The sequence below is a fragment of the Dermacentor silvarum genome, chromosome 4 (assembly GCF_013339745.2).
Source record: "Dermacentor silvarum isolate Dsil-2018 chromosome 4, BIME_Dsil_1.4, whole genome shotgun sequence".
Classification (NCBI taxonomy): domain Eukaryota; kingdom Metazoa; phylum Arthropoda; class Arachnida; order Ixodida; family Ixodidae; genus Dermacentor; species Dermacentor silvarum.
The window spans coordinates 228,714,602-228,786,690 of NC_051157.2; the positions used below are offsets into that span (position 1 = coordinate 228,714,602).

Sequence of the window (72,089 nt, forward strand, 5' to 3'; positions counted from 1 at the left end):
GGGCCTCCTGCCAACCCGTTCCTGGCGTCGCCACTCTACCCAACTCTACCCAACAAACGGCTTTGTCCTCAATTGGGTTCTCGGAGGCACCGAGAACCGGAGCTTACTTTGAGAACCTGAGGCGGAGCCTCCGAGAACTGTCAGAACCAATTAAACAAAAGAACCTGTTATCACAATGATGTCATTGTGAAACCGTATTCTGGCACTACATACTTTTTAAAGTGCGGGCTAATTGCCGTTGCAAAGTGTTGGGCTTCATGCCAATGCATTCATCCAGTCAAGGAGTGCTTGGGCATACTGTGGAGTGGATTTCCTTCTTGTGAGCTTGTGTCGTTGCCTTTCCCTTATCATCAGTGGAACAATGTGGCGGCATGTGTGCTTTGTGTGGACCTTCACCCCCTTGGAGGCGGAGTTTTGTGATGCCTAATGACCACTGGATTGGCCGATTATGATATCTTCTGTTTGGCTGTTTCTCTACCAAGCGACGTAGCAAAGACAGATGGGGATTTCAAGAGCCATCTTGCAGGTGGGCTCTGGCAGAGTGTAGACCAGAATGTGGTTTAAGTTCCGGGAGCATAGGCCAGCTAATCGTTTTTGAGATGCACTGGTGGTGTAGGCCAGAGCATAACCCTCTCTGTGATGCCCGACTCCAAAACCACGACACCCAATCCTACAGTGCCAGAACCACAACCTGATTAAGAGGCATGCCATAGTGTTCCCGGGGACTCTGGATTAACTTTGACCACTTGGGAGTTCTTTAATGTGCAGCTAAATCAAAGTACACAAGGGTTTTTTGCATTCTGCCCCCATCGTGGCTGGAATCAAATCTTCAAGCTCGGCTGCACAACGCTAGAGCCACTGAGCTGCACTGAGCTACCATGGCGAGTTTATGAGGTTTAAGTGAAGCGAAATATATATATTGTAGCTCCTCCCCTCTATAATGCTTCATGAAGAAGTCTTGAGGGCTTGTGCGAATATCAATTTTTTAGTCCAAAGTGAAGTCAAAGCAAATAGTATTTAGAATTAAGTCAAATAATTTCGAAGCAAATACACTCAAACCTTGTTAGGGGGAGCCGAAATTACTTTGTTATGTTTGTTACTTCGTTGTATTGCTACGAGAGAGACATTCAGCCTGGGGCAGATGACGAAGAAGACTGTTCTCTCTGGTGCTGGTGGCTGTCCACCATCTTAGCTACTGTGTCTCTCCCATACGGTAAATTCAGTGTCAATAGTCCCACCTTGTGCTGTTTTACGTAACATCTTTTTGGTGGACGTGCTGGGTAGTTCCCTGTTTCGATCACGGAGCTCCACAACGGCCGCCTCATCACGCTTGCGAACATGTCAGTCGGTGCAGGCACATCGTCTTCACCCCCTGCCCCTCCCGTGGCTCCGACCTACATCGTTCTGCCTCCTGCTCGTGATCCTAGTGTATTTTCCGGCCAGGATGGGGTTGACGTCGACAAATGGCTCAACCTTTACGAATGGATCAGCGCCGGCTACAAGTGGGACCCGACCCTTATGCTCGCCAACGTGCTTTTTTACCTCGATGGCCCACCGCGGGTGTGGTTCGAGATGCACGAGGCGGACATTACCAGCTGGGACTCTTTTAAAGAGAAGATCCGCGACCTTTTCGGTGACAGCACTGGTCGGCAGCTTGCTGCACAGAATGAACTTGCGACTCGTGCACAGACATCCTCCGAGTTATACGTCTCGTACATTCAGGACGTTATCGCTCTTTGCCGCCACGTTGACGAGCACATGCCTGAGTCCGAGAGGGTTTCTCATGTGCTCAAAGGTATCGCCGATGATGCTTTTAATCTGCTCGTCTATACCAACGTTGATACCGTCGACACAATCATCAAAGAGTGCTGGCGGTTTGAACAAGTGAAGAGCCGCCGTATTACCCAGAGGTTCACCCGGCTGCCCAATATGGCTGCAACTTCTTGTGATGCCGTTCGCCTGCCGCCCACCTGTGACCACGTTACTCGCATTGTTCGTCGCGAGATTGAAGCCGCCTGTCCTGCACCTATTCAACCACCCGTGTTTACACCCCACGCCAGTGACCCATCGCAGCCATCGGTGTCCCTCATTCAAGCTGTCGTTAGGCAGGAGTTTGCCAATCTGGCCTTCCATCAGCGTGCCCATTGACTCGTCCTGACGCTCGGCCTTATTCCTCTGGACCCGCTCGACGCTCCTACACATCTCCCGTTTCCTTCCGCAATCCTGCGGAATGGAGAACGCCCGACCATCAGCCCATCTGCTTCTCCTGTCATCAGGCCGGGCACATTGCTCGTTATTGCCATCGCCGTTGGACCTACGCATCTCGCCAGACCTCCATGTACCCGACTCCTTTCAGACGTCCAGCTGCTGATTCCTCTACTTACCACTCGTTGTCCTCCCACGAGCCTCTTCCCTCTGACGCCACTGCTCCTGTTTGCCGCTTCTCCCGCTCCCCGTCGCCACAACGCCACCAATCCCGCTCTCCGCAGCCTCGCCGCTTTTCCTCGCCGTCCTTCTCTGGACGATCGCCGCAGGAAAACTAGATAGTGCAGCTTATGGAGGTGAAGCTGCAATGCCATCGTCCCCTGAAAATCCTCTACTGACGCTCCCCACTCACCATAGCCTCCTAGAAGTCAAAGTCGACAATGTTCCTGTGACCGCCCTCATTGACACTGGCGCACACTTGTCTATTATGAGCGCCCCTTTACGCCGCCGCCTGCAGAAGATTATGACGCCGTCTACGACACAGACAATACGTGTTGCCGATGGTGGTGCTGTTCAAGTGATCGGAACATGCACCGCCCGTGTCAGCATTGCCAGTCGTCACACTGTTGTCCTTTTTGCTGTCCTTGGTCACTGCCCCCATGACCTTATCCTTGGCCTTGACTTTCTTTCGGCACACTCGGCCTTAATTGATTGTTCATCGGAAACGCTCTGCCTTGATCTTCCTCTTGTATCAGATGCCTGCGAAACGCCCGTCAGCCGCTTAAGCCCCACCGATTTTGTTCGCCTACCACCGTGAGCCGTCACGTACGTGTGTTTGTCATCGACCCCTCCCGTTCCTGATGGCGACTATATCGTCTCTCCGATTACAGACGTCCGCCTGACGCGCAATGTTAATGTGCCACATACCATCGCCAGATTAGCTGATAACTGTGTGTTCCTCCCGCGACTAAACTTTGGTCTGACCCCCCAGTGTTGCCCCACAAGATGTCGCTTGCCCACCTCACCGCTATAACAGACCACGACGTCGAGGTTGTCGCCATAACTGCTCCTGAAGAAGCTGAAGTTTCCCGGTCACCAAGTTCCGACGACAGCATTATTTGCCCGACATGATTGCATCAGACCTTTCGCCTGACCAGGCCGACGCTCTTAGCCGGGTTTTGGCCTCATACAGCGACATTTTCGACATTTGTGATCGACCCCTGGGCCAGACTGTCGCCCACTGAATCAACACTGGCGACTCTTTGCCCATTGGCCGTCGACCTTACCGTGTGTCCGCATCAGAGCACCAAGTGATTCAAAAAGAAGTGGCTAAAATGCTTGCGAAGGACATCATCGAACCATCATCTAGTCCTTGGGCCTCTCCCATCGTATTAGTAAAGAAGAAAGACGGTTCCTGGCGTTTCTGCATTGATTATCGGCACCTCAACAATATCACCAAGAAGGACGTGTACCCTCTTCCACGTATTGACGATGCCCTCGACTGCCTCCATGGTGTCACCTTCTTTTCATCCCTGGACCTTCGATCTGGCTACTAGAAAATCGCTGTAGACCTGGGGCGCGATCTTGTACGCGTTCCAAAATGGAACGGAGGCGTTCCGTTCCATCGAGCCGCACACGATTGGTCAACCGCGACGTTCAAATTGACCAATCGTGTGCGGCTCGTTGGAACGGAACGCCTTCGTTCCATTTTGGAACGCGTACAAGATCGCGCCCCTGGATCGCGAGAAGACCGCCTTCGTGACCCCTGACGGCCTTTACCAATTCAAGGTCATGCCTTTCGCTTTCTGCAACGCACCAGCCACGTTTGAGAGAATGATGGACACACTGCTTCAAGGATTTAAATGGTCGACGTGTTTATGTGACCTGGACGACGTGATCATTTTCTCCCCCACTTTCGCAACACACCTGGAGCGCCTTTCGACCATTCTAGCAATCTTCCGACGAGCTGGCCTCCAGCTAAATTCCTCGAAGTGCCACTTCGCTCTTCGTCTAATTACTGTCCTGGGCCACCTCGTTGACGCTTCTGGTGTCCGACCGGACCCAGCGAAGGTACGCGCTGTCACGAACTTCCCCGTTCCACGGTCTGTCCATGACATTCGTACTTTTGTGAGGCTTTGTTCCTACTTTCCCGTCGTAACGTCCAATCTGATGGCCCTGAGCTGCTTCTCGTTGTGCCTAAACAGCTGCGTTCAACGGTACTGCGTGCGCTTCACGACGAATCAACTGCTTGTCACCTTGGTGTGTCCCGCACGTACGACCGTGTCCGGCGCCGCTTCTTTTGGCGCGGTCTCGCCCTGTCTGTTCGACGTTACGTGACCTCTTGCGACAAATGCCAACGTCGGAAACGTCCTGCCGCACCCTCTGCTGGACTGCTTCAGCCGCTCTCCATCCCGACTGAACCATTCTTCCGTGTTGGTTTGGATCTTCTCGGTCCTTTTCCTGAGTCACGTTACCAATGGACACCCTACTACCGGCTGTTGCCGCGCCGCCTAGCGAATATGCACGTGATGCCATCGCTCGTGCCGATCACGCGCGTCAGATCGCCCGCTCTAGGCTGTTGGCCTGGCAAGCGACCCAGAAGCGCCTCTATGACAGCCAGCATCACGACGTTCGCTTCTCACCCGATGCCTTAGTTCTCCTGTGGTGTCCATTCCGTCGTGCTGGCTTATCCAAAAAGTTGTTATCTCGATACACGGGTCCTTACCGAATCGTCCGCCAGGTCACGGACGTCACCTACGAGATTGTTCCCGTCTCTCCGACTTTACCGCCTGCGACCGCTCCCACTGACATAGTTCACGTCAGCAGACTGAAAGCCTACCGCCCTCCTCCTAACAACAATGTGTGAAGTGCGCCGAGACGGCGCTTCCACCGCTGGGGGTAATGCTACGAGAGAGACATTCAGCCTGGGGCAGACGACGAAGAAGACGGTTCTCTCTGGTGCTGGTGGCTGTCCACCATCTTGGCTACTGTGTCTCTCCCATACTGTAAATACAGTGTCAATAGTCCGGGCTTGTGTTGTTTTACATAACAATATCCGTTATTTCCATTTACTGCAACATATGCCCAATGGGGTGCACCAATGCACACATGGAAATAAAAAAACGGCTTTGCGCCTTTGTAATGTGTCATTTTACCTACGCGGCGGCCATGCACAATTGGCAAAGGTCGGAGAGGGACAAGCTCAACACGTTGATCAGGAAGACATCAGAGGGTCCTCGGCCTCCCCGTGTACACAAGCTCGGAGAAACTGATGTGTCTCGGCATGCACAACACGCTGGAAGAGATTGCGGAAGCGCAGGAGAGGGCGCAGTACGCCAGGCTGTCCACCACCCAAGCGGGTAGGAGCATCCTGCAGGAGCCGGGGGTTCCTCCGGCGGAAATCGAGTCCCGCTTCTGCGGTCTCCCTCGAGAACAGCGGGAACGCATTGTCGTGGCTCCAATTCCACGCAACGTTCATCCCGAACACAACGTGGGTTGGAGACGAGCTAGGGCCAAGGCACTCCTGGGCAAAGCTCGGGAAGAGGCTCCGGATTGCTGTTTTGTTGATGCTGCCCGGTACCCCGACGGGACGGCGTTCGTAGCGGTGGGCATCGATCACGATGGGAAAATCACGAACTGTGCGACTGTTCGAACGAAGTCGCCCTGACCCTGCTGGACGACAAAAGGACCACGATCTACAGCGACTCGCGGACGGCTGTACTAGCTTTCGCCAAGGGCACCGTTTCGGAGCAGGCCGTGCGCATTCTACGGGACAAGGACATCAAGTCGCACACGATCATCTGGTTCCCTGCACACATGGGGCAGATCAAGGGCGCCCCCGCCCAACCTCAACGAGTCAGCCCACAGAGCTGCGCAAAGAGTCGTTGACCGCATAGCTACCAGGTGGCGCGACGCTGAGGTTATGGACAATCGGGACCCTCCCTCCTCATATAACGAACTTACGAAACATTTTTACATGGGACGGAGACGATATCCTCCGCCACATAGGAAACTAAACAGACCACAGGCGTTGACACTCAGATTACTCCAGGTCGGGGCATACCCTAACCCCGCACTGTTACACAGAATATACCCAGACATACAATCGACCAATGCTTGCGAGCTACGCTCAGACCTAGCTGACTTGGAACATATGCTCTGGCGGTGCCCCGCGTTACACGTAGGCGACGATGTCACGTCGACCAAATGGGAGGCTGCCCTAAGCAGCCCCGATCTTGAAGCACAGCTATGGCCTGTCGATCGGGCCCGCGACGCAGCAGAGAGGCACGGCCTTTCTGTGCCGACGTGGGAGCGGCCCGCTACGTGCTGACGCGCATTCCGAGGGACAATAATAAACTTTTACCCTACCCTACCCTTTGCAGCCAGTGCAACCGATACACAGCCACGCATGCGGTGAAATTTGAATCAAACAACAAGGATCGTTGATGTGTGCAGCACGCGACTTAGCACCTGACAGCCTTTGAATAGCTTCTGTGCCAGTGTGATCCACGTTCGCTTCCCACTCGGCTCGAATGGTTGAGCAGCACGTGGCACACAACACAGCGCGCCACTGTATGATCGAAGTGGCAAGCAAGCTTCGCTGCGCGGGCGTGGCGCGGCCGGCTCCTGTGGGGTCTCACACATGCTCTTGGGACAAAGGAACGACAAAACAGTAGTGCAAACAATCAAAAGGGCATTTATTGCACCTTTCATACACTAATACACACTAGCCGAATTACTACCAATAGAACATTCACATGGGCGCGCGACAAATCAAAGAAGTCCGACTCACCGCGACCCGATAGCGAGCGAATACGTTCGCCCCATGCTATGACACAATCGCCTAGTCGTTTACGTGTACAGTCACGCGAACGGTGGCGCGCTTGAACGATCTGTGTTCGTCCATACCGGTGTCCTGCTCTTAGCCTTGCGCGACGGTCGCGTGAAGCGGGCCGGCGCACGCGCCAAGCGTTCGTCCGTGTTGGCCGCCGATCCCAACCCAAAGAGGAAGCGCCATTGACCTTTTTCTCCCAAGTCACCCCGCCGTTCGGTGGCGTTAGCATCGCAACACTCGCGCCATCTCTCGCAGCGCGCCGCAACCACTATGACCACCGCCAGCACTTAGCCACGCGGTGAAGCCGGACCACAGGAGACGCGTGAGAGTCGCGCATCCCCACACCCCCCCAACCTTAAATCACTACACATACTCCAGCGAAACATGTCACAAGGTCTATCAACGCGCGCGTCGCGAACAAAAGTTAGTACATGTGACAGTGGCGCCGCCGAGGAAATGTCCACACATTATCCACAACATGCGAGCCGACATTGTCTCTGGGGTTCACCGCTGGCGTCCGCTGGTCACAGCACCAGCTCTGCAGATTCGGTGGCACGACTCCAGCACAGGACTCCAGCACAGGATTCCGGAAACAGCGACGCAGAAGTCGGCCCGAGCAAGCATCACTCGCGCCGACGCGCCCTGCAGGCGAGAGCCGCTGTAGCCGTTAGTGACTGCCGGCTCCTTTCCCAGCCGCCGAAATCGCTGCGCCGAACTGGCCACAGGCATCTGCATCGCCTGGGGTAGATCGATTGTAGTCGGGGGCAACAGCGCTGACGAGGTGCAGGTGACAGGAAACCAGGGGTGATTCCGCTCACGCTGCGTACACTCAACGCACTCGACAAACACTAAAGTAGTGCAAGGGAGAGGAATTCGGCATACGCATTGCCCACGTGGTACGATGTTCAATTCGGCTAGCGAAATTTCGGACGGCATTTCAGATGCTAAGTTCATGTGAACAAAGCTTGCTTTCTTGAGTCGAACGAGTAATTTCAATTCGTGCGAGGCGAACTAATGAGGGAAGCAATGTGCGACACCTCAACACCACGGTCCATCAGGTTGTGTCCCTCAACGTGCGACAGGCGGCTTTGTTAAGCCTTAGGCCTAATGCATCGCTACTTTGACAACAACCGGCATCCAAAAAAAAAACATCACCCAAAATAGGCACAACTGGCAGCCACGAGGAGACGTTAGCTCTGTGCGGTGGTCCTACCCCGCTCGGTGCACACAGCATCCGAGTTGACGGCGCCCACCGTCCCAGACGGTGTCGGAGCGCCCGGTGCCAGGCCGCAATACCAGTCAGCCCGTAGCGGCACCCGTGGCCCGCGGCCACCCGGCTCCCTGAGCCGCGACTTCCGAAGTCAAAGAGATAGAAGAAACTATTTACATAAGAAATTCGGACCACCCACGAGGCTTCCGTATTCACTCGCTTCAGGCTTGCCAACGCTCCGCGGGCGCTAGGCCTCGCTCTCCCAGGATGCAGACCACGTGGCTCTCGTACTGACGAGTGTACAGTACTTCAACAAAACACTCGCGAAAAGGCTTAGCATGTTGAAAAGTTCAAACACGCTACAGCAACTGTCGCCTCGCTCAAGAAAGCACACCGCCGACACTAGCGATCAATATCCACGCTAGGACTATGCTTCGGTTGAAACATCTCGAACCGAGCAAAACTAAAATTATCGTCCGATGCCCCAAGAGGTCCACGTTGGGCAGCCAGATGTGGGGTCTCACACATGCTCTTGGGACAAAGGAACGGCAACACAGTAGTGCAAACAATCAAAAGGGCATTTATTGCATCTTTCATACACTAATACACAGTAGTCGAATTACTACCAATAGAACATTCACATGGGCACGCGACAAATCAAGGAAGTCCAACTCACTGCGACCCGATAGCGAGCGAATACGTTCGCCCCATGCTATGACACCATCGCCTAGTCGTTCACGTGTACAGTCACGCGAACGGTGGCGCGCTCGAACGATCCGTGTTCGTCCATACCGGTGTCCTGCTCTTAGCCTCACCTGACGGTCGCACGAAGCGGGCCGGCGCACGCGCGAAGCGTTCGCTCGTGTTGGCTGCCGATCCCAACCCAAAGAGGGAGCGCCGTTGACCTTTTTCTCCCAAGTCACCCCGCCGTTCGGTGGCGTTAGCATCGCGACACTCGCGCCATCTCTTGCAACGCGCCGCAACCACTACGACCACCGCCAGCACTTAGCTACGCGGTGAAGCCGGACCACAGGAGACGCGTGAGAGTCGCGCATCCCCACAAGCTACACCAATGCCAATGTGATCTCGGATGCCACGCCCAGCTGCCAGCCTGCGCGGTGGGCCGCAGGGAGAGGGCGAAGTGAATGCACGACCTGGGCATGTACCAGAGATCTTGGAGGCCCGACCCAGCTGCGGCTGCGTGTGCGGCATGACATGAGGAGAGAAGTGAATGCTGCTATAGCAATTATATAGACACTCCAAGCGAATTTCTGCCGTCGTCATTGCCGTGATCTTCTGTATAAGTCCAAACACAATAACACCGTCGGCGCGTGCCGTACACTATATGTGCGAGTGAAAGCTTGCAACGGTCAGCCGACGATCAATCTCGTGCACACGAGGCACGGAGATGAGGCCATCAAGGGAGGGAGGGGGGGTTCTACTCTAGCGGCTGCTGCTTACAGCACAGTGTGGTGCGTATTGACATGCATCAGGTATCAAGGCGAAGTATTAAAACGGGCAAGTTCGCACTCGGTCATGCAAAGCTTAGGCACAGCGATCCTCAAGTCCTAATGGCTGCTACTGCTAGGTATTAACTTGCTTGCTGCTAGGTGTTAACTTGGTTAGGTGTTAACTAGGTGTTAACTACGCCTGTAGGAAGGTATTCTCGAGCGATCATTTTCGGAGGTATCTTCCCTTTCGCGACATTTCGTGTGACTAGCGCTGGACGCGTTGGCGCCTACGAGCAACAGCGTTCCTGGCATGCCACAAACGCAGGCAGGCTAACCAAGGTTGGCACAGTTCCAAGGACGCTGTTGTTTGCCGACGCCGAACGCGTTGGAGGCTATGCGCTCGATATCAATCGGCCAGCTTCACTGTGTCTTGAGCTTTGCGCGGCCTAGTGCAAGCTTTCGCCTTTTTTTTTTTTTTCTCCTGGCTCAGCACGCCACGGAGAGGAGAGAGGCGGGGGTCAGGAAGGGAGGGAGCTGGCGAGAAGGAGACCGCGTGTGCATGCCTCGCGCCGCTCTCCTGGTTCCCATGGCTCCGGCGCGTCAGTTTCTCGATACGAACCACAAATTACGGCTGGCTTAAACAGCTTCGCTGTTAAAATAAATAAATAAAGATCAGAAAATGAAGACACACGCCTGCTTTTTTTTCTATAATTTTTGTGTTCTTCCTCTATTTACATGATTAAATATGTGACAATGTTAACGTGCACAGCAAAATAACATCTGGAATATAACTGCTGGAGTTCCACGCCTTAGCTTGCTGGTCGTGGTGAGCTCTGTTCGCGGGGTGCATCCGCATCGCAATTCGCACTAGTTTTCTACTTTATATATTACCTGATGGCATGAATGTGATCTGCCTCATACAAGTGACGACCTTTCTCAAAAGCAGACACACGAAATGCGTTTTCCGGTACGTCAGGCCTTAAAGCCCATTGGAAGCACCATGAGCGCCTTCATCCCGTCATATGCTTTACATGCCATTCGCGCCACTGTTTACCAGCACGCCACCCGCTGCTTATAGCTCAGTTCTGTGTTCATCATTGCTCGAGGCAAAAGCGACAGGATGGCGCTCACCTGACGGCTGCATCTGCAGCAGGACCGCTCCTAGTCCAAATGAGCTAGCATCAGCTGAGACGGTGCTGGCATATAATAGATGGTACTTAACCATACACCTATCTGACGTCAGTAGCTCCTTCACCTTGACAAAGGTAGCCTCTTGTTCATATAGCCAAGTCCAGCGAGAAGACTTGTTGACGACGGCTCTAATTGGTGTAGCAATGTCAGAGATGTGTGGTAGAAACCTGACGAGATGGTTCACCACTCCAAGCAGACGTTGGACACCTGCAACATCTTTTGGTGCTTCCATGGTCCTGACACTCTGGACCTTGCGTGGGTCTGGCCTGATACCTTCTGCAGACAGAATGACTCCGAGAAACGGGACTTCAGACACCCCAAATAAGCATTTGTTGGTTCAGTGTGATCCCAGCCTTGGCAAGATGAGACAGAACTTGGGTAACTAGGACATGATGTTCCTGTCGAGTGCGTCCGAAGACGATTATGTCATCAATCATATTTGCAACCCCTTCCTGTCCTTCCAGAATTCTAGCCATCTGCTTCTGGAAATATTCAGGTGCCGAGATAATGCCAAATGGAAGGTGGCAGAAGCAGTATCGACCAAATGGGGTTATAAAAGTTGTGAGCTCTTGCGAGTCCGCGAACAGTTTCACTTGATGGAAACTTACAGTTGCGTCCAGCTTTGAGAACACAGATGCGTCACCGTTATGTCTGAGGACTTGCTCAGCTGTAGGAAGGATGTGGTGTTCCCAAAGCCTTCAAGACGACCGCAAGTCCGGAACACCACGGCCATAGGTCTGTAGATGCGGTGAATTACTCTGTTCCTTTCAAGCTTGCTGAGCTCACGCCTAACAATTTTGTATAACGGGATAGGAATCGGACGAGGTACACTGGGGGAGAATGGAGTGGCATCTGGTTTCAAGCGCATTTTATATTTGTCCTTGATGGTGACAAGCCCGGGGATAGAGTTCAGCGTGCAGTGATACTTCAGGAGCCTGCACTTCACCAAGGAATCTCACAACATTGAGGGCTTGTATTGTCGGTAGTCCCAGAAGAGGAACAGAGAGAGACTCAATGACAGAGCCGCTGGGAGCATGTCTTCCCGTGCCACAGGAGTAGGGCTGCATATGAACCAAGTACCCACAGCGGCTGACCTCCAGGCCCAGTAAGTAGCAAGTCAACCTTGTTGAGCTTGGCAGGAAGTTTGGGGAAGTCATATGGAATAGCAGAGACCTCGGCTCCGGAGTAGACTTTAAACTGTGTTGTGCAGTCGTCCACGGTGACGTCCACTACCATCGACTTGGCCATCATCCCGACAGCATTCAATTGAATCGAGCCGACCTTATGCTTCGATTTCTGCGAGCGACAAACTTCTGCAAAGTGTCCCTTATAAAAGTTGCAGAGCGAGCTGGACACTGCGTGCAAAGATGAGACGCGCAGTCAAAGAATCCGCAGGTGAGCATATCTCCGCAGCGGCGTTCAAAAGGAGGCTTAGTGTCTTGCTGGTGGCGTCCATATTCGGAGTGCGGGAGCCGTCCGAGCTAGTGTCAGCTTGCGACTGCCGCTTTTCCTTGTCAACGTCTTCTGCCTGGTGTGCCTGCGTTCATGCCTCTTTGAGAGTGAGTTTAGCGTTTCGGCACAGCTGATCCGACAGACGCGAGTCCCGCAGGCTGACGACAAATCTGTCTCGTACCAGCCTTTCTTCGACTGCAGTTGAGGGGTAGGCGCAGCGTTTTGCCAACCTGCATAGTTCGGGGTAGTATATATAGACGCTCTCGTCTGGTTGCTGTACACATCTGTGCAAATGCAACGACTCGTTCACCTCATTACTTGGATGCACAAAGCGCTTGGTGAAACTATCGACAAAGGCTTTAAACGAGCCGAGGGACGCAGCATCAAGTGAGAATGTGTCAAGGAGTGGACGCGCTTCGGGGCCCATACAATACAGGAGCGAACACACCTGTGTCTCCTCCGATGCACTCTCGAGTTCAGAGACTGCGGCGTAGTCCTCAAAGCAGTTTTTCCACGTCGGCCAGTTCCTGAAGTCGAATGGTTCCGACACCTAGAGGGAGATGCCAAACCACTTCGGGTTGGACGCTTGGTGGACATGTTGGTGACGTTGGCTAAGCTCGAAGGCGGTATTTCACCACTTCTGACACCATGTTAGGTTCACGGCCCTCGGAGGGCGGTAACCACAGCGTAGTCTCGGGAGACTCAAACGAGACCACCAGTCCTCGCTGAACCTGAACAACTGTTTATTCAACTGCATGCGAACACAAAGATCGCATAGATGGTGGCTCCAATAAGTTCCCCATTGTAGAGTGTCAACCTCTACACATAGAAAATTTGTTTACAGGCTACGTCACGGTTCTACTTCAGCCTGCTTAAAATTTTGGGCTGGTTGAGGCCGTGGGAGCATTTCGCGTTCACCCATCATGCGTCGTCATGATGCTGAACATTGACTGCACGCTACCAGCAGTTAATGCTGTGTTGCGCAAATTCAGCTTGATGCTTTCCGTCTACACGCGAGCTTCACCTGTTTCATTCTTAGGCGCACAAACAAAAAATGCTTAAAAAATTTAACAGAGAATCAGGATGCGAGTTATATGTGAATTTCGACTTGAAGTGTGGTGACACGGCAGCATGAGCCTTGCTGCCGTGAAACCAGCTGTATGGCTAAGTTCACAAGCGTCGCCGAAGAGGTTGGAAACGGAGCAGCTGGCTGAAGATATGACATGAACAATTTCTGCATCCGTGAAGGGAGGCTGTACAAAAAAATGTGGTTGATCCCTCTTATATAGGAATCGGTATAGAACACGAAAGTGAAACGTGTCTTCACAGAAGTAGTGTAATGTTTATTGCACATTGATATATAATGTCTATTGGTGTTTTGTGGCTAAAGCGCCCTTAGGCATTGATGCACCCACGCTGACGCCTGGTGGCACGTCTCCTCCATCACGACTACCAACGTCGATGACCATGAGCAACCGTCGTGCATATGGAAGCTGCACTACGCTGCACACGCTAGCACAACGCGAAAGACGAAGCACGTAACTGACACACTAATACAACGCGCAAGACAAAGCACGTAACTGAATCGTCACCGAGTCAAATCAGCGCGTACAGCGCGTCGTAATTGCAGCCTCCGCGATCAACTTCAGAAACATTTTCAGAGCTAATTGCGGAGGCCACGCTCCGCTGTGCTGAGTACGGTGAACGCCACCTGGCGTTGGTAGTGCTTCTTGATGCCAGTGTCCCTTCGAATGCTGGCATCGAGGCGTCATAGTGCTGAGACCACCGAAGCGTTCACTGTCGGTGCGCGTTAGTGTCATAATGCAGTACTTCTCTTTTCTGCTCGTAGGCGGCGGCACCGCCCCGAGCAAGAGCGCGGGCACACGGAGGAGTGTTAGATATATAAGGCGCGTCTGTGTAGCTCTCTGCAAATGCGTTTGTGGCGCAATGGGTTAAACGCTCGGCGATCTATCGTCGCGGACCGAGAGGTCGTGGGTTCGATTTCCAAATTTTGCATGTTTGTGGAACTTTTTCTTCTGGTTTCTTTCTTTGTATTATGTTCGTGTACATTGTAAGCTGACGTATTTCCGTGACGGAAATACGTCAGTGAAGTCTTGGTGGACCCCGGCATAAAACACTTTCGTGTTAAAATTCACGTGTTATATGCAGTTATTTCTGTGGGTTATATGCGCAATGTATTTTTTTTCTTTTCGGGGTGCTGTATTGGGAGTATGGCTTATACACAGAAAATATGTATATTCGAACTTGGAATGCTACAATTTGAGTAGAAGGGAATATCGAATAGCATAATATTCAATCGAATATTTAAAAATACCAACGATTCGCACAGGCCTATTATAAATAAACTATGGCGTCTTACCTTTCCTTTACCTTGCATACAATGTGCTACTCTGACATGATAAGCCTTTCTCAAAAGCACAGAGACGTCTTGGTATTGCTTTGTATGCTCATGCCCTTTCTAACCAGCTGGCAAAAACAACACAGCATTTGATAAAATTCAGGAAGCATGAGATAACAATATAATGGTGAAGTAAAAAAGCACTCGGCAACATGCACTAAATATCTTGGCAACTAAAAGAACTGACATTCCCACAAATTGCTCCTTGTGTGCAATTTATTTTTCATTGCACAAAAAAAAACACAGTTTATTTTGTCGTTAAACACCAAACGCACCCAAGTGATCAGACACAGAGCATGTTTCCAGTCACGATGCGACCCACCTTATAGTGAGAAAAACATTGAGCTTTGACGCAATGTGGTTCACTTCAGTGGCTGTCACTGATAACCAAAACACAGAATTCTGGAAACATGCCAAAAAAAGGAAATAGCCCGCCAGCCACACTCGGCTAACAAGACAGCAAGCTGATGGCTAAACACTGGCAGCACCGTATGACAACAGGCATCTTTGAAAGGCACCACAAAAGGAAGAACGGTTTTACACAGTGGGGTATCGATGATTTTCTTCACACTGCTGCTATACCAGGTCTTTAGGCCAATTGAAAACAGTGCAGACGAGTCGGCTACCTGTGACGCTTGTGGTGCCTATCACCACTGTGTTCACGATGCTTGCGGCGCCTCTCGTTCATGGCATTACGTGGGTCATCAATGCTGTATGCCTCCTCAGCATCCACCACGCTCGCGTCTCTCGCCAGCACAGGGCCTTGCTCAGCAAAACGCAGTTGGTGCGACAGCCTGCAACACATTCGCAAAAGTGTAACGCAAAGGGGGACTTAATTCGTACAGAGAATTTTCTTTGCACAACAAGATCACACATTTTAACAGAAGCAAATACATTGTTTAAGATAAAGTCCCTAGATATTTTTGCTTTCTTTAAGCAGCGACAAGCTTTGAAGCACCGCCGACGAATCTCATTGGGTGACGGTCATTCTGGCAGCCATGTTCTTCCCAACGCTGTTTCCCCGCAATCACTTGCACGCTGCTGCGAGCAGCGTAGATAGCAGCAGCCATTGATGGTCGCATGCTATCTCGGAAGATAATGGCGGCCGAACGAGTAGATGTCGCTACTTAAGAAAGAGCAGGAAATCTAGGGACTTTAGTTTGACACCTCAACAAGTAATTATGATAACAAAGAATCAGTAACTTTATTCGTTGAGAGAAAGATGTCATATAATGTTTTTCACGATAACTGGGTAAGGTCAGCAGTATTCTCATTATACACCGTATATTCCGGTGTATAAGACACATTCTTTTTCTGAATTTTTCGTCGGTGCGTCTTATAGAATGACTTAGGTACTTTTTTTTTTTCAGAAAAACTGTCATCGCAATCAGATTCAATGTTATGGCTACGCGAAGCGTGCTGGTTGACTTAATTGCTACGGGTTCTGTACGCGCTATCGAGGTACCGGGTTCTTCTCGTGATCGAGTTCCCGAGCACCGTGTGAGAAGGACGGAGCAGCGTGTGAGAAGGACGGAGCAGCAACGCAAGCGGCGGCAGACTGACCCCGAAGTCGCATATGGAGATTGCTGACAAGATGCGGTGCGATGCTGCGCAACCTACGCAGTTGCTACCAGAGTAAAAGCTGCACATACAACATACTCGCATATAAAGCATGCAGTATGTATGCTCACACATACACATACATGCACATACATGCTCGCACATACAGCATACGGTGCGAGGGGACGATGTTTCACCCTCAAACTTTATACGGAACTTCGCGGCAACCACGACAGCAGAAATGCACCTGGAGTGAAAAACCCATACGCTTGCGCGTCCCCACGTTCACGGAGTGAAGCGTCACTGTAATTTTTTAAAATTGTTTACAAAATGAACAGGCGCGTCTTATACACCGGCGTGACTTATATACGTTTTTTCTTTTTCGCGGAAAACTGCCGTTTTGAGGGGGGTGCATTTTATACAAAGGTGCGACTTATAGACCGGAAAATACAGTACTGGCTTTTCTTTACCATCAACAGAACAAGTTATTTTGTCTATTAGCTATGAAGTACGATTGTGCTAGTTACAGAGGTGATAAATTTTCAATATTCGATGGCGATCAAACATCTCTTGCCTGTGAGAATTAAAAGAAGCATTTGTTATTACCTTCAATTTCTTCTGTAAAATTATAAACAGTCTTTTTTTCGTTGTCGTTCCCCAAACCAGGTGAGCATAATTAAATTGGAATAAGATTAAGGATTTATACAGAAAAGGTTTTATGCGTTCAGGTAGGAGATATTCATTTCTATTTATTACCCCAATAAACACTTGCACAGTCATTTGTGTATTTCAACCACGTGCTCTTTCCAAGTTAGGCTACTAGAAAAGTACACACCTAAATCCTTTACACAATCCACTACTTCGATTGTATCTGATCCAAGTTTAACACAAGGCAAAGCAACAGTTTGTCACGATCGACGACACGCCACACGTTCGTCCCGAACTTATCCTTTATTCTCGCACACCAACTATGCACACTGCACCACTCTGCGTTCCCTCGTTTTGCTCCGCCCGCGCGCACACACTCACTCCCGCCGCTGGCTTTCCCGCACTTGCGCCACCTCTCATCCGCTCCGTCTGTTGATCCCGCCCTTGGCCTCCGAGAACCGTGGCTCCTCATCGTGGGTCTTGGGCTCGCTTGCCCTTGCACGTCACAACACTCCCCCCCTCGAATTATGAAGCCGTGCTGGTAGGGAGAAGCAATGGCTCATGGTAGAGCATCAATTGATCCGCGTGGGCAGTAGTCCGATGACGTCCTGTAGTAGGATCGCTCAAAACAAAGTCACTGTCACCTAATCGTTTAGTACACAATAAAGTCCACTTCGCCACGGTGCCAATTTTGCCGAAACGCCTTTAGCCGCATCACTCAAGGTGTGAGAATCATGGAGCACAAGGTCACCCTCTTGGATGGTCGTTGGCCGCCGATGACGGTCGTAACAGGATTTCTGCACCTTCCAAGCAGCTTCCTGATGCGTCTGAGCATGTTGGAGGGCCTCTCCAAGGCACCGCTGAAGTTCTGCAGCAAGTGCATGGTGTGCTGCTTTCGGAGGCTCCGTGTCCTCGTCACTTGCAGGTTCCCATGGGGTGCGTAACTCGCGGCTGTAACACAACAATGCTGGAGTATATGCGGTGATAACGCTCTCGGCAGTACACATGGCAAGGCCAATCTCAGATATCCAGTCTTTGTGCTTTGATATCCAGTCCCAGTCTTTGTGGTTGTAGCATTATGCCCGTAGACATTGCTTAATTGTGCCATTGTGACGCTCCACCATTTGGCCAGCCGGCCGGTAAGGCACCGTGTGACGATCTTTGATGTCCCAGTGCTTCAAGAGGTTGCGCCATAGTGTGCTAACAAAAGGCTTGCCATTGTTGCTGGTGATGGCCACAAATGGGCCATGGTGCCACTCCAGTATTTTTGTACTTGTTGCTGCATGTGGAGGGAAAATCTCTGGGAATTTGGTAAATTTATCAATAACTACCAGCAAGTATTTGTGGCCCCGAGGTGTAGATGGCAAGGGCCTGATAATGTCGACACTGAGTTCTTCCATGGGTGATATTGCCCACTGACTGCTCATGAGGCTTTCCGGTTTCTTGCACCGAGCTTTTGTGTGCTGACATAACAGCATCCGCCCTGTACAACGTGACCTCTTACATGGATGGGACCTGCCCCAGCTAACCGATGGCGTACTTCCGACAACCGGCCGATATGCTTTGCGTGCGGCTATGCCGGTCACGTCGCTCGTTATTGTAATCGCGCTCAGCCGCCTAGCGCCGCATCAGCCGTGACAAGCCAGTTCAACCGTCCACATTAAGAACCCCATTCAGCTCCCATTTGTCACCGACTCTGCGCCCGACGCCAACTACCCGCCGTTCACCGTCTCCACGCTGTCGCTCAGTGTCGCCGATGCGACCCCGTCCCGTAACGCTGGACGAGGAAAACTAATCGTCGCAGTCCAAGAGGCAAGGGCTGCGGCGCCGTCGAAACGTGAAAGTCCTCAACGCAGTCCTTCAAATGTGATCGAAGTGTTTGTTGACGGTGTTTGCGCATCTGCACTCGTGGACACAGGAGCCGCCGTATGTGTTATGGACGCTAAGCTTTGCAGTCTACTTCGGAAAGTCACGACGCTCCTTTCTGGACTGTCCCTCCGCACAGCCAGTGCTCAGCATATCCACTCCTTAGCGGCTTGCACTGCTCGTGTTGTTACCTCGTGTTCTCACGACGTTATCCTCGGCTGGGATTTCCTCTCGCGCCACAATGCCGTTATCAATTGCGCACGGGTCGAGATGGAACTCTCGCCGCTGTTAGATTTGCTGATCACCGACAATACTTCCCTGTCGAGGAAGCTAATTGTCCACGACCACACCCACGTTCCTCCCCGCGCGTTAACAGTCGTGCCCATGTACTGCAGCGCAATCTCAGACGCTGTTGCGCTGCTGTCTCCATCTGACCGCTTCCTTACTCGGACAGGCCTGCTGCTACCTTTTGCGACAGTGGACATCAAGCAGGGCTACAGCACCATTTTCGTTTGAAACCCGTTCCCATACCCTGTCATGCTGCTCCGCGGGGAATGTCTAGGCAATGTCGAAGAGATTGAAGACGTGCAAGCTATGGACGTGCCCGATGAAAATTACTGCGCTAGTTCTAGTGCGCTCACCGCTATTTCTGCCTGTGAGGGACCGTCCAGTGATGTGTTTGATTCTTCTATTGCCAATGACCTTACACCGGTCCAGTGATCTCAACTTGTGTGCCTCTTGGAAGAATTCCGTTCTTCTTTTGATGTCGAGCAATCTTCCCTAGGCCGGACATCAACTGTTACTCACCGCATCGACACTGGCTCGCAACCGCCATTGCGGCAACGCCCGTATCGTGCATCTCCTGCAGAGCGTCATGTAATCAACGAACAAGTCGACGACATGCTTCGTCGCGAGGTGATACGACCTTCCAACAGTCCAGGGGCATCCCCTGTGGTACCCGTTACGAAGAAAGATGATTCTGTGCGGTTCTGTGTTGACTACCAGCGCCTAAACAAGATCACACACAAGGACGTACACCCTCTCCCGCGCATAGACGACGCCATTGACAGTCTACAAGGCGCAGAATTATTTTCATCTTTAGATCTGCGCTGAGGGTATTGGCAAGTACCCATGGCTGACGTCGATCGGCCAAAGATAGCTTTTGTAACACCCGACGGCTTATACGAATTTAACGTAATGCCTTTTGGGCTTTGTAATGCACCCGCAACTTTTGAGCGCATGATGGACACCGTTCTGCGTGGCTTGAAGTGGCACACATGCTTGTGCTACCTTGATGACGGTGTTGTTTTTGCGCCAGACTTCACAACACACCTTCAACGCCTACGGTGTGTTTTGACGTGCTTAACAAACGCAGGCCTACAACTAAACCTCAAGAAGTGCCGATTTGCAGCTCGGCAACTGACGATCCTCGGTTACGTCGTATCCAAGGATGGGATACTCCCCGATCCAGCCAAGCTTCGGGCCGTCACCGAATTCCCTAAGCTAACATCCGTCAAAGAATTGCGTAGTTTCATAGGTCTGTGTTCTTACTTCAGACATTGTATTCGCAATTTCGCCGCCATCATCCCACCCCTGACGAAACTGCTTGCACACAACGGGCCCCTCACTTCGTGGTCGTCCCAGTGCGACGAGGCCTTCACAAAGCTGAGTTATCTGCTTACATCCCCGCCAATTTTGCGCCACTACGATCCAACAGCTACTACTGAGGTGCATACAGATGCCAGCGGCGTTGGCCTCGGCGCTGTTCTTGCCCAACGCAAACAAGGGTTTCCTGAATATGTCGTCGCCTATGCAAGTCGCACGCTTACGAAAGCTGAGACAAATTACAGTGTGACAGAAAAAGAATGCTTAGCCATCATCTGGGCTCTGACTAAGTTCCGACCTTATTTATATGGCCGTCCATTTGACGTCGTCCCGGACCACCATGCACTACGTTGGCTTTCGTCCTTGAAGGACCCTTTTGGCCGTCTTGCTCGATGGGCACTTCGCTTGCAGGACTACGATATCCGCGTGCTGTACCGCAACGGACGCCAGCATTCTGACGCCGACGCCCTCTCGCGCTCTCCCTTGCCTGACAATACCTGCTCTTCCCTATCCGAGATTATTGTTTCTTCGCTCGACCTTAACACCATCGCTTCTGAGCAGCGCAAGGACCATTGGATTGCCTCCCTTCTAGACTTGCTTTCTGGTTCGTCGGCACAACCAAGCACTAGCACGTTGCGTCGCCAAGCACATCACTTTGCCATTCGCGACAACCTGCTTCACCGAAGCAATTATAACCCGACGGACGCCAGTGGTTGTTAGTGGTACCCCGCAGTCTGCGTTCCGAAGTATGCACAGCTTTCCACGCTGATCCACAGTGTGTGCACTCCGTCGTTTTCAAGACTTACCAGCGTCTTCAACAGTGGTATTACTGGCGCGGGATGTACAGCTACGTTCTCAAGTTCGTTCACTCTTGTCCCGATTGCCAGTGCCGGAAATCTTCACCCCGCCTTTCGCCAGCCGGTCTGCAACCTTTACCTTGCCCTACCCGGCCGTTTGGACGCGTCGGCATCTATTTGTATGGGCCCCTTCCACTGACGTCGGCTGGAAATCGCTGGGCCATTGTGGCAGTCGACCACCTGACGCGATACGCCGAAACTGCCGCTCTACTGGCAGCTACAGCGCGCGATGTTGCCTCCTTCTTGCTTCGACGATTCATCTTGCGACATGGGCCACCCCAGGAACTGCTTAGTGATCGCGGATGTGTCTTTCTGTCCGGAGTAGTTGAAGCCATTCTCAAGGAGTGCCACGTTCTTCATCGCACAACTGCGGCGTACCACCCCAAAACCAATGGCCTTACCGAACGCTTCAACCGTACCCTCGGGGACATGCTTGCTATGTACATCGCCTCCGACCATTCTAATTGGGACGCCATTCTGCCCTTCGTCACTTACGCCTATAACACCGCTACTCAGAGCACCACTGGCTTCTCAGCTTTTTTTCCTACTGTACGATCGGCACCCGTCGCACACCATCGACACAATTCTACCGTACCGGCCGGATGCATGCAAATGTGCGCCCATTTCCGACACGGCAAGACATGCTGAAGAGTGCCGCGATCTCGCACGGGTCTTTACATCCAGTGACCAAGAGCGCCAGAAGAGCACACGCGGTGACACCACTTCTGCACCCACCTTCCTTCCTGGAGTGCTTGTGTGGCTCTCGGTTCCTTCCGCTACACCTGGTCTCTCATCCAAACTAGTGCCCAAGTATGAAGGCCCCTACCGTATCATTGAACGCGCATCTCCCGTCAACTACATGATCGAACCAGTTGAACCTTCTATGGACATGTGCCGTCGTGAACGCGACATTGTCAACGTCAAGCGCCTCAAGACCTAGTATGACCCACTCATAGTCACCAGCTGTTAGGTCGCCCGACGGCTCCCTTTTCACTCCCAGGGGTGATTGTAGCGAAGGATACGAACGCCATAGTGGGTCATGCTCTCCAGCCCTTTCTAGTGGGTCGATCCCTCCTGCGCTCTCCTCGAGAAACGCCGCTCGTGCTGAGATCTCGGGCCTTGAACTAACGGTCGGTCCAAAAGGCTGGTGCCTAATAAACGCCTTTACAGGTTGTTACTGTAAATATTGTGCAAGATTAATTCCTTCTGCGTTAATAAAGCTGTTTCGGTAGAAAATGGTTTGTGAAAACAGTGTTGGAAAGTACTGAGTATCGACTGTTTCGAAAATTATGCCGTCCATAGAGTAATAGCTTTGGGAAATCTTTAGAAAAAAATAGGTCGGTAGTTATTGAAAAGATTTTTGTCACCACCCTTAAATATTAGTCACTTTCCTGTTGCATAATTTTCAGAAATGCGCCATTCGGTTGCAAAGGTATGTCAAAGGCGGTGCAATTAAGTGTGCAACAAACTTAGTTGTCCTAACCTGCATGTTATCGGCATCATGCACGTTCGTACAAAAAAGGAAAATCAGACAAATATAAACTCGACTATCGATAGCACGGCATCGGGAGTCATAAGCTGTGATATCAGCGATCATATGCCTATATATCTTTTTCTAGAACGTAAAGGCTCCATTAAACGTGCGTGCACTGAAAAGACAACGTACCGCAAGATATCGGCTCAAACGTTAGACAAATTCAGAGAAGCCGTGCGCGAAATAGACTGGAGTGATATTTTTGCGCTTGAAGATGCCAATGAGTCATACGATAAGTTTATGAGCAAACTCAAAACGATATATTACAAATCATTTCCGCTTGAAAACTATCGGATTCGAAGAAAGTCGCGCAAGCCATGGATATCGAAGGAATTCGTTAGGCAAATCAACCAAAAAAATAAGCTTTATCAGTCTTTTATCAAGTCGAAGGACTTGTCAAAGTGGAAAGAATATAAACAGTTTAGGAATAAATTGAACAAAGAAAAAGAAAAGGCGAAAAATGACTACTACAGCCGTATATTTAACAGTGAATGTATGCGCAGAAGCGACAAAGTATGAAAAAAAATAAACGAATCACTAAATCGGAAGCCAGTCGATACACGAACAGATACGTTGAATATTGATGGCGCTTTTGTAGGTGGTACAGAACTTGCGAACCATTTTAACAATTTCTTTGTCAAAGTAGGATGCGGAGATCACGACATTCAAGATACAATGCATACAACTTCATTAAGAGAATCTTTATTCCTAAAGCCTACTAGCATCCCTGAGGTGATTACAACATTTTCATCCTTGAAAAACAGCCATAGCCGAGACGTAGATGATTTAGAAATTAGGCCAATTAAGTACGTCATAGACTTACTTGCACCTGCAGTAATGCACATTTTTAATATTTCCCTGTCAACTGGAGTTTTCCCGCGCAATATGCAGGTAGCAAGAGTTATAGTTATTCATAAAGGAGGGGACAAAAATAATATTGGAAATTATCGACCGGTTTCTATACTTCCTGTGCTATCAAAGGGACTCGAAAAAATAGTCAACTTTCGTATTGATAATTTTTCCCAAAAACATAGCTTGCTAACCGACTGTCAACACGGGTTTAGGAAAAAGCGGTCTACGGAAACCGCCTTAAGTATACAGAAGGACCTTATTCTAGAGAACATTGAAAAAAAACTTCTGACTTTAGGGTTATACTTAGACTACAGCAAAGCATTTGATAGAGTGAACCATAAATTGCTGCTGATAAAGCTGGAAAAATACGGCTTCCGAGGAATAACACTTGAACTTATCCGATCTTATTTAGAAAGCCGACATCAGTTTGTTGAAATTAATGAGAACAGATCGCAGATAAAACCTTTGACAGCGGGTGTGCCCCAAGGTAGCATCCTTGGCCCGATACTTTTCCTGTATTACATTAATGATATTGTACAAGTAAGTGATATGTGTAAATTTATCGCGTATGCAGATGACTGCTCTGTTTTCTTCACAGGTAAAGATTTAAAAGAAATAACCCCTATAGCAAGCTCCGTTTGTTATGGACTTGGAGCATGGTCTAAGGCAAACGGCCTCATCCTCAATGAAACCAAAACAAAATGCGTTATTTTTCATGCTCCGGGAAGTTCTACTACATTGCCAGATAATATTGTGTTGGGTCCGTATAAAATTAACATTACGTCATCCATAAAAACCCTAGGCGTAATATTCACAGCGCAGATGTCCTGGAATGAACACGTTAGTCATGTTTGCTCAAAGGTACGAAAAGTTGTTGGTGTGTTAAATCGGAATCGAAGTTCATTACCTTTTAAAGTTAAGCGTCTCATTTATCATGCTCTTTTCCATTCACACCTCAGTTACTGTTCCCTTATATGGGGTAACACTACCGCGCAAAATATTAAAATACTGGAAATACTTCAAAAGAAAGCGATTCGGGCGATAGCAAACGTCTCTTTTTTTGAACACACGCAAGAGCTTTTCCAACAAAACAGAATAATTAGAGTTCGTGACATATATAAGTTCAAAACATTACTAAGCTATAGAAATGCTATGTTGGGAAGACTCGATTCATTCCTAACCCTGGCAACTTTACAAGAAAGTAGAAGTACATATTCATATCGTCACCAGGCATCATGGCAGACCTCTTTCTTGCGTACTAATTATGGCTGTCAACGCCTTAAACATACACTACCTTCCCTGCTTAACTATTTCAACCAACAAAATGTTGATGTGTTATCTCTAAACAAAACTAAAATATTGGATCTGTTCTTATAGATGTGTATTGTTAAATGATCTAACAGTTCCGCAGGGCTTATGATGTACTCTCGTTGTGTTTATACGTTCAGACTTTTAACTATGAACCCCAGCATCCAGGTTTCCGCTGCAGCGATTGTGCCCAGGCCACGTGGCAGGGCTTGCGTTGTGAACTAGATGCTGCAAAGGGCGTCTTCGCGCTTCTAAACTTCTAGGATGTGATAACGCCCTAGGCTATGTTGCCGGGTATCTGTCGCGAAAGCAGCAGCCTATGCAGATTATCTTTTTCTATTTTTTTAACATAGATGCGCAGATGTATTTACAAGTATGTAAAACGATTTCTAAAAAAAAAAGAACGTTTCCTGATGGTAACTTGTGTTTATTGTATAGTTCTGTGAAACTTGTTATACATGTATATGTGAGTGTACATATGTGTATGTATATATATGTATATATATGTGTATATATATGTGTGTATATGTATGTGTATATATATGTGTATATATATTGCTTTTGCATTCTTATGCTATATGCGATTGAGTTTGTGTCAAACCATAATATGCAAGATAACAGATTGTGATTGTATACTGCGAGTCAATTCACACAACTGTATTATAACTATAGTTTCTATACAATAACATGAAAGTATCTGCATATACTTGTGCTTAGAATACTCGTATATCAACATTTTATACGTGATTATATTGGTACACCAGCCGCTACCGTGCCTGTCTGGGAGACCGGAGCTCTGTCAAGCGGAAGAAATTTCGGCTTTTTTTCCGGCTCTCCCTTTTCACCTTGTGTATCTCGTGGTGAAATAAACAAGTTGATGATGATGATGATGATAATCGATATTCTAGTTGACAATAAACGGAAAAAATGGAGCTGGGCAGGCCATGTAATGCGTAGGATGGATAACCGGTGCACCATAAGAGTTACAGAATGGATACCAAGAGCAGGGAAGCGCAGTCGAAACAAAGAAGCTCGAGAACAAGTTAAGGACCGCACAAAGAGCGATGGAATGAAAATGTTAGGCCTAACGTTAAGACACAGGAAAAGAGCAGTGTGGATCAGAGAACAAACGGGGATAACTGATATTCTAGTTTGCATTAAACAGAAAAAATAGAGCTGGGCAGGCCATGTAATGTGTAGGATGGATAACCGGTGGACCATTAGAGTTACAGAATGGATACCATGAGAAGGGAAGCGCAGTCAAGGACGGCACAAAACTAGGTGGGTTGATGAAGTTAGAAAATTTGCAGGCGCAAGCTGGAATCAGCTAGCGCAAGACAGGGGTAATTGGAGGTCACAGGAATTGGAGAAGCACGGTTTGTGCAGGAAAGTAGCTCCGGCGCGCTAGCTGTGTCCGCCATGTTCCCGAAGATCAAGCTGAGTGTCACGTGCGAGCAGGGGGACGAGGCGCGCGAAGGCACCTCAATCCCCACAACATACAGGGCCACCACAATACCTCTAGCTCCCATGCATTGCGGAGCAACTGTGCAGGCATTGGTTGTGCTAACGGGAGCTCACGTGACTTCTGCTTGCTGACATGAGGCCTTTGGCACTATGCTATGCTGTAGATTTATTACTTATTACAATTACTTGTTACTTATAGCCTGCATTCGCTCTAAGAGAATTATAGCAGGGAGGAATGTTGTAGATAGGCGGCACCCGGTGACACGCAATGCACACATGGCTACTGCAAAAAGACCGAGATGACCGAGCGATTGCTGCCACTGTTAGCAGTGTGTTTGAACTGGGTCGACAGGGCAGCATCCGAGCCCCCCACTTAGTTCCGCATTTGCATACTGGCATGACAGCTAAAAATAAATGGCACAGTAATTAGCGATGTTTTGATGCTCTTAATAAAGAGCCTGCATGGTAACATATCCCAAAAACCTCCTACAATTAGCGCAATTAGGTCACCACATATTAACCTCAGATGCACATCAGTCAACTTGCTCTCTCTGCTTGAATAGGCTGCACTGGCTCCGTAAAAATAATAAATAAAGCCTACACTAGCACTCTCTGATTTGTTTATGATAATGGTTTCACACACTCTATCATGCAATTGATTGGGCACTATATTCAAAGTGGTGCTCTTTAGTTGGAACTTCATTTTATCTGAATAAATTCCAGTCTCCCTTGGATTTTGAATTAATGAGATTTTACCGTAGAGACTTGTGGCCAATGAATTAAAGCAATAGAACACTTTCGCTGTGCCACATGTCCAATATTAATGCACAGGTTACAAAAACTCAGACGGGCAATTTATCGATTATACCATCACGAATTCTGCATTTGATTAATACCACGTTTGCCATGTGGCTGACTGTCTAATGACAGCTAGTGTGAGCAGAGCTTTTTAGACTGTCGCTCACAATGCTAACTACACAGCGGTTGAGTTAGTCCTTTTATTAGGTTAATTATTTCATTTAAGGTGTCGAACAGACATTGTAGCAATTATGGACATGCAATTTAAAACTTTCTATTTAAACCACAAAAACAGGCAAAGTGGTGGCCTAGCAATGCAAGTATAAAAGTTTGAATGTAAACTACTAAACAGTTTTCTATAATGTCACAAAGTGTCCAATTCCTTGTTGTAGCATGTCAAAAACTCATGTTGACAGTCACATACCAACCTCCATATGGTAGAATGAACAGCTTCCATGCCTATCTGGAAGAAATATTGAACTATGCTAACGAACACACCCTCACACCAATTCTTGGTGGTGACTTTAAGGTTGACATGTTCAATTCTTCAAGCACACAACATAATTTTGAAACAGTTTTCAGGAACATGGTTTCTCTAACACTATCCAAACACCTACTTGCATAACTAAAGACACACGTACGCAACTATCGCTTCACGTAACAAATTTTGGTCAAAGTTCTTTTGAAAAAAAAAAAAAGGAGCATTTCAGGCTCCACAGGCCTCTTCGGCTTGCTTAGTGAGCACTTGAACCGGAGCAGACGATCCCTCACGAGTTTTATCGGACATGAATTGCCCCCTCCTCGTGACATAGGAATGGTATACCTCAAGCCCTCGTGCACAGCAAGCCTGACAGTCGACTCTGCGACTTGGAGCTCCTTTGCAATGGCCCGCATTGACTTGATGATGTGTGGTGTTTTATGGCGCAAGGGCCAGTTATGGCCAAAGAGCGCCATGCCAGTGTTTGTGAGTGTGCAGTGGAGCGATGAATTCTGAGAAGTAGATGAAGTGTGGCTGTAAAGGGGCCTAAAAATAATCGCTGTAAAATGCGTAAAATATACATGCACTAAAATCATGGCAATGACTAATGAGGTGTACTATGAAATGGAGAATGCATTGAGAAAGAATGACACGATATTTAAAATATTTAAGATGTAGTAATTGGAAAGAAGCACTACTGCCTAAACAGAGCCCTTGAACCACAAGGGTCTGGAGGCATGTGCTTATACAAAACTACTATCACAGCAGCATCCTCTGGAGGGAGGATGCGCTATGAATTTATAACATGCAGTACCACGCCGTTCAAGAAAGCGAGGACTGCTTTGGTGCTAAACAGCGGTTCCTCACCAAGAAACATACTGGGATGCAGAGGGACATGATAGCGGTAAGAGAAATGTTTTTTTCTATCTGCTTCGGCATCCCGACACTCCAGGAGAACGTGGAGGACGGTTAGCCTCTCACCACATCTACCACAGGTTGGTGGTTCATCCCCGGTCAACAAAAAACTATGGGTGCCAAATGTATGACCTATTCTGAGACCGACAGAATAGGACATCAGTTCGTCGTGTTTTCGTTACGGGGGGCCAGAAACCTAACTGTGGCTTAATCAAGTGAAGCTTATTATTTGTTTCTGCATCCCACAGACGTTGCCAATGGCTTCGCAATTTCTTACGCAAGAAATGTTTCAAATCTGTTGCAGAAACAGCAGCTGTAAGATTAGTAGCGTGCGGTGTTATTGACGTAGCCATTCGGTCAGCTAGCACATTACCCTCAATGCTTCTATGGCCAGGCACCCAGCATATAATGATATGCTGGTTAGATACATACGCTCTACACAGTACGGAATAGAGCTCAATAAGTATAGGATTTTTCTGTTTACAGGGTGACTTTAAAGCCTTTACGACACTTAGAGAGTCTGTAAATATGATTGATTTTTGAAGTTTAGATTTCCTTATATGCCTCACAGCTGACAATAGTGCACATGCCTCAGCCGTAAAGATACTTGCTTCCGGGTGGAGTACACCTGATTCCGAGATGGATGGGCGGACGGCTGCATACGACACCCCGTCACGTGACTTAGAAGCGTCTGTATAAAACTCTGTGCATGTGTACTTGGACTGGAATTCAAGGAAATGCATTTTGATATGTGCCTCTTGTGCGTGCTTAGTGACCTCTACGAATGATGTGTCACACTCTATGAGCTGCCACTGCCACGGCGGTAATAGTTTCGCTGGAGCCATAAGACAGTGTTCAAGCAACGGAACACCCATTTCCTCACTAAGATTCCTCACACGCAAAGAGAACGGTTTTCTCGATGCCGGTCGATTTTGGAAGAGTGTGGCAGTGGTCATGTCGTTTATGGTTGAATAAGAGGGATGTTCAATGTTCGCGTGTACTCTAAGAAAATATATAAAACTACTATATGAACGCTGCACATGAAGTGACCACTGATTTGACTCTACATAGAGGCTCTGGATTGGACTTGTTCGGAAAGCACCGGTCGCGAGGCAGATGACCAGATGGTGAACTGGATCTAGAATTTTTAATGCACTTGGCGTTGCGGAATTATAAATTATAGCTCCGTAATCAAGGCGTGAGCGGACAAGACTGTTGTACAAGTTCAGGAGGCATTTTCGGTCACTACCCCATGTTGCGTGCGACAAAATTTTTAAAAGGTTCATCGTGCCTTCAGATATTTAAGATGGGGGATAAAGGTAAGCTTCAAGTCTAGAATTATTCCCAGGAATTTATGTTCACTGCTCACGGATAGTTCCTCTTGATTAATCGTGAGATTTGGCACAGGTGTCATGCCTCTTTTGTTTGAGAAAAGTATGCACGTACTTTTCTTTGCATTTATTTTAAATCCATTTACATCAGCCCATTTAGACAGTTTGTTTAATCCAAGCTGTACCTGTCGTTCGCAGATAGCAATGTTGCATGATTTGAAACCTATCTGTACATCATCGACATACACAGAATAAAACATGCTGCGTGGAATAACTGTATACAGGGAGTTCATTTTTACAATAAAGAGTGTGCAACTAAGCACACCCCCTTGTGGCACGCCAGCCTCCTGGGTGAATGTTCCAGATAAAACATTGCCCACTCTTACGCGAAACGTCCGGTTAGACAAGTAGCTTTCGACTGTGTTTAACATATTTCCACGGACCCCCATCGCGGAAAGATCTCGCAGAATCCCGAAGCGCCATGTCGTGTCGTACGCTTTCTCTAGATCTAGAAAGACCGAAAGTAAAAACTGTTTATGTATAAACGCATCTCTGATGTTTGCCGCGATGCGAACAAGGTGGTCTATTGTTGACCTACCTTCTCGGAAGCCACACTAGAAGGGGTCTAGTATTTTGTCATTTTTTAGGAAACAGATTAAGCGCCGGTTTATCATTTTTTCATACAACTTGCACAGGCAGCTTGTTAGCGCTATTGGCCTGTAGCTGCTAGCTAAAGACGGGTCCTTGCCTTGTTTAAGAATCGGGATGACTATGGCTTCTTTCCATAAGGAAGGAATATATCCAGCCGCCCACATGGCATTAAAGAGAGAGAGGAGTGTTGTCAGTGTTTCGGGGTGCAAGTACCTAATCATTTCGTAGATGATACGGTCGCCACCTGGCGCAGAGTTGTTGCAACAAGCAAGAGATGCTTTAAGTTCGGCTAAGCTGAATGGTCGGTTGTAAGCCTCATTTGATGAACCTTTGCGATTAAGGGGCTGCCGCTCTTCGCGTTCTTGGAACTTCGGGAAAGATTGTGTATAGTGCGATTCACTCGATACATATTCGAAGTGTTTGCCTAGACTATCTGCCTGGTCTTCCAGGCTATCACCTTGGCTATTTACTAAGGGTAGGGGATGTGACTCCCGACCTATTAATTTATTTACCCTATTCCAGACTTTCGTTTCATCGGTGTACGAATTTATGCTGGAGATGTACTTTTCCCAGCTCTCTCTTTTAGCACGTCTGCGCGTTCTCCTGCCCTGCGATTTTGCTTGTTTAAAATTAATCAAGTTTTCGGCTGTTGGGGAGTTGCGAAACAATCCCCAGGCCTTGTTTTGCTTTTTACGTGCTTTTTGGCATTCCTCGTCCTACCAAGGCAGGCGACGCTTATTAGCTAGTCCATTAGTTTGTTGTATGCACCTTTCTGCAGCGTCAGTGATAAAACCCGTTATATACGCCACAGCATCGTCTATGTTAAGAGAGGCAATGTCATCCCGGCCTAAATATTGTCGCAACGTCAGAAACAGAGGTCGCACAGCCCTGATCAAGAGGAATAGCAGGAGGTCGCCTTTTTTAATACAGCGCGCTGCCGCGACTTCTTCTTCTTCACCGCGCCTTGATAGAAACGCGCGTGCCTGCTCGCATATTCCTCCTCTTCATCAGAGTACAGGCGCGGCATTTGCTTCCCTCCGAAGGAAGCATCGTCCCGATGCGTAACTTAAGCATATGAGGGCGGCGTACAAATGGCACAGAGTAAGACACGCAAAACAAAACCACAAAAAAACAACAGAAAAGAACAAACGAAACTTAGTTCGACAGATACGGCTTCATCCGCACCACATGCACCACTTCGGGTAAGTGCTTGCGGCTTCTGGAGTTACTCTCACTGTCAGGAACGACCTCGTAGGTCACGTCGCTCAGGCGTCGAATCACTCTGTATGGCCCAAAGTACCGTCTTAGCAGTTTTTCAGAAAGTCCACGACGGCGTATGGGTATCCAAACCCATACTTTATCGCCGGGAGTGTAGATAACGGACCTGTGTCGAAGATCGTACCGTTTTGCATCTTGGCCTTGCTGATAGCAGATACGTACGCGGGCAAGCTGTCTAGCTTCTTCGGCGCGCTGAGTAAATTCGACAACGTCGGTAGGTATGTCGTCACACTCGTGAGGCAGCATGGCATCCAACGTCGTCGTGGCTTCGCGACCGTGGACCAAGCTGAAGGGCGTCATTCGAGTAGTTTCTTGTCGAGCGGTATTGTATGCGAAAGTTACGTAAGGCAAAATCTGATCCCAGTTCTTGTGTTCCACGTCGACGTACATGCATAGCATGTCTGCGAGGGTCTTATTAAGCCGCTCGGTCAGTCCGTTGGTCTGGGGATGATATGCGGTTGTTTTCCGGTGGTTTGTACCACTTAGTGTGAGAACCGAGTCAAGAAGTTCTGCAGTGAAGGCAGTTCCCCTGTCTGTGATGACTACTTTTGGGGCACCGTGTCGAAGGACGACGTTCTCGATGAAAAAATGAGCCGCTTCGGCTGCTGTGCCCCGCTGCGTAGCTTTAGTCTCCGCGTAGCGCGTCAGGTAATCGGTTGCGACAATGATCCATTTGTTGCCGGCTGTAGAAGTTGGAAATGGGCCCAGGAAATCCATTCCAACTTGGGTGAAAGGCTGTCCTGGTACCTCGACTGGATGTAAGAGACCTGCAGGCTTGCCGGGAGGTGCTTTGCGTCTTTGGCAGTCGGCGCATGTTTGTACATGATGTTTCACAGCAGCGGGTAGCTTTGGCCAATAGTACTTGCGTCGGAGTCGGGACAGTGTTCTCGTGTAGCCTAGATGACCTGAGGTGGCTTCATTGTGGCATGCTGTTAGTATTTCTTTGCGAAGTGATATCGGTACGACAAGCAGGTACGTGCTGCCGCTGGCAGAAAAGTTCTTTTTATAGAGAACATCATTTCGCAGACAAAACGACGGCAGTCCCCTGGCATAGAGTCGCGGGACGTCTGTACTTCGGCCTTCCAAGAAATTAATGAGTGGGAGCAGCTCTGGGTCGTGGCGCTGCTCCTGTGAAATGGTGACGGCGTCGACGACTCCCAAAAATGCAGCGTCAACGTCCGCGTCATCGGTACCTGCGGGCTCTACGGGTGACCGCGAAAGGCAGTCGGCGTCGGTGTGCCTTTTCCCTGATTTGTAAATTATGGTCATGTCGAACTCCTGAAGCCTAAGACTCCAGCGCGCCAAACGGCCAGATGGATCTTTCAAGTTAGTCAACCAACAAAGAGAATGATGATCGCTGACAACCTTGAATGAACGGCCGTACAAATATGGGCGAAATTTGGTAACCGCCCACACCACGGCGAGGCATTCCTTCTCGGTAGTCGAGTAGTTTTCCTCCGTACGAGAGAGTGTTCGACTGGCGTAAGCGATTACTTTTTCGAAGCCGTCTTGCCACTGCACCAGTACGGCCCCCAGACCAACATTGCTCGCATCGGTGTGAAGTTCTGTAGGGGCTTCCAGGTCAAAGTGCGCAAGAACTGGAGGCGTTTGCAGGCGCTGGCGTAGTTCGTCAAATGCTATTTGCTCATTTTCACCCCACAGAAAGGGAACATCGTCTCGTGTAAGGCGTGTTAACGGGGCAGCAATACGAGAGAAGTTCGCAATGAACCGCCGGTAATAGGCGCACAGCCCCAGGAAGCGCCTCACTGCCTTCTTGTCGGGTGGTGTGGGGAACTTTGCCACAGCGTCTATTTTTTCTGGGTCCGGTCGTACACCCTCGTGACTGACGACGTGGCCGAGGAAGCACAGTTCACTGAAGCCAAAATGACATTTCTCGGGCTTTAACGTCAGGCCAGCTGAGCGTATGGCTTGAAGAACAGTGAGTAACCGGCTTAGGTGCTCCTCGAATGTAGCCGAGAACACTATGACGTCGTCTAAATAGACCAAGCAAGTTTGCCACTTCAGGCCTGATAGTACGGTGTCCATTAAACGCTGAAAAGTGGCTGGCGCTGAGCACAGACCGAAAGGAAGTACCTTAAATTCGTAAAGACCGTCGGGGGTCACGAAGGCCGTTTTCTCACGATCTCTCTCATCGACCTCTATCTGCCAATACCCGCTTCGTAGGTCCATTGATGAAAAATAACGTGCATGCCGCAGCCTGTCCAGCGAATCGTCAATGCGTGGCAGCGGGTAGACGTCTTTCTTCGTGACTTGGTTTAATTTGCGGTAATCGATGCAGAAGCGCAAGCTGCCGTCTTTCTTTTTGACCAAGACCACGGGTGAAGCCCAGGGACTGTTCGAAGGCTGGATCACGTCATCCTCGAGCATCTTGGTCACTTGCTTTTGAATCTCTTCACGTTCCTTTGGAGCTACACGGTAGGGGTTTTGTCGAATCGGCCTCGTGGTATCATCCGTGATTATACGGTGCTTGGTCAGCGGTGTTTGTTTCACTTTTGACGTAGTCGAAAAGCAATCTTCGAACTGGTGTATCAGCTCCAAGAGGCGCTGTCTCTCAGAAGGCGACAGGGTGGAGCTGACGTCGAAAGACAAATGTGTCGAGGCCGGAACGGTCGTGTCTTGACGTTGTAAAGCCAAACAATCGTTTACTTGAATGACTTCGTCGCAGTAGGCAATTGCGGTGCCCTTTTGAATGTGACGGCGTTCGTCGCTGAAGTTCGTCAGAAGGACTTCCGCTTGCCCATGAGTCATGTCGAGTAGGCCTCTAGCAATCGAAATGCCGTGGGTTAGCAATAGTGCAACAATTTGCTCCGCGATCACATCCCCATGGTAGGGCTTCCGGCACGAGACAGATACAAGGCGGCAGGAGCGCGGTTGAATGGTCACATCGTCGGCGAGTCGCAGACGCTCATGTTGCCCGTCATGAGTGGTGTCGGCATAGGGGCTTGCAGAGAACGTCACCATACGGCCCGGAATGTTTATGACGGCGCCGTGATCTCGCAGAAAATCCATCCCTAAGATGAGGTCTCTGCAGCAGTCGGGGATAATGACGAAAGTGGCAACGAAGCTGGAATCACCGATGTGAATTCGAGCGGTACATGTTCCTGTTGGTGTTATTACCTGGCCACCGGCACTTCTTATGTGTGGCCCGGTCCACGGCGTCTTCACTTTCCGAATGCGGTCGGCCAGCTCCTGCCGCATGATTGAGAAGTCTGCGCCAGTATCAACAAGTGCTGTAACGTGATGTCCATCGATGAGAATGCTAATATCGGCACGGGCAACGTCGTCGGCGGTAGTATTCGTCGTCGTCGTATCGTCCTCTTGGGTAGCGTGGGGGGTATTTTTGGCGTCGCGACACTGGGCAACCTTCCCCCCGGAGGTCGCTGCCGTTAGTTTCCCCGTCGCGGACTAGGGGAACGACCACCCCTGACGACGTCAGCGAAACTCTGGCGGTTTGGGGAAGTGTAACGCACAGGGGATGGGGACTGCAAGCGACGACGCGGTGAAGCTGCTTGGCTGGTCGACAGGTGATCACGATTCGGGGCACAACGGTCGTCAAAGCGCAGAGAAGCGGCGGGCGAAAAACTTGCCACCCCAGCCTCTCGATGGGGACAGAAGCGGGCAATGTGGCCAGGTTCCCCACAATGGAAACAGAGTGGTCGACGGTCGGCCGTGCGCCACAAGTCAGTACGGCGAACAGGAGGTCGTCTCACAGACTCTCGTTGCCACCACGGCACGGGAACGGTCCGAGGCTGAAATGGCGGTACCTCCGGTGAAGGGGGAGGACGTCGGACCACGTCGGCATAGCTCAATGGACGTGCCTCAGGGCATGGAGGTGGTGAGGAGAAGGCTTGCCGCAACTCTTGGCGCACGACTTCGGCAACCGAAACGACTGGAGACTCCGTAGGAGTAATGCCGAGGGCTCGCAGCTCTTCACGTAGAATGACTCTAATCATTTCCCGTAAAGAAGGCTGGTCAACACCCTGAGCTGCGGCGCTTATTGGTGTGTTGTTGGGTAGGCGATCAAAGTGGCGGCAACGTTGCTGAAGTGCCCGCTCAATGATAGTCGCTTCTTTGATGAAGTCGTCGACCGTTGTGGGCGGGTTTCGGACAAGGCCTGCAAACAGCGGTTCCTTAATTCCCCGCATAAGGTGACGCACCTTCTTCGCCTCGGTCATATCGGGATCAGCTCGGCGAAACAGACGGGCCATATCCTCCGCATACATGACGACAGATTCGTTCGGCTGCTGTACGCGAGCCTCAATAAGTTGTTGCGCGTAATCGCGCCGGTCCGAACTTGCGAATGAATCGAGGAGCTGACGCCGAAAATTGCCCCACGTGTGGAAGCTCGCTTCCCTGTTCTCGTACCACGTGCGAGCACTCTTTTCGAGCGCGAAATAAGCATGGGTGAGTTTCTGTCGCTCGGTCCAGTGATTGACATCAGCGACGCGCTCGTACTGATCGAGCCAGTCCTCGACATCTTCGAAAGCATCACCATGGAAGGTTGCGGGAACGTGAGGCTGTTCAAGAGTCACCTGGGAAATGCTCGGCGCCGTCTGAGAAGAAGGAAGAGTGGCCGATGGTGTTGGAACAGCCATGCTGGTGGGAGGCGCAACGGGAGGGAATTCCGGGCTCAGGCCGAGCAGGCGCCGACTGAATCGATGGACTGGAGTCGTGACGAGAAGTGGAGCTTCCGGACTGGGTGTACGAGTCCTTATAGGGGTTGAACGCATGAGGTTCAAGGCGCCAGCACCTCCACCAGTGTCGCAACGTCAGAAACAGAGGTCGCACAGCCCTGATCAAGAGGAATAGCAGGAGGTCGCCTTTTTTAATACAGCGCGCTGCCGCGACTTCTTCTTCTTCACCGCGCCTTGATAGAAACGCGCGTGCCTGCTCGCATATTCCTCCTCTTCATCAGAGTACAGGCGCGGCAATATGTTATTTCCTTAAAACGTTGCCAGTTAGCAGAGTCAACCTTCCATCGGGGAACATGTGGCGAGCATCCATCTTGTTTTGTTAAGCTTAGCATAATTGGAAAGTGGTCGCTCCCAAAGGGGTTCTTCAGAACGGACCACTGCAGGTACGAAATTAGTGTACTAGACACGATACTCAAATCTATGGAGGAGTATGAATTATGCGCCACGCTGTAGTACGTTGGCTCTTTCTTATTAAGTAGACACGCTCCTGAGGAAAAAAAGAAGGTTTTCAATTAGGCGACCTCTTCCATCACAACGCGAGTCTCCCCACAAGGTGTTATGTGCGTTGAAATCTCCGAGAACTATGTATGGCTCCGGAAGTTCATTTATGTAGTTTTGAAATTCGGTTTTACGTAGTTGATAGTTGGGAGGGATGTATATAGAGCTGATAGTGATCAGCTTGTCAAACAACACCCCTCGGACAGCAACTGCCTCTAGGGGCGTACGAAGTTTTAATTCCCGGCAGGCAATACTTCTATCGACTACAATAGCCACACCACTGGAAGACACGACTGTGTCATCGCGGTCTTTACGAAAAATGGCGTATTGCCGGAGAAAGTTTGATTGTGTAGATTTAAGGTGTGTCTCTTGAACACACAGCACCTTAGGATTAAACCTGTGTAGGATTTCTTTGACGTCATCGAAGTTGTGTAGGAGTCCTCTGACGTTCCATTGTATTATTTGTGTATTCATGTTGGAAGTGTTTTTTTGTGCTGTGTGTTTAAAAGAGACTAATTTAACTTACAGAGCCCTTGTTGGGCCCTGTGATGCGGGCTTTTTCTTTTTTGGAGCGATCGCGAGATTCTCGCGGCTCCTTTGGCGCTTGCGGCGCTGTCTGGCAGGTTGTTGTGTCCATCGCCTCTTGTGAGGCGCTGGACACGCGCTCTTGCGAGCGGTTGGTTTGAGGGGAAGGCCTCGTTTCGAGGGACGAGGCCCTTGAGGCCACCAGCCCGGAGGTCGATGACCCCTTCTTGTGGGTTGGCGGAGCAGCGCGAGCTGCAGCCGCCGGGGGGGCAGATGGCGTCACTGCCGGCTCACTGTGTGTGGGCCGGACAGCCGCCGGAAGCCGTTGCGACGCTGCCCCCTGACGCGCAACTTCGGCAAAGGTTTTCTTTGGCAGGTAGGATACCCGCCTGTGTGCCTCCTTGAACGTTAGATTTTCCTTTACTTTAATTGTTACAATTTCTTTTTCTTTTTTCCAGGATGGGCACGACCGCGAGTATGCGGCGTGCTCCCCATCACAGTTCACACAGTGGAGAGAGTTTTCGCATGATTCAGAGAGATGCTCAGTTGCACTGCATTTCGCACAAGTCTGACGGCCTCGGCAGTTCTGCGAACTGTGGCCGAATCTTTGGCATTTGAAGCATTGAAGAGGGTTTGGCACGTATGGCCTGACACGTAATTTTATGTATCCGGCTTCAATGGTCTCGGGTAGAACACTAGAACCAAAAGTAAGAATTATATGTTTTGTCTTTAGCTCCTTACCATCGCGCCTCATCTTGATTCGTTTTACAGTCAAAACATTTTGTTCTTTGAATCCTTCCAAAAGTTCATCTTCGGTGAGCTCCAACAGGTCGTCATCAGAAATAACACCGCGGGTGGTGTTCATGGTGCGGTGTGGGGTCACAGTTACAGGAAAGTCTCCAAATGACACTAGATTCTGTAGTTTATCATGCTGTTTCTTATCACGGAGTTCCAGGAGGAGGTCACCGCTGGCCATCCTCGTCGCCTTGTAACCTGGTCCTATAGTCTCTGTCAGAGTCTTTGCAACGATAAAAGGTGAGATCACTCTCACGGTCTTTTCAGTTTTCTCACTGTGTACCACGTGGTAGCGTGGAAAGTTCTCAAATTGTCGGCAAAAAAATTTAAAAACTTCGTCGGTGCGCCCCCTCCTTTGGGGGCGATCAGAAAGCGCGGGAAAAGAACTAGCCATACAAATATTGATGTTTCGTCAGAAACTCCAGCCACCCACCATGGAGTCCTACTAGGGGATGCTGCAGTGCCTGTAAACATAGGCCCTGCAGACGCCAGCTGTACGTCACCACTATAACCGAATATGAAATAACCTAGGCAGGCTACTCACACAGGGTTAACCCTCGCTGCCAAGAAGATCGGAAGGAATATAGAAGAGAGGAGAAGACAGGAAAGATTAAAAGTAAGAGAGAAAGACGAAGGTTGGAGAGGAGGATAGGAAAAGGCAACTACCGATTTCTCCCGGATGGGTCAGTCCGGGAGTGCCGTCTACGTGAAGCCGAGGCCAAAGGGGTGTGTTGCCTCCGCCGAGGGGCCATAAAGGTCCAAACACTCAGCATCGGCTCAACCCCCAGGATCCCCTTTTCCCCGGACACAGCTAAGCCACGCACGGTTAAACGTGGGAGGGTGCAACCCTCGTGTGCTCGGGTACGTGGTGGCGCAACTCACAAAACGCCTGCTTGCGCAGACGCCCCTGCGGGACCGCATTGACTTGCCTGGGTCGTCACTCACGATCACTTGCAGCCACCAGGGAAAATCAGGGGTTCTGAATGTCTGACCGCTGACTGTGCTTTTTTCTTTTCGCCACAAATGCCATGTCACTGCCAGAACACATCAGTTCTGTCCGCACCTTGTAAATGAAAGACTTTGCTACGTTCAGAAAGGTGGAAATTTCCAAGTCACTGTCGTGTGCGGCCAGGGCGACAAGGACTGCATGGCGTTTCATTTCCTGCATCAACCTGTACGCTTCCATCATTGAACAAACTGCGCAGTATGAATGATAAGAGATCAACCAACAAGAAGCCGCACGCCTAGATAGATATGATGAGCCTGCTGGTGTTTAAGGCGATAAGGAATAGTGATCTCAAATACCTTGCGCACCCGGTAACTGCTGCTACCTCGAACAATTCTCGAAGTGCATGTCGTGGATAGTGACGTTTCAGCAATCCGAATTACGTAGGTCCACTTGGTGCGTCTGACTTCGACCCTTGAGAAGAAGGGTGCAGCGTATCGGTCTGAAATTGCAGCTTGTTTTTGTGGCGCACAGCAGTGTAATGCTTTGCAGATGCAGCACACATTGTGTACACTGGGCTTGTCAGCTTGTCAGCAACGGCCAAACCTGATGAGGGGCCCTTTAAAAAACGATCAGGACGGATAAGCTCTTTAATCGTTTTCTGGAAACTAGGAATCCAGAAAAGTGATTAGATATAAGATATTGTTTAAGAAGCTTATGGATAAGACAAATGCCCTACTGCTACACACCAAACAGAAGTAACTACATATAGTTCTTTTGAAATTAGGAATAATATGAAACAACGCAAGTTGAAATCAGCTAGCGCAAGACAGGGGTAATTGGAGATCGCAGGGAGAGGCCTTCGTCCTGCAGTGGACATAAATATATACTCATAATGAAACCTGGTAAGATGTGAAAAAAAAAAAAAAAAATGTCGCAGTTTCGCCCGAAAGGCGAAGCATCAATTGCGATAGCAAATTGGTAGAGAGCTATTCGGAGTAGGGATAGTAGAGTAGTTTTATCGGCCGCATAAACTTGGACACATTCGCTTTGTAACTGAATTGACAAGCGTGGTGTCATCGCGCACAAGCAAACATGAATAGATCACACTGAATGACCGCAGACAACGACTGTCAAAACGCTGGCGCGGCCGCTGGAGCGGGCAAAGAATCGTGCGGTCTATCGCTTCAACGGAAACTGAGCGGCGAATGGACAGCGAATAAAGGTCAGAGCCGTGTGGAGACACGGCCGGGCTCGACTGGCGCGCGCGCTCGCTCGCTTCTTAAGAAGTGAGTGCGCGCGCCAGTCGAGCCCGGCCGTGGTGGAGATAAAGAGACGGTGCGGGCGACGGTGCGGGCGACGTAGTGCAAGCGTATTTGTTCGCAGAGTAGAAGCTGCTCCCCCCGTCCCTCCCGCGCTGCCTCCCCGCTTTTTTTTTGCTTTCGCGTGGGAGATTGCGTTGCCAGTTCTCCTTGCGCTGGGTTGCAAGATAAGCATTTGGCGCCGTAGCACAGCGTCGCCTTGCCTCCCTCCCCCCCATACCCCCACGGCCTTTTGGGCGACAATTGCGTTTGCTTTCCGCCGTGCGTTGGCTCTCTGTGATAGCGCGCGTCCCCCGCGCGCTTTTACTCGTACGGCGCGCGGCGACGATTTTATCGCCCTTGGAATCTATACGGAACCTGACGGCGACGCCGACGCCGACGGCAGAAATCCAGTTGAAGTGTCCATATAATTGCTATCGCAATAAAAAATGTTTGACTAAATCTAGCACTATCGCATCAACACATACTAATGGTATTTTACAACAATGGTGACTACAGCAATGTTATACAGTAGAACAGCGGGGGTTCTACTGTATAACATTGTTCCCGGGTGCTGCGTTTTCCCGGCTGTTACGTCGTTTTCGGCTGGTCCCGGCACAGCTCCCATAGAACCCAATGCATTGGTAACCCCGCTGTTACGTCGCAATTGTGGGACCGTTCCTGCATCGTACGTTGCGAACTGCCACTCTGCACCGGCCCGAGTGGCCATTTTGACTTTTCATGTCGCTTGGCTTGGTTGCTTGACGATGGCATTGGCCGCCCAAAGTGCTGGGGGCGACACTTATGACATATTTTCAGTTTCCACTAACAAAAAGTATGGCCCTTGAGATCCGTATTTGCCGTATCATGGTGTCTATGATGCGCTGCGGCCCTAAAATTGGTTTTGGCTCATAGATGTCCCGTATAAAGTCCAAGGGCGATAACGCCGTCGCCGCGCACTGTATGCTGTATGTACTAGTGAAAGCGTGAGAGTGAAAGCGTGCGAGGGGAGCCGACGACCACATCTAAATCTCCCGCACGAAAGAAAGAAAGGAAGTGCGCCTTCTTCCGTTGCGCTTGAGGCACCGGTGAGGGGGGAGCGATAGCGGGCAGCGTTGTGCTCTGGCAGCAACTGCGTACTGCGTGGCGGTGCGCGGTCGCGCGGGCCGTATCTTGAAAGCGATCTGCCTTCGGGGCAGAGTATACGCAGTGTAGGTGCGTCGGCAGCTCGTAGCTTTCTGCGTGTGTTCTGTGTGTTCTCGGCGCTCAGTTTGCGTTGAAGCAACAGACAACAGCACGAAGGTCACTTCGCTCGCTTCTGCAGCGGCGCTTAAATTCCTCACGCCAGCGTTTGACAGCGCGTGTCCGCGCTGACACATCGAGTGTGTTGTGTTCATGTTTGCCTGTGGGCGCTGACACTATGCTTGTTAATAAGATTAATTAAGTGAATGTTTACAAGTTTATATGGACGATAAAACTAATATTCTTACTTTGTATAGTTGTCTACTAATTTGCTATCGCAATCAATACTTCAGCTGTTGGGCAAAATTACTACTTTTCACCCGTAAGAATTAAAATAATATTGTGTGCCGTTCAACACTACTCCCATTTCTCAATTTTTCCTGTTTCCCGGCTCATACGTTCTTTTTTTTTACGGTCCCGTGAAAAACGCATCAGCGGGGTTCTACTGTATCACATAAGCAGTTAACATTAGTCAACAGCTTTTACTTTCCACGACACATCAGAAAGAGTACCAAGAAATATGAATACGCTCGAATCTCCTCAATTTGAAAGACTGACTAACTGTTGGGCTAGTTGGTCTGACATGTTGACTGGAAAACTAAGTGCAAATAAATTAGACAAAGACACGTGGAACAGACGAGAACCAATGTCCTCGCCTGTTTCACATGTCCTTATATAATTTATTCACGCTTATTTTTCAATCAACATCATTCATTCGAACTGCACGCTGTGGTTCTGTCAAAATTATGTGTGATTCAATGTGTGAAAACGACTGATAATTCAAACGCGTAAGCGTCTGTGCAGGTTAATAGAAACATGCTCTGCCGCCAACCATGCTCTCAGTAGTGCACCAACTCGCACGACACTTCTGACCTGGCAGTGCTGCTGCGTGCCAGATGCTACTCCCTTTTTCCACTGCAAGTACCGTATTATGGTGCGTTTAACCTGCACCAAAATTTTTTTTCAATTAACGGTAAAGTAAGGCTACAAGTTATATGCAAATTTGCTCTTGAGGTGCGGCTTCACAACAGCAACACTTTTCCCTAAAACTGTGGCTGTACTTGCTGTGCTGCCATGAGCCTCGTCAGTCATGCACACAGAATGCAGCGCTGCACGTTAAGTCCTCCATTCAATGAGCTTCCGCTATTTCAGACTCCATTATATTTGAAAAAATTTTCGAGCCTCTTCGAATTATCGAAATTCGACTGTAGTTCGTCCTTTGAACTGACATAAGAGTGAAGTATGTAGCCAATTTATTTCATTTAATAAGAGTCATGCATGTGACATTGACGGTATTCAAATAATGCCCATCAACCATGTTATTGATCTTTTGTCTAACACATATTTGTAACAGAGCACTATCATTAGGCATGTTTCCAAAACAATGCAACTATCAAGTGTTACTGCACTTTTTAAGGGAAGCCATTAAGATCACCCCATTTCTATTCTACCGGCATATTTGAAAGGCTTAGAAGAGATAATAAATACGAGATTTATAAAAATTGCAGTGAAATTCTCCTTCATTTCCCCTAAACAGATTCTGATCCACAAGGGCAGATCACGAAGCATGCATTTTTGGTGCAAAAAGAATTCTTCAAGCTTCCGAAAAAAAAAAATATATATATATATATGTTGTTGCTGGTCGATACCTTGGCTTTTCCAAGTCTTTTTGACTACCTAAAACATTTATACTTGCTGAATAAGGTCAAACGCTACGATGTACGGGATAGACCTTTATCCCTTATAAAATCATACTTAAGTCATATAATGCAAGTAACGAACTGTGTCTGAATCCGAGCTAGATGGTAAGGCGACATCTTAAGCGCGAATAAAACATAGACAGCAGAAAGAATGAGGACATACAGAGTCCAACTAAATTTATTACAGAAGAAAACCCACTTATATGCATTTGTTAAGCAGCCTGCCATTTCAGACGTAGTGAGGATGCTACAAAGAAATAAGCTGAGTTGGACAGAGAGAGAGGCTTTGTGGAGAACGACAATTAAATAAAAATGAGTGAAAATGAAGTAGCAAAGTTTAGTATACTAACTGGTAAAGTAACAGCACTGAATTAGTAACAAATTAGTGAAATTAGTAAGACTGATAATTAGTAAAGTACCAGTACTGGATGCAGACTAAGGATTCCTAATTATTCCTCATGCTTTAATCAAATGATTTCTTAGTTTAATTAGCTGCATTGACCTTCTGGCATAATGCATAAAAAAGAAGTGAAAAACGAATTTTAGGATTACATATTTGCTTTAACGCCAAGACTGTTAAGTCGTAACCCTCACTTTCACGAGTTTCGAAGAAAAAATTTGTATATAAGTAACACTGGTATCTAAGACGCACCATCTATTTTAACTGCGCTTGATCTGTTTGTGTCTCTTCTTGTGTAGTGTCCCGTTTCTCAATTTAGTGCATTTGGCAATTGGTCATTAGAATGAACCAACCATCCCCTCCAACCTCCATATCGGGGCACTAAATTTCGCTAAACTAAATTTTTATGAGTGACAAATTCTAGCAGAAAAAAACTTCAACGGAAACTCCTTTTAGTGCTGAAAACCAGTATTTACTGCACTTCACTCAAAGCCATCGAATGCCTCGTCCTCTAACACAGTATGAAAGTTAAGCTACTTCGGCTGGTAGCGTCGTCGACCTCTGCATACCTTTTAAAGATGTTATAGGCACATCGCTTGCATTTTGTCTGCGGGAAAAAACACTCATATTGGTCGTGCCAGCACCTATGGTTTTATGCATATGTAACTCACACCATTGTATGCGATGCACTAAGAAAGATTGTGGAAAAATATCGCAACTTGTTAGCAGTGAGATCGAGCGGAGTCGCTGCATGGCGGACACTGGCATCACCTCGCTTGCTCACCACTACGCGTTTACCGGTGCGCATACGGTGTGTTTGTTCTTTACAGACTTTGTTCCGTGGTAGATGTGCAGTTGTAAATGCTGGTATGCATTTCTTTTACCATGTACAGAAGCACTTGACCTTGCACGGTAGTCTGTGCTGTAATAAGATTGGTGACTGCACATGCCGAGTGCAGTCACTGCAGGCCTTCGTCCTGCAGTGGACATAAAAATCGGCTGATGATGACGATAATGCCGAGTACATGACATGCAATAGTCGCACTGTCCGTTCGCCAGAAATCATTTTGATTTTGTTGTCGATACGTGTTTTAGGCATGCTACAAAAATCATTTCGCATCATTCTGAACAGATGAACTGGTCGTAGCAAGAAGCGAGTGTACCGCTTTATAATTTTTCTGTGGCAATATGTTGGTTACCACACACTCTGCGGTACCATGATGCATGAAGGGGCGTGAAGAATAGTTAGCAGTAAGAAAAAACCTCGCACTCGGCCGCACAACGCTTGAAACAGCGAATCTGGGCGATTGTAGCCCAGCATTTTCCAGAAGTGTGCGCGAACTTATTACTCATGATGATGATAATTTCTTTTCGCGCGTATCTAACTTACGGCCTTCACTGCATGTTGCATAGCGCAGCTTATAACACCGACATCGCTTTCCAATGCCGACACCACGTTCCAGGAGGCCCACTCCGTGAATGCGTCTCTCCCTCTTCACTTTGCAGAGCACGAGCGTACGAACGCACCAGCTGTGGATGAAGACGACGACGCTCAAACGCAATTATATGATTCGCATAAATGCATGCTCTGCAAGCGTGGCTGTATAGCCTAGTGGTTACGACGCTCACCTTGGGACCGTGGGTACGTGAGTTCGAATCCCGCCTCGGCAAGAAAGTTAATTTTCTTTTCTTTGTATTTTCTTGATACGCACCACAAATTACAGCTGGCTTAAACAGCTTCAATGTTAAAAAAAGATCAATTCTTATCACACAGCAGAATACACTTGATCTTAGGTGTACAATTCTAAGCCTAAGATCAAATACCACGCTGGTACAGACAGTTAGCCCCCGAAAAGTGTGTGACGTACCCAAAGAATGCTAATTGCATCAAAAAGTATGCAGACAACTACTTCTGTAGACCCAATTTTATAAACTTTGTTCCAGCAGTCAAAACTCACCATCGGTCTGACTTGTCATCTGGACTGTCCTCATCACCATCTTCCACTGACAGGTGCTCGGCCATCTTGGCTTGGAACCGGGCCAAGGCTTCCAGAGTCTGGACGACATCACACACACTGGTGTAAGCCCACCATAAGAGGGTGGCTGCCAGAGTGCCATCACCGGTTACGAACAAGAAGCAAGACAAGCATTTTTCACTGAGAGACACCTGAAGTAGACAGGTAAGAAAAACAAGCAGAGTCCCCAGTAATGCTAGCCTACCCGCATGAGTGATGAAATAAAAGACAGTGCCGCGGTGAACCAGCCCACTTTCACCACCATTTTGCAGCTGCGAGTAGTCACATTTGGAAGAAAACCCCGTGAAAGCACCTGCTTTGTGACTGGAGGCACGACGGCCTTGGCCAAGTTTTTACAATTGTGGACCTGCATAGATTAGGTTGTGGTGTTTAGCGTGTTGTGTAACAGGTACCAGGCACGGGAAGCAACGGAGACGAAGTGCCGTAAGATGAAAGCTAACTTCCAAACAATGGTTCAGATTCCGCAAGATGTTTTTTCATCCACTTTCATTTCCCTTTAGCTTATCATTCCCACACTTCAAATTGTGGGGTCTTCCACGTGCTCTTGGGATAAAGGAACGACAACACAGTAGCGTAAACAATCAAAAAGGCATTTATTGCACCTTTCATACACTAATGCACACTAGCCGAATTATTACTCATAGAACATTCACATGGGCGCGCGACAAATCAAGGAAGTCCGACTCACCGCGACCGGATAGTTCGCCCCATGCTATGACACCATCGCCTAGTTGTTCACGTGTACGGTCACGTGAATGGTGGCGAGTTCGAACGATCCGTGTTTGTCCATACCGGTGTCCTGCTTCTAAGCCTTCTCGGGACGGTCCTGCGAAACAGGCGGCAGCTGCGAAGCACGCACGCGCGAGCAGTCCGTGCGTGCTGCTGGTCGGATCCCCAAGCCAAGAGGGCCTTCTCCCTTTTGTGCCGAAGTAACCCCTCTGCCAACGCCACCTAACGGTGGGGTTACTTGGGCACAAGAGGTCGAAGGCGCTTCACGGCCTGCTTCACGGTCCGTCCCGAGAAGGCTTAGGAGCAGGACACCGGTATGGACGAATACGGATCGTTTGCACTCGCCACCGTTTGCATGACCATACACGTGAACGACTAGGCGATCATTTCGCTCGCTATTGAGCGAAATGGGGCGAACATTTTAACCGACATGGGGCAAACATTTTCGCTCGCTATCCGGCCACGGTGAGTCGGACTTCCTTGATTTGTCGCGTCGCTGCGTGCTGGCCGAGCTCCGAGAGTTGTCCGCATCAACCGATGTGTGGCCAAATATGTCCGAATTAACGAGAGTTTCATTGCAATAAATAAAGCATACGCCTACCGGGACCAAAGGACGTGTCCGAATTAACCGATTTTCCGAATTAACGAGGGTTGAATTAACGTTTCACTGCAAACCTAGACAGCAACACTCTGGCTGACACAATATTTTTAGATTTCGAAAGAGTGTTCGATAAGGTAACCCTTGGTCGTCTCTTAAAGGACCCCTAAACGAAATTTCGCTGTGGTCGAAATTTCGAGGTTGAAATTTAGTTGTGGTGTTGCAGTTGTGCACAAGTCTACAACGAACACGTAGCCGTGAGAATGTTTCAAAATGGTGCCGTAATAGCCGAGTTACACGCGTTTGATGATCGAAAAACGGCCCTCGCTCATTTCGCTCTTTCCTTCGCTATTCTCCTCGTCGGCTGCTCTCTCCTCCTTGCCGAGTGCTGCTCCAAATGACACGTGACATACATCATCGCCAACGCGCTTCTCAAAACACCTCCCACTTCCGGTTAAGGCCCGTCCACACTAGCGGCAAATATACCGACGGCGAACCGGCCTCCCGTGCCCTAGAACGTTTGCCGCGCAAGAGGTGTCCAAAGTAGACGGTAGTTCGGCCGGCGCACCGCCCGCAGCACGATTAACGGGCCAATTGACGACGCCAATCGATGATGCCACCGGCGACGAAAACATCAGCTGCAGCTTAGCTGCAGTGCATGGCTACCCACGGGAGACGACCGGCTCGGCCGTGCTCGACAGCGAGCAAAACCGCTGTTGAACGGCAAACGGCAAACGCGAAAGGCAAACGGCATGCGGCGGGTTACCATGCCGATAATGTGCTACCCGCTGTGGCTACCCGCTGTGGCTGCCACGCTGGCCCGTGCTCATGCAAAGCGTGCCGCTATGGACCCTGTGTTGCGCGCACGTCTAGAAAGGCCAACACTGTCGCAGTCTGTTCACGCAGCTAATCAGGCCGCTGAGCACGACTATGTTGGAAGGCGAGCGATTTGGCACTTGCGTTGCGGACTTCGCAAGGGCGCACAAGCGAGCAACACGACGAGGAAGAGCAGGGAGCACGTGTACCTGCTAGCAGACTAACCGGAAGTCGTAGGTTCTTGCTCGACCAAGCGACATCGACTCACACCGTCAACCCGGTTGACATCACCAGATGCACCCTGCTGACATTGTGACGACCGCTGGGGATACCGGAAAGGCCAGGAGAGGAGGACGGCATTGTTTTTTTGATTTAGTGGCGCGCCCGCGGCGCGTAGCGCTGCAGCGTTTTGCATCGTTAATCGTGACGGCATCCTGAACTCGATGCGCGTGTTTACTTGAAATGTTAAAAAAATATCCGAGGTGGTTTAGGGGGATCTCATCTTAACATTCATTGGTGTGTCGTAAGCTGGGTTCGAGGGTTTTTAACTAACCGTCAGCAGCTCGCATATGCCAACTCACACTCTTCATCCTTAACACCCATGCTTTCAGGCGCACCGCAAGGTACCGTACCTGGCCCCCTCCTCTTTACTAACCCCACCGACCATTTCGCATTACAATGTGACCTTATGCGCATACAGAATTGGTGTAACACTTGGCTCATGTCAATGAATGTATCTAAAACCATGTTGATACTGAATTACAACGATTCATCATCGTTGTAATTACGTTGTGCCTAATTAGAGTATTAATAACATGCAGATTGCAAACACTGACTCATTCAAATATCTTGGTGTGTATATCTTGCGTGACCTAACTTGGACCTGTTATATACGCTGTAACCTTTCCCTCGCTCCTCCCTCTATTAAACAACTTGCTTTCCAAATTTTTGACCCTCACCACAATAACCTTACTAACGCCCTCGAGTCAGTTCAGAGCCACGCGACACAATTTATTCTGTCCAATTATTCGTACAATTCAAGCATCTCAGCACAAAAGGCCCAAATAAACATACCCGCTCTAGCCTCACGCCGTAGAATAGCACGTCTTGACCTTTTTCATAAGTTTTTCCATTCCTTGCCTTTTGATAACCCGTACATAAAAAGAGCCCACTGCGCAGCCGCCATCATTCAAGCGGCTCATCGAAAACATTCCATCGGGACTTTTACTATCTTCGTTTGCCATTACCCACCCACTCCCTCATGTAATGTCTCAAAGTACTATAAGCCTCACGATGTCATACCAACAAGCCCAAATCACTGCATTACATCAAGAAGAGACCTTTGAGGAAATAAATAAATGAATAAATAAATAAACAGCCAAAGCAAACTTCCGAAGAGGGGGAAAAAAAAGAAGAGAAAAAAAGAAATGAGTGCAGCTTGCCCTAGTGGTGCAAGGCTAGAGCAAACAGCGGAGCTTGTGATCAACCAAGCTACAGTCAGGGTCGCTATCCCGATGACGCTGGATACACAAACGCAGACTCTTGCGTTCCCGTTCTCGAAACTCGGGATCTTCGACTTGACGACGCCTCTTCTCGGCTGCAGCTTTGACGCGGTATTCTGGATTGGCACGCCGCCAACGCGCAGATTCTCGCTTCGCCTCATGACGCGCTTCGAGATGCGGCCTGGCGAAGCGTTGACATCTCTAGGCAAAGCGAGGCACATGTGGTTGCTAGGCGATGCGAAGTGACGTCATGGCTAGACGGAGCAGCTGCGCGGCGATGCGGAGCGGTGGCGAAGCGAGGCGTAGCTGTGCCAAGTGGTCACTAGGCAACACGCGGTGACGTCATTGCCAGGCGCAGTTTCTGATCTACGCTATACGGGCTAACCTCCAGCTTAAACAGCTCCGGTGTTAGAAGACCAACCAGCAGTTAGTCTGCCTAATGTGTGCCATACCCTAAGGGGCCAGCAAACAGCATGGAGGAGAGCTGGGTTGCCGCTACGACAGGTGCATAAGGCCTCACACAACCGGCGAACAAATCAACGAAAGAGCGGGGTGGCTCACGCACGTTCCAAATGTCTCTCAGCATGAGGCAAGTGGTAGGCGGAAAGCGTGGCGACATTGTGTCCCCGGGGGTCTTCCCCAACCCGTAGCGCGTGTAATCGCAGCTACGCAGGGTTCGGGCGAATAAGGCAACAAGCGAGTCAACTCAACAACGTTTATTGCTGTGGGCAATAAAACACACTTGCAGAGGGAAGTCCGCTCTCCGCTCTGTATAATAACTAATAAAATAGGCTTGCCTCGTCGCGCGAGGTAGTCACGCAAACGAGGTCACTCACGGCTTTCAGCAGGTAAATCCGTATGGGCAGGTAGGTCAAGCGAGGTAAGAGATGCCCGGGGGTCTCTCGGTCGCGCTCTTTTATGCCTTTTTGCCTTTCCGCGAGGGGAGTGTCCTCCTCGCCGATACTTTCCCTCTTCCCACGCGAGCACGCGCGTCGCGAGAGGCGAGCGAGAACCGGGAGAGGGCAAAGTGCATTTCTCCCGTGTCTGCCCGGCTCCCGCAGCGGCGGCTGTGCGCGCACGAGATGTCCACCCGGCTGCCGCTGCGTGCGCAAGCCATGGGCGAGCGCAAGCCATGGGCGAGCGCCTGCGAGAGAAGGTGGTAGCGTGTACTCCCCACAATTGTCAGCTGAGCGGGGTGGTGGCTCACACTCGACGTTGTCTACCAGCTGTGCTCGGGGCAAGGAGAAGCCAGAGAGTGGTTTTGCTCCAACAGCGAGGCAGTGAGGTTCAGCTATGATCCACCGGATATCAAATTGCGCTTGGGACAAAGACAGGCCAGCAAGCATCGGCGTGCCAGCATCCAAGCGGGGTGACTCCGATGCAGCACATGGCACAGTGAACGACGCTTGGGGCAAAGGGAGGCCAGCTAGCGTATTCGTGCCAGCACCTAAGCAGGGTAGCTCCGACACGACACATGGCACAGTGAACCGATGCAGCATGTTGGGCACAACTGCACTCGGGACAAAGAAGGACCAGTAACTGGCAGTGGCTATAGGACCAGGGTACACATCCAAGTGGTTGACATCACCTGGGGCGCTCCAAGGAAAGGATTGCTCCCAGTGGCCGAAAGAAGAGGGTCGCAAAGGCGAGCCTAGCTTGTACTCTCGGTCTCACCCACTTTGACGAACAATAAGTCCGTAACCAAGGGGTCTAGTAGAAACGAGGACCGTGAACCGATGCCATGCCAAAACCGAGTTGGGCGCCAGTTATGTGGAGATGCAGCTCAGTGCGACAGTGACAGTACTTACGGGCAAATGCTCACCGAAAGAGTGATTGAGTACGGGTACCCGCAGGCTAATTGGGACCGCTAAGCATGAGCACGAGAAGTAACCAACTCGTTGCGTGCCTATGAGCATCTGCCGCGACGATGGAGCTCTCAGCGCAAGAGAGCTCGGGAAGAGAGAGCGCACGGGCGCTGCCACTGCGGGAGCCAATCGGGGCGCGTCCTGGTGATATATGCTCAAAAAGTGACTCGACGCCCAAAGGGCAAACACGATTTGTACTGGAAATTAGCTGCGGCGCGTTGCCACTCGGGCGGTGGTTCTCCCAGATCGAGCTGGTGGAACAGGCACCTCGATGCCCACGAACCTTAAAGAGGTTGCCATCCGTCAAGGTGTGTCTCTAGTTTTTTCTGCCTCCAACACGGTTTTCTAAGCTGTGCCCTCGAATTTGCTGTGAAAGCTGACGAGGTTGCCCTACAATGCATGAGAAGCCCTTCGTCAAGTGCCCCAGATGTGTAGTTTATGCCATTCCTATGTTTTGCGGTTAAGTTAAGGACCGCACAAAGAGCAATGGAACGAAAAATCTTAGGACTAACGTTAAGAGAAAGGAAGAAAGAGGTGTGGATCAGAGAACAAATGGGGATAGCCGATATTCTAGTTGACATTAAGCGGAAGAAATGGAGCTGGGCAGGCCATGTAATGCGTAGGATGGATAACCGGTGGACCATTAGAGTTACAGAATGGATACCAAGAGAAGGGAAGCGCAGTCGAGGTCGGCAGAAAACCAGATGGGATGATGAAGTTAGGAAATTTGCAGGCGCAAGTTGGAATACGCTAGCGCAAGACAGGGGTAATTGGAGATCGCAGGGAGAGGCCTTCGTCCTGCAGTGGACATAAAATAGGCTGATGATGATGATGTTTTGCGGTAAAGTGTATATCGGCCAAATCAAACATTGCGTCAACAACTGCTTAAGGAAACACGTGCAAAAATTGAGAACGAAAGAGGAGAAGGGCACACATAAGGTGGCCGTGCAGTTATGAGGCTCGTTTTTAGGAGACTACCATTCTAGGCAGGAGCGGCAACTTGCCCTGGAAGCCTTTTTTATCAAAAAGAACAGAGATTGCTGTACAAGTAAACTTCAGATCGCATTTCTTTTTTCAGAGTTCGACTTCTTGAGCAACAGCCATTGACCTACACGTGTTCTACCTTCGATGTGTCTATATTTTTATTGTGTGCAGCAGTGCCAAGGTGATGTATAATGCTATTAAACAGTTGTGACTGTAGTGCTTATCTTTGTCTTTTCTTCCCATGTGAGTTGTATTTTTGTTTGCACTAATTTTCGTCGTCAGCAATTAAAATTGGCATTTGGAAAAAATGAATAAACAGCTGGAAATCATGTTACTCGTGTCTCCGTCTTAATTTCAAGCCTCTGAAATACTACATGGAACGGGACACCAGTTCTCCTTAGGGGACCATGTGATGGTTAAATCAGTCAGGGGTGAAACGATCAAATGGTTTTGTGGAAGTTGCCAAGGTTGTGCCAATTGTCACTTTTTTGGTGCCCATTCAGAACCGTGGAAGATTCGTGCATGCTGATAATTTGAGGCCCACGAGCTCTGTACAAAATTACGTGCCTGATGTGATTCATCAGGACTGGTCTGCTATCCCTAATAACATCCGATTTGAAGAAACAGGTGCTGGAACTGCTGATAACTGTGCCAATGGTGACTGTCAATCATAAGCAGGCTCTAAAAATGTTTATTGAAGAAGCACCTGGGTCCGATAACAACCAGTCAGGTGGATGTCTACGAGTGACATGGTGTTACTCACTCTAAACAGAAGGCCTTCTAGTATGCGCACTGTGCGGCAGTGCTTGTAGCATCTGGGCAAGGCGTAATGAGCTCAGAAGGATAGACATGCGGCATTTCTTCATCTTCTGAAACTTTGGTCAATGTTTCATGCTGTCGGCGACAAATGCAGAAACAGTGGCTTGGTGTGCTGCACTTGTAAACAGATACAGTGGAGGCCAGCTGAGGCAAGCAGCGGACATGTGGCAGTGCCCATGGTGGTGAGAAGGGTCTATACTACAAGGCGGAGGGACGTTGTGTCTGCACCCTGCTATGCACTGCAGTGTTCATCACTGAGGCTTGGCTTATACACCTGAGCCACATCCTTATGCAGTTAGTTCACTTGTTATTTTTTACTTGTCCAATTATGTTACTCAATAAATGGAGTAAGCTCTGCTGTTTCACTTGTGCATGTCGTCCATTAACTTAACAGCTGAAATAAATTAAGCACTTTTGAATAGCATTCCAATGGTGTGGGCGCATGGGAGAATTGCTTCTGCTGCTATTCCTGTGCTTTAAGAATACACTACCTGGTTTGAAATTGCTGTACCTTTGATTTTCTACGATGCAACAAGAAGTTTCTCACCAAATGTGCACTTCACAGCTACAGTGTCCAACGAGAAATTAAATTGAAAACTCTTTGGTCCCATGTATTCCAAAGGGGCCAAGAAGAAGCTAGTAAGGAGTACCCGAGTCGGCCATCGCTACTGTCAATGGCATAATCAAAGCATGTCAGTGCACAGTACAAAGAAACCAGATAGAACTGACCCGCGAAAAGAAAGTAACCATGTGCATGCTGCAAGGCGCACACGTCTTCTGTGGTACTCTGCTGGCTGACGAAGCAATGCTCAGCTTACCACATTTCGCCTCACTTCTTTGCATTCCAATTATGCCATACGAGAGAAACTCACCCGAGACTGCCCGTACCAGTGTGCCAGAGACATGCTCAGCAGTACTATAGTGGTGCCATCTTAGGACATTGGTGTCAACTAGAGCACTATTCTTGAAACAAACATGTTTTACATATCTGTTAGTGCAAAGGTGTCTAAAGCAACAATCATAATTGTATACTTTCTTTCTTTTCGTTATGTGAAGATAACGATGTAACACAACGTTTCTTGGGTGTTGTGGTTGAAGAAAGTATCATAAAATGTCATGTTAGCGTAACGCTACGCTATAACATGAGGTACACCTGGAACTTGTACCACACTAACTGCATACGTGAAAAAGTGTGGCTGCCGGTTGTCGTGGGGAAGCCACAATGGGACCACAGCTTCCACTACATGAATGTTAACTCTGTTTTGATCAGAAGCAGCATAGGTGTGAAAGGGTGTGCCTCTTTTTTCATCTGCTTTTATTTTGTATTTGCAAGTTGAATCATTTTTGTTTGTTCGCATCAATTTTGAGAATTTCTTTTTTCATACACCTTGGAACCGAACCCACTGTGGTGTAGCACTTGGCAGTTAAAGTAATGTTGCACAGACCCTTTAAAAGCAATGGGTCGCTGCAATGAGGAGATGGGCAGGCAGCGCTACAAAAAATGCCTTGTGGAAAAACTGATGCCACGTTTTCCTTTGTGGAGTGTTATCATCATGAACACACCTTGTGAGTGTGAACACACCTTGCCACACTCATGTGTGGCAAGTGCACACCTTGAAAGAAAACAAACGCATGCTGTCACTTTCATCCAAAGGAATACAGTTTCCAATAGACTAAGAAACTGCATTATGTCCCGAGAAGGCAACAAACGTGCCATGGAAGGTGGCTGCATGTTATCTTCCCTTACGTGAAAATGTGTTCACTAGAACATAAGCACTGAAACTAGAATAGACCAAAGTTGGAGCTTAACCACTTTCAACAAGAGAAGCCAAAATATTGCCCACCTTCTGCTCCCTCTGAGCCCCCTTAGGGAGTACGTGCTGCTTCTTCTCTGTGTATACACGCTGCTCCTGTCGGTAGGCATGCATCAGCTGGTTTGATGGCTCATCCCCCTCTTCCTCCTTTTCATCCAACTCTAGAGGGCACACAACACCACCACTCTTTTCACTATTTGTTTCAAAGACAAACTTCAAATGGAGGTTGAGGCAAGCTTCAGCCTGTATAGACATTGTTAAATTTCCGCCATGTTTGCACACAACAGTTCATGCATGCACACACGATTCCCTGTATAGATGCTATTCTGCGAGCAGTTTGGACTAATGGAACCACATGGCGTCACCAGAACTAGACACGCCTCGATCCATTTCTGGCCTTGCGTGAAGCCGAAATGCGGCTGGACGGATTACATACTCCATACAGCCTTTGTCAGCTGTGGAACGAGGTGTTTAGTGAGTAAATACAACAAATTGGTAGAAAAGCAATGCAGTGTGATTAGTTGTTTTAATTGTGCAGTGTATTGCAAGCAACTGTGTCCTGAAAGGGGATGGCATCGACAAGCTGCGCTGGATGGATGTTGCCAGCTTGAGCTGCCTGGCCTACGCTTGTGGTCCTGGGTAAGCTGAGGGTGTGCTGGCCAAGCCTCTCAAGAGCCCTGTGCCCAGTGTACCATAGCCAGCCCGTTCCTATGCCCAGTGACGGGCATGCACCCTCTGCTGCTGTGATTGTCACATCAGTGTGGTTACCGAGCCATCAGTGTGTGCGATCATCCTGCCTTCATTGGATGTGGAATTCTGTGCTATCACCACCGTGCAGAACATTAACTTATCTACAGACTTGACTTAATTCATTTGTGTGTCTAGTTTAATGCATGCATCAGTTCATCGTATAGACTCATCTTTGAATCATACAATGTCTTTCTTTGCTCACTGAGCCATTTCTGAATGTCTGAGGCCTGGCAGCACAGCATCAATGATGTTGTCATTTGTACAAGCAGTGATGGGCCTATGAAAGTACGGATCTTACCTATGTCCATTGCTGCACAAAGATGGCCCACGTGCGAAGTGCAGCAAACAAACAAGCACCTCGATGAAAAAAACTTCTGGCCCAGTCTTGGACAGATGTATGGTGGCCTACCAAGGTATACAGTTAAACCTGCTTATAACGAAGCTCCATATAATGAATTCCTGGATATAACGAAGTTTTTCTATTCCTCGCCGTTACTCCATAGAAGCACATGTATTTGAGACCTCTACCGTAAAATTCCGAGCAAGCGCCCCCTCAAGCAAGTCGAAATTACCGGCAAAGTTAGGGGGGGGGGCGCTATCCCGGAACGGCATCAAAATTCAAGATGACAACGACAAAATTATCCCGCCAAAAAAAAAGAAGCGCAGTGGGAATGGCATTAAATTGTTATTGAATATGAACTTTATTAAGCCAAAGATTTGTTAGTGGTGTTTATCACTCTCAAAACCCCCGAAAGAACTACAGAAAGAGCGCATCGATGCTGCACCGACGCGTCGCCGCGACCGGCGAAAAAATTATGTTCGTTAGAGTAAAGTGACGCGTAATGTTCACTTTATTAAAAACCATGTCCATGGTGAAACCTTTAGCACTAATGAGAGTTCCGATACAAGTCAAGCTCAGCTGCAGTGCGTGGCTACCGACGGCGGACAGCAAACCGCGGCTCGGCCATGCTCGCATTGCAGCTGGTGGCACCGCAAATATCAGCATGTTTTCTTCATCGTGTAAAATTATTGCGAGGAGAGGGTAAAGCGGCAACGACGGTAACAAAACATCGCTGCTTGGGAGCGTCGGCGGTTCGTTCTGAAGCGCCGTCTGCTACAGATTCGAAGTGAACTGGAAAAGGCCTAGCGACGATATTGGTGGCAAGTGGTCACGTCGCTGTGCCGCAGGGAAATCCTCTGTGCCGTGTGAGAGGCAGATCTCACCATCGGCCAGTGGTCCGTGAACTACAGACCGCCATCTGCGGTTCCCCCGATGCGCACGTGTGCCCACAGGGGCGCCCGGGTACAACCATGATTCGATGAAAGGGCTCATCGGGGCACCCAGATGCGCACTGGTGCGATTTGCCGAATTTGCCATTATTTTCGTGGACTGGATGTGGCAGGCCAGTGTTGGTGCGGAGCAGGGAGGGGGGGGGGGGGGAGGGGGGGCTTTCCAGAACGGTGCGGAAATTTGAAATTAGCAGTGAAGATAGGGGGGGGGCTCTTGCACAGGTGGCGGCGCTTGTTCGGAATTTTATGGCACGTAACGAAGTGGCAGCGGGAGACCCCATCAAAATAGTGAATTTTCCCCGCCGACAACCTAGAGATTTTGCCCCAAATTTTGTCATTTTTGTGAAAGCAGCAACCGGAAGCACCTTCTCCGCCGCGATGGAATGCGAAGCGGCGGCGTCGCGCTTGGCGCGCTCGAATTCATGGCGACTGCGCGGCGAGAGCGAGTGCATGTGTGCGTGCGTACGAGCGTGTGCGAGGCGGGCCTGCATCCCTCGACCCGGCGATCTTGCCGCCGCGGGCGTGACCTTTCCCCCTCCCTTCATTCAAACCTGACCCTGCCACTTGCTGCAGCTGGCCTAGCCCGCCAAGCCAGCACTCTCCTTTTCCAGTTGATGAGCCCAGCGCCCGTAGCTTCGACCATGTGCTGTAGTATGTGTGCTTCGGCATTAGTCTACCAATTTAGTTAAACAGCGAATGTTTACAAGTTTATAAGGCCGATAAAACTACTATTCTTACTTCATATAGCTGTCTGCTAATTTGCTGTCGCAATCGATGCTTCACTTTTCGGACGAAACTGGGACTTTTTTGTTCATCGCAACTTTAGTGTATTGGGAGTAAATCTTGAGCAATAGTTGTATTTCTGTATGAAAGCATGAGGTGCGCGGCACTGCAAAGGATTGTTTTCCCTCTCTTTTGGTCACGGAAAATGGGTGCGCATTACAATCGAGGGCGCGTTAGAATCGAGTAAATACGGTAAGCGTATCTTTCCGAATTTTCGTGCCGACCCTGCATATAACGAAATCCTCTTTATAACGAAGTTTTTCGGGAATTTGTATTTCGTTAGGTTTAACTGTAGTTAGGCCAAGCTTGCCGACACAGCTTGGCATACCTGCCAACCTCAAGACTTTCAAATTCGTAAACGTGCGACCGGGGGGGGGGGGCATGGGAATTCTGCCGAGTACAGCTTCAAACACACTTGGAAGTACTGATAGAGTCTAGTACTGACGAGGCTTCGAGCACGCCATCACACTACACGGCTGCTACAGCTACGAAATACTGGCATGCCGGAGTCGCACTGCGCCCGATGCAGCAGCATGTCGCACAAAAAGAAAAACAAAAAGCAAGGCCCACAAAACAGGTCATACTCGCGAAAAAATACTAGCGAAGATGACAGGCGAGACGACAAGCTGGGCGACAAGCACCTCCAATACAGAAACTATGCCTGCCGCATCGACTAGAAATCGCCGTCGTCTCTCGGGGCGCCACTTACGTGGGTCTCTATGTTGAGAGTAACGACAACCAGTGACTTCCGGCCGTCGTCAGGTCATCCAACAACCCGATGACGAAGGCAACGTCACAGAGTGAAAAATGTCCTTACTCTGCGGACAATAAAGGTTACGGCGCACCCCCCCCCCTCCCCCCCAATCTTTATGCGCCCCCATGTAAGTGGCGCCTCCGCCCACCAACGGTGTGACTTTATTAGTAATGTAAAAAATATATTTCGCAAATATAACCACTTTTAGGTAAAAATTGGGCCGACATTCGTAAAATTGTAAGACGGGTTCAAATTCGTACACTTTACGGAAAATTCGGAAGAGTTGGCAGGTATGGCTTATGGACTGACACTGGCTGAATACAGTATAGACCACTTATAACGTAACCGCTTACAGTGCAGGACCGGATATAATAGGGTCTTTTCAGACTCCCGTTAATTTTCCCATAGCACTCTATGTATACGCGTATCGCTTATAGTGCAGTTGCGGGACACGAAATACCGGTTACAGTGCGGCTGCCTGGAAGTTCGGCAGTCAACCGAGATGGCAAACGCTCCCCTCAAGCCACAAATACCGTATTTACTCGAATCTAATGCACACTTTCTTTCCGATAAAACAGGTCCAAAAATTGCATGCGCGTTAGGATCGAGTACGACCCTAAATCTGCGTTACCATATAGCCGTCGGCATTTCAAGATGGCCACCTTGCACGCGCGTCGAGCCTAGCGACTCTGGAGCCTAGCTACCGTAGCTTCCTCCATGTGCTGCAGTACACGTGTTTAGGCAATAGTCTACCGTCTGTCTTCACGTTCTCTGCATCTGTTCTATCAGCATAAAGTACCGACTTCATCATGATACCGCATTTAAAAGGAAAGTGATCATGTGTGCGGAAACGGACGGAAATCAGGCCGCATCACGGGCGTTCGGAGCATTCCAAACTTGCGTTCGGGACTGGCGCAAAGAGGAGAGAACTTTCGGCAGCAAAGCAATGCGGAACAGTTTCAGTGGACCGAAGCAGGACGTAATCTGCGACGATCCACTTCGGCGATACGATCGCCTTGGCCCTATCTTGAAAGCAATCTGCGATGGGGAAAGTCCGCCGCACGCAGTGTTTTCTCCGCTTATAGGTCGCGTGGAAGCGATAGGCATGATAGCACGAAGGTCAATTCGCTCGCCACGCTTCGTCACTCGAGTGTTTTGACAGTTCGTTTCCGCGGTCAACAAGCGAGATGTGTTCATGTTTGCTTGTACGCGCATGACACCGTGCTTGTTAATTTATTTAGTAAGCGAATACGGAACATAGAGCATGGTGACAGCGACGGAAGAAATTAGTCTGGAGTGTCTATTATAGCAATAAAATAGTTGTTTTGGTTATAGTGCGGTACCGCTTATATTGCGGATATTCGCAACTCCGGCGACTTATGTTATAAGCGGTCTACACTGTACCAAGTGTGACCATCAGCCCTGCGCTTGTGTGCACAGCCGGGCCAGATGAACATCATAGTGGGGGGCATGAACTGCACTGACTGGCTTGAGTCATGTGCATCTGTTTATTACGGAAGCAACAGTTGCACCCTCACGCATATAGTGATGTGGTTATTTATCACATCTCTCCCGCTCTTAACAAAACAAGTAAAGACCATGAGTTAAATAACAAATGTACATATCTTTTAGAGCGCAGCTCTTAGGCGCCCGTTCCTGCGGTGACCATTAGTGTCGGTGGCGTAACCAAGCAAATGAGCACAGTGAAAGATGAAAGTGAACGTGGAGTGCAGCGGGAGATGAAAGAGGTGCAGAGGAAAGCGAAGAGGAGGCGGGAAGCGGAGGAGGGCATGGCAAAAGCATGAGAAGAAAAGCGACGATGGCTCTCGGATGGCACCAGCGCATGCTCGGTTGGTGGCTTCACCCACACACTCACCATTAGCAAGGCAGTCATTTTGCTCCATTTTCTATGTGCCGCACAAAACAGATTGTTCGCGCAAGCCAATATATCGCGAACCGCATATAGAGCTGCACACAAATTTCGCAATAGGAGTATTGTAATCATTGGTGAACTTTTTATTTTTTACAGCGGAACGCTGTAATGGTTTGCATATTCCTTCCTGGCCCTGCGGTGTTCTTTGCACACTCTGTGGTTGAGATTCTTCTCAAATGCATGCACCAGGTACTTGGTGCTGAATGACATAACTGGACTTTGGAGTCAATTCAGAGTTTGACTCAGTGCTGGAGCCCGAGTTACTGTCCATTGACTGGGTTCTGCTTCCCGGCCAGGCACTTGGTCTGCAGGTGAGACGTGATCCTCATGGCGGCTCCAAGGAGGCCCATCTTCAAGCTGCATTTCTACTGAAGAATTACACTGCCTTATGACTATTGCAGGTACCCACCTAGGGCCTGGGTGGAAATTTCTGGCATAAACCTGATCGCCAGGTTGAGTGTAGATTCAAGGTTTCACCTTTTGGTCGCATCTGATTTTCATTTCAACTGCTTTTGTAAAACTGTTGACTGCAAGTCTGGTCGCAGAAGGTCTATTGCAGTCTTCAGTTTGCGTTCCATCAGTAGCTCAGATGGGCAGTGTCCCGTGACTTCTTGTGGCATCGACTTAAATGTTAATTAATAGTACGCATGAATTTCCGTTCACACATCTCTATAGCCAGCCTTCAATTTTCTTTTCATCGTTTGGACTGCCCGTTCTGCAGCTGCACTGAATGCTGGGTGGTAAGGAGGCACCAACATCTGGCATTCCTCTTCGAAAATGCTCACTTATGAATGTGGGTTCATTATCAATGTCCGGCAGCCCCTGGCTAGCAACTCAATACTAGTGGCTTCTGCCGAAACCAGAAAAACCTCAATCCACTTTGAGAAGGAATCTACTGCAATCAAGCATTGTGCCAATCCCACGCAACTCAATGTTATGTGAAGCAAAGATATGCCAAGTGAATCGACGTGATGCAATGTTGGTACCTATTATATTTACCTGGCTATCCAGCATTGCTTGGGGTCTTGCAACCAGATGAATAAACATATTTGTGTAAACTGAGCAGATGTGTGTGTGGGCCGCAAGCGTACGTGTGTGTGACGTCAGCAGCACGACGTCGACCACGTCGAAGGCAGCAAAGGCACATCTACGCCGGCTGTTCAACGCAGGCTAACAACATGTTGGGTTCAATATGGGTAGCAGATGAGCATAAACAAGAGAAACACAGTTTGTGATGTCATTATCAACTGCGTGTTTTACAGTCGTACGCACTTATGGCTATGTCATGTGGTGTATGTTAAAACAATGATTGCATTTGAACTCCGGCGAAGAAATGTTAAAACATAATTAACTTAGGCGATCATGAAGTTCGTACAATATCTCAGAGTTCTTATGTAGTATAAACTGCTACAATGAAAGTGCTGGGGATGTGGACCAATCCCAGAAATAGCGCAGTTTAATACGGCGCATAATAGTGCAAGCTGTCACGTGGTGTATGTGCCGAGCGTTTAAAAGGGTTGGCTGTCTATGGAACAAGAGAAGTATGCGTGCGATCGTGGCCTAGTAGTTAAAGCATCGGGTTCTACAGCAGATTCCGCCATCATTATTTTCTTTTTATTAAAGCGAGACGGGAACCTACCTACACCAAAGTGCAAAGAATGAGCCAAAGAATGCTTCGCATTAAAGAAATATGTGTTCTGGTATGGCCCAGCATAGTCTACGTGGAGTCCTGACCTCTTTGGAAGTGGCTGTGCTGCACGCTGCTGCCCCTGGCAGATGCAGCATGTTTCAACTGTTGCTGCAATGTCACCATCTAGTGATGGCCACCAAACGTGGCTTTTTGTCAGAGATTTCATCTTTTGACCCTACTGGATGGCCCTCGCGAAGCAGTTTCAAGACTTGACTTTGCAAGGCTGCTGAAAAATCACCCACTGCATCCCCACAGCACACTGCTTGCCCCCTTCCACACACATCATCCTAGGTGTTTCCTTCCTTATCCAAGCCCAGCTTGTTGCCCCTCCTCAACTTTTTGACAACGTTGGCAGTGGCCTCTGCAACAACATTGGACAACAGCACCTGGGGGTACACCCTTGCAAGCACCTCAGCTGGATCTTCAGTCTGGAGATGGATCAATCTATCAGCATTCAATGCTGGGCCCCGGCCTATAGCTGAGGGTATAGTGGAAAGGAGTAAAGTTCATCGTAGCACTCTTGGAGAACACCCATTCACGATTTCCTTCCAGATTCGAAATGCCAACCCCACCAATATTGTCTAAACTTGGTGATGCCAAATCACATGGGCCTCCTTGTCCAGTTGAATATATAATTCCTTTCAGCAGCAACTAAACTTGGTGATGCCAAGGCAACAGGACGTACTCCAGAGAGTTGCCACTGTGCCAGGAGCGTGCCAAGGACATATGTTGATGCATCACAAATCAGACTTAGCTGGATCAAAATGTTAGGCAAGCATAGATAGCTCTGTAGCTCCTTTACGATCTGCAGAGCTGGGGCTGCTAGTACAGCCTCTGTCTAGAACAGGTTTGGACAAAGACCCGCTGCACTGATGATGTGGCCCAAGTAATCCACTTCTGGAAGAAAAAACTTTTACAGCTTCAGTCGCAGCCCTGCATCTCTGGGTCGTTCCAGAACTTGGCACACAATTGCCCGATTGACGGTCATGCACACCAGTTACGAGAATGTCATCAAAGGACACAGTCACATGGTCGGGGTCATGCAGAAGGTTTTCCAACTCTCTCTGAAATAAAACTCGAAAAGGTAGTCTGGTAAATTGATACAAGCCCTTGGGGTGTTGATTGTGACATACTTGAGAGCATCTCGAAGGTCAAGTTTCGTGAACTTGACGCCTCCCGTTGGTCTGGTGAACAGTTCTTCTATGCGGAGAATCGGGTATGTTTTCAGTACCGTGAGTGGATTATCAGTGCTTTAAAATCACACACAACCATCCCTTTTCAATGCAGTGACTGACGGTGTGGCCCATTGTGGCAACTTAACCGGCTGGATGATTCCTTCGTATTCCATTCTCTGTGGTTCTTGAAATACCTTATCCTGCAGTGCAAACAGGACTGCTCAGGGCTTCGGGAATCTCGGCTTTGTGTTTTCCCGAATGGTAATTTGGGCCGCGACATTATGTACTCAGTCAAGACTCGATGAAATTGCTTTACTGTATCTTCCACTGACGCTACCTTGTTGACATCCTCTGGCTTGGCGATACTCAGCTGAGACTCTAGCATCCAGCTTCAACAAAAAGTGTCGAGCAATGTCTCTTGACAACAAACAATAGCAAAATGCCCTCTCAACCGGGCAGCCTCACAGTTGCCACACACTTCCCCGTGATGGGCGTCATGTCGCCAAAGACACTCCGGAGCTCTGAATATACCATTTCTATTGCGACATCCATCTCGACACGGGTCGGCTCCCAGCCTTTTCAAGCGCGGCCGTGGGCCACACACCTCTTGCTCGTCTACATTGTGCACTTGCCGAGTGCACATTGCTTGCTTTGCACACTCTGGGCTGTGGGGAGCACACGCTGCCACCTTCTCCCGCGGGCGCTCGCCCGTCGCTTGCGAACGGAGCGCACGCGGCGGATCGGGCGGACATCTCGTGCACGCACAACGCGCGCCGCGGGAGCCGGGCGGACACGGGAGAAGTGCACTTTGCCCTCTCCCGGTTCTCGCTCGCCTCTCGCGATGCGCACGCCCATGCGGGAAGAGGGAAAGTATCCGGCGGGCGAGGAGGACACTCCCCTCACGTAAAGGTAAAAAGATAAAAGAGCGCGACCGAGAGACCCCCGGGTCTCTCTCACCTCGCTTGACCTAACTGCCCGGACGGATTTTACCTGCTGAAAGCCGTGAGTGACCTCGTTGGCGTGACTACCACACGCGACGAGGCAAGCCTATTTTATTAGTTGTTATACAGAGCGGACTTCCCTATGCAAGTGTGTTTTATTGCTGACAGCAATAAACGTTGTTGAGTTGACTCGCTTGTTGCCTTATTCGCCCGAACCCTGCGTAGCTGCGATTACACGCGCTACGGGTTGGGGAAGACCCCCACAGGGCAGATGCATTTGTAGCCACACTGCTGCTGAATTTGCAGCGGCAGGCTGGTTGATTCTTTCTACAATGAAAACAGCTATTAGAAATATTTCCTGAGTGATCTTTGAGTAGCAGAGACAGTACAGAAAAGGAACTGCTTCTGAAAAACTTCACTAGAGAAATTAAAGAACTAAAATACCAAATAAAATGACACATGAGCTGGACAAAACCCCTATGAGACTTATTAACAAAATGGGGTCACAAAAGCAAAGGAGTATTGTTAAAATAGGACAAGAAATCCCAGAAGTTTGCAGCAAAGTAGAATGACTAATTTACAGAGAGTAAGAGAACCAAAATAAATCCCACAGAATAATCGCAGTCCTATCAATAGTATACAAGTTAACAATACAAGTCACAGAACTGACTCAAATATTCCAGGACAGGCAGGCAGCTAGATTTCATAGGAAATAAGGTGTTTGTTATGGAAATAGCCATGATAAACAAAAGATGAAGCCATCCTAGACAAAGATTTGATCAACAAGCTATTGTTTATCTACTGGTGATCAAATGTAGCCTTACTGCACTTTAGCGACCCACGTGGCCAAGGAGGTTTGCACCAGTGTTGCGCGTGCTCGCAACTGCTCTGTATCTAATATGGCAAAATTAAATACGAACAGTACATGCTGCGTTTGCTACACACTCCTTTTAACTGCACAGGAAATACAACACACAAGCGCAACTACCCACACCTTAATGAATCTCGTATAATGTGCGATGAGAAGCGAGGATGCAAAAAGAGAGATGCCAAGCCCTTTGTGCCCTAGTGCAGTGAAAATGTACAAAATCCCACTCACACAAAACATTCCCCACCTAACTATCGGCCCATTTCTTTAACCAGTATACCATGCAAAATTTTCAAGCATATTCTTTTTTCTCATATTGTCAACTCCACTTCTTGGAAGCAAACTCGTTTTATTGCGATAGCAATTATATGGACACTCAAAAGCAGATTTTTGCCGTCGGCGTCGCCGTCGCCGTGAGGTTCCGTATGACGTCATTTGGAGAAGAAATCGTCGCCGCGCGCCGAACGCTGTATGTGCGAGTGAAAGGGCGCGAGGGGCGCGTCTTTCACGGGGAGTGAACGCACGGTGGAGAACAAACGCGCGTTCTGCGCCGTGCTCGCTTAAGGGCTGCAGAAGTAGGCGTCTCTTTTCTCCTTTACAATCACCATATATGTAGAGCAAACGCGCCTTCTTCCGACGCGCGAGAAGCCGTGGGGGAGGGGGAGGGAAGGGAGGCGACGTTTAGCTGCGGCACCAAGTGCCTATTTATATCAGAGGCTCCGGCAACAGTCACCAACGCCGCACGCATTTTGAGCGAACGCGGGCAAAACGCCGATGGCGTCGACAACAGTTCGGCGTGTTGCCGATGCTGCTGCATGTCCAAGTTTATACAGCTGATAAAGCTAATATCATTACTCCGTATGGACGCCTACGAGCGGTACCGGAGCTCCGGTGTCACCCCTTACGAACAATAAAAGTTTACTCACTCACTCATACTCCGTATAGCTCTCTACAAGTTTGCTATCGCAATTGATGCTTCGCCTTTCAGGTGAAACTGCGACCACTTTGTTTTTTCTCAATTTCAACACAGCTCCCGTAAAACATATTCTTGCGACACCCAACTAGTATCGTTCACGCATAAACTGAACCTAGTACAGTATAGACCACTTATAACGTAACCGCTTATAGTGCAGAACCAGATATAGTGCAGTCTTTTCAGCCGGCCCGGTGCCAGCTCCCCGAAGTTTCGTTTTCTGCCGTTATCGGGAAGGGGGCGTTTGCCGGCGTGGGTAGTTTCGTTGGCCGGCCAGGGACAGCGCCGCTGCATCCCTCTGCGCCGTAGCCGCAGTGTGCAAGGTCACCACGTGACTAGAAAGTAGAGGAAGCATAAAGGAGAAAAAAGGGTTCACTGCCATTTTCTACGCGTGGCTGAGACGTCGGCACGTACACGCATGTTCCAGCGCAACGCAGAATCGGCGACCTTGCCATTTGAGAGAGGGTGAAATGTCCGCCGCGTTTTTTTTTTCTTTTGTTTTTTTTTTTGTTTTTTTTTTTGGTTTGTTCGCGCTCGACATTGAGGGGTCTCCCCTAAGCTTTTACTCTATGGCGGTGCCGGAGCAATGCCGGTCGGAGGCGCCGCCGCGTGATTTGGTTCGAATTAACGAGATTCAACTGTAAATTGAATGGAAACGTTCTAGCCGCATTCCTCGACTGTCGCATACGCGTGGCGGCTCGGTGCACATGTTTTGCATATGTGCGGGCCTTGAAAATTGTTGCTTTGGTAATAGTGCGGTACCGCTTATAGTGCGGATATTCGTGGCTCCGGCGACATAGGTTATAAGCGGTCTACACTGTACTTAACTGCTCTTAAGTAGCAGACTTAATTTTTTTAGACTTTGCAAAAGTGTTTGATAAAGTGTGTCCAAATTTATTAATCTACAAACTGCACCAATTAAAACTTGATCCCAAAATTCTGTACTGGCTTGAAGTTTTCCTCACTAATCGCTCACAATCTGTTTCAGCTAACGAAATAACCTCGAATCTGAGTCCAGTTTGTTCAGGTGTACCACAAGGCTCAATGCTTGGACCTCTCCTGTTTCTCATTTATATTAACGACTTACCTTCCTGCGTTTCATCTCAAGTTCACATATTTGCTGACGACTGTGTAATTTTCACCAAAATAACTTGCGATGACGATGTCATCAGGCTTCAAGCTGACCTTAATGCTGTTCTTTTCATGGTGCAATTTGTGGTTAATGGAATTGAATCCGAACAAGTGTAAATTCATGCGTGCATCTAGAACTACCAACGAACTACCTGTGTACTACCTTAATAACGCTCACTTAGATCTGGTAACAACTTACAAGTACATTGTAGACCGCTTATAACGTAAGTCGCCGGAGTCGCGAATATCCGCACTATAAGCGGTACTGCACTATAACCAACGCAACAATTTTAAAGGCCCGCACATATGCAAAACATGTGCACCGAGCCGCAACGCGTATGCGACAGTCGAAGAATGCGGCTAGAACGTTTACATTCAATTTACAGTCGAATCTCGTTAATTCGAACCAAATCACGCGGCGGCGCCTCCGACCGGCATTGCGCCAGCACCGCCATAGAGCAAAAGCTTAGGAGAGACCCCTAAATGTCGCGCGCGAACAAAAAAAATAAAAAAACGCTGCGGAATTTTCACCCTCTCTCAAATGGCAAGGTCGCCGATTCTGCGTTGTGCCGGAACATGCGTGTACGTGCCGACGTCTCAGCCACGCTACCGTAGCCACGCGTAGAAAATGGCAGTGAACCCTTCTTTCTCCTTTATGCTTCCTCTACTTTCTAGTCACGTGTTTACCTTGCAAGCTGCGGCTACGGTGCAAAGGGAAGCAGCGACGCTGTCCCAGGCCGGCCAACACCTGCGTCCCGATAACGGCAGAAAACGAAATTTCGGGGAGCTGGCGCCGGGCAGGCGGTAGTGGCGGCGCCTGCACGGCGGCGGGGGCGCACGGTGACAATCGAAAGTGAGGGAGGTTCGAGGGAGGGCGAGGGGAGCCACCGAAGCGGCGGAGTTGCCGAGGCGAAGTCTACTTCCCTGCCGCCCTCCTCCCTCACATTCCACGGTCTCTGCGTGCGCCCTTCCCCGTGCTGTGCCGGCGCTGCCCGCTCCCTGAAGTTTCGTTTACTGCCGTTATCGTGAACCGAGCATTGGCCGGCCTTGGCAGTTTCGTGGCCCTCACTCGCTATGCGTGCCGGGATATTTCACGACTCGCACTCAAGGTTCTGGTTTCAGCCTCACTGGCTGTTCCTTCGCACCACGTGCCCTTCTCCTCCACTTCGTCTCTCTTTCTTCCTCGACCACTCCTTGGGGCGCACGTTTCAGGGGAGCGTTGGCCGTCTCCGCTGACTTCCGTACTCCCAGGCAGCCGCACTGTAAGCGGTATTTCGTTTCCCGCAACTGCACTATAAGCGATACGTGTATACATGGAGTGCTATGGGAAAACTAACGGGAGTCTGAAAAGACCGCACTATATCCAGTCCTGCACTATAAGCGGTTACGTTATAAGTGGTCTATACTGTATCTTGGTCTTCACATCATATCCGATCTCACTTGGAATACCCACATCGCGCATATCATAAGTAACGTTAACCGAAAGCTAGGATACTTACGACGCAACTTTTCCAATGCACCTTCTTCCTTAAAATTACTCCTTTATAAAACTCTAATACGACCCAGGCTTGAGTATGCCGCGTCAATTTGGGATGCAGGTCAAATAAACCCAATGCAGTCATTGGAAATGGTTAAGAATAACTGTACTCGTTTGATTCTTTTCAATTTTAGCAGAACCACGAATATCAGTGCCATGAAATCTAGCCTTAACTTACCATCCCTGTCATCCCTTCACAAAATGTGCTGCCTGTGTCTTTTTCATAAGTTATTTCTTCACCCGCTGTTACGCAACAAACTTATCTCCCCGCCTCCGTATGTATTATCACCTAGACTAGATCATAAGGTCAACATAGCTTCATGCAGATCCAACGCTTTCTTGCAGTCATTTGCACCGCGCACTTCCAAAGAGTGGAATCGCCTTCCTGCCTCGACGGCCACCATCGCAGATCACCAATTACTGAAGAACGTTATAGCTAATACTGTGTAACTACGAACATTTTTCTTTTTTGCATATTTCAACGTGTATTCACGAATGTCATAGCTAACTTTGTATATCTAGGTGTCATTTGTCTTTTGTACATATATTGTTTTGCGCTATTATCTCCAGTTTGTTGAATTTACCCATTTTTGCTTGTAAACCACTCCCCTCTATAATGCCGTAATGGTCCTGAGGGTATGCTAAATAAATAAATAAATAAATAAATAAATAAATAAATAAATAAATAAATAAAAGGGAAGGACGAGCACTGCCTAACAAGTGAAGTTTGTTAAGAAAAAAAAATGTAAAGCGTCGAAACCACTTGCACCGCTCCTTTCGCTTACGAAATCACACTCTCTTGTGGAAAAGCCTACATTGGGCAGGCTGACAACTGTGTGAACGTGTCACCACAATGATACTTTCAAGAAAACGCCTACCTCCCATCTTTCAGCACACCATAAAGCACGTGGTTGTAAGCCTTTCTTCGATCAAACTAAGATCATCATCAAACAAAACAAAAAGACAACAAAGCTTGTGAACCTGCAGAAGCCTTTCACATACAAAAGATGCTTGATGATGGCATATCAGAGCTGTTATCTCGTTGCCAGATGGTGAGATGCGAATGCTTGGTGATTGTGATGATGTGGATAGTGGCGTGTGGTGGTGACTACAAGAAGAAAGTGTGTGACAAGCCAGCTTGAAGTGATGGTGATTGTATGGAAGCAGCAAGAAGAGAATTGGTGATGATAATAACGAAAGACGACCACGTGCCACAAACAAGAAAGTGGCATGAGAGCACGAGAGCACGCAGAGTGTGAGAGCGAGCAGCAGCCTCGAAAGTCAGCTCGCAGAACGGAAGTTCAAGGCTCGGGTACCGGGGACCGGCTGTCCTGCTACCGTGCGGACCTGGTCGGAGATCCAGCGCGTGGCTGGGCTAAGCGGGTTATGGCGAAATGACCCGCTTACTACAATGCCCCCATGCCGCATTATCGGTTATAACTATAAAGTCTGGCTAATGGGTGTCCGTGCTGAAAGGTAATGGAATGCGAAATCCTTGACAAGAAAAAATAAAAAAAAATCACAGCATATCCACGAAGTGAATGATGATGAGTGGGCGAAGCACCGGGGGATCATTCAGGTAAACCACAGCTACGGACGAGAGATAAAGAGAGCGCGCATCGGGAACGAGAGAGAAAGAGAGCGTGCTTCGGGAACGAACGCCCTTGTGCAATGCAGCGCCCCTAGCTACGGACGAGAAAAAGAGCGCGCGACGGGAACGAACGCCCTTGTGCACCGCAGCGCACCTAGCTACGGACGAGAGAGAAAAACGCCGGAAGCATTCTCCGGAAGCCGGAAGCTGGCTTCCGGAACCGGAAGCGGAACCAGAAGCGGAAACGGAAGCGGAACCGGAAACGGAAGCAGAAGTCGGCTTCCGGTTATACTATACATATACATATATATGTATATATGCGTATACATACATACATAGCGGTCTCCATGCCAACCAGAGCTACGTACTTCTAGTGAAGACTTCATAAAACTACATGCGGCGTCTCTATCACGTACGGACACACAATGCCATCTTTTGAGCAATTCATTAACTAGAGGTGGCTACATACTACTACTACTACTACTACTACTACTACTACTACTACTACTACTACTACAGAGGAGGGAACGACCCATACCCTAAGGAGCTTCGCCCCTAAAAACGAAATTCGAGCCACTACTTGCCGCCGTGCACAGCTTTCTCTGTGTCGCCAGCCTCACATGGCTATCTCCCGTCCCCCTTCCACCCCTCCGAACACGAATGGGCTCCGCTCTTAGCTCTATGCCACACCACCCTCCAAAACACGAATGGACTGCACCAACTACACTGATAATGCTGGGCGCTGCTCCCAGATTGCTCGCTGGTGGGTGGCCTCTCATTTTGCGCAGTTCTACCAACAGTCGCTCGTGCTCGTCTTTGTTGGTTGTGTCAAAGTCGTACCTGGCCACGTGGTTTCTCAGGCTCGTTTGACTCGTCGCCGAAATGGAAGATGGCTGATCCGCCCGCTGATCATCAGCAATACAAGATGTTGCCAGTGACAAGAAAACGCACTGCTATAGATTTGGAAACGAAGTGCTTCTAACCGATGAGGAGATTGTCGTGAATGTGCTTGCATCAGATAGCGACAGCGACGGCGACGACGGCAGCGATGACGCGGTAGGGCAGGCTGCCTCAACGTTGTCCTCACAGGAAGCCCTGCAGATGATTCACTTCCTCCGGAGCTTCATTGTCGCGAGGGACTTTCCATTGCGCTACGTGTAGCACCTGGATGCTTTGGAGAAGGATGTCGGCAGGCTTCGCGTAATGCAAGCAAATCCGACGGACGTGGGGTTTTCTTGTGCAAGTCAGTGAGATGACAAGATGCTTGTGGCGATCTCGCCCCAATGTTTCTTCTGGATTTCTCAAGCTCAGAGGCTGCCGCGGCAACCTTCTCGCATTTCTTAAAAGGCCTCATCTGAGGCCACCAAAGTGATGCCTCGGTGGAGCTCGCATGTCACTTGCCGCCCGTAACCCGCTTTGCAGTTATAGCAGTGCCATTCTTGAACGCCGACCGCTGCGGCTTGTTACACACAATCGAAGCG

General features: G+C 49.1%; 1 protein-coding gene across 1 annotated transcript; it reads right to left on the bottom strand.

Annotated features, from left to right (window-relative positions):
- Positions 1-14,964: 14,964 nt before the first annotated feature.
- Positions 14,965-55,462, bottom strand: LOC119449307 (spliceosome-associated protein CWC27 homolog). The gene is made up of 3 exons (XM_037712478.2): positions 55,223-55,462; positions 45,988-46,085; positions 14,965-15,556 (listed from the first exon to the last, which is right to left on the bottom strand). Exons 1-3 carry the CDS (start codon positions 55,445-55,447, stop codon positions 15,385-15,387), a joined length of 495 nt encoding a protein of 164 aa, XP_037568406.1. The 5' UTR covers positions 55,448-55,462; the 3' UTR covers positions 14,965-15,384.
- Between the last annotated feature and the right edge of the window lie 16,627 nt (positions 55,463-72,089).

Coding starts and splice junctions, on each gene's coding strand:
- LOC119449307 (XM_037712478.2), bottom strand. CDS start 55,447: ATGTCTATACAGGCTGAAGCTTGCCTCAACCTCCATTTGAAGTTTGTC. Junction 46,086..55,222: donor GGGCTCAGAGGGAGCAGAAG/GTGGGCAATATT, acceptor GATGTCGTCCAG/ACTCTGGAAGCCTTGGCCCG. Junction 15,557..45,987: donor GATGACAAGTCAGACCGATG/GTGAGTTTTGAC, acceptor AATGTGTTGCAG/GCTGTCGCACCAACTGCGTT.